Source organism: Oncorhynchus gorbuscha, linkage group LG21, assembly GCF_021184085.1.
Source record: "Oncorhynchus gorbuscha isolate QuinsamMale2020 ecotype Even-year linkage group LG21, OgorEven_v1.0, whole genome shotgun sequence".
NCBI lineage: Eukaryota > Metazoa > Chordata > Actinopteri > Salmoniformes > Salmonidae > Oncorhynchus > Oncorhynchus gorbuscha.
Window position 1 is genome coordinate 34,786,619 of NC_060193.1, and position 72,089 is coordinate 34,858,707.

At 40.7% G+C, this 72,089-nt stretch overlaps 1 protein-coding gene across 1 annotated transcript; it reads right to left on the minus strand.

Annotated features, from left to right (window-relative positions):
- Positions 1-3,139: 3,139 nt before the first annotated feature.
- On the minus strand, positions 3,140-49,572 carry etnppl (ethanolamine-phosphate phospho-lyase). The gene is made up of 13 exons (XM_046319382.1): positions 49,414-49,572; positions 48,642-48,760; positions 47,422-47,581; positions 41,331-41,405; positions 40,776-40,869; positions 37,650-37,766; positions 20,645-20,727; positions 20,097-20,322; positions 19,127-19,281; positions 12,673-12,762; positions 11,835-11,965; positions 11,605-11,675; positions 3,140-4,315 (listed from the first exon to the last, which is right to left on the minus strand). The coding sequence occupies exons 1-13, from the start codon at positions 49,470-49,472 to the stop codon at positions 4,217-4,219; spliced, it is 1,479 nt and encodes a 492-aa protein (XP_046175338.1). The 5' UTR covers positions 49,473-49,572; the 3' UTR covers positions 3,140-4,216.
- Positions 49,573-72,089: the final 22,517 nt, after the last annotated feature.

The following is a 72,089-nucleotide window of genomic DNA, read 5'->3' on the forward strand; positions in this document are numbered from 1 at the left end:
CCATATGTGTTATATCATAGTTTTGATGTCTTCACGATGTAGAAAATAGTAAAAATGAAATAGGTGTGTCAGCTTTTGACTGGTACTGTGTTTTTTCCCCCTATATATTATTTTTTTCTCTGTAATTCTCTGTTTAAGGTGTTTAGATTTGTTATTATTTGAACACACCATTGAAAATGAGACCCTGGTCTAAATGTGGGTTCTCTGTATAAATGAAGTAATGCCAAAGATTATACAATGTGTGGTAATATTGAATCCAAACTGAATTCATGCTAGTGAAACTGTGAATTCTGTTTGGAGATCCGTTTGTCCAAAAGGTGGTGCTCTTTCCCTATCACAGCTCAAATTGAGAGAAGTGCATGGGGGCAGGAGATCTGTGTTGAACTTGCCACTAATATAAACACAGATCTGGAAACCGATTTCCCTGCACAAAATCGTAGGTGCCAGCCAGTAAATTCGGTGAACAACCGCAATGATTAATAAAAAACATGCAGCGGTGTTCCATTGACCACTATTTTCTCTATACAGAAAATGTAACAGTTCAACAACACATAGGATCTAGGCCTGGTATTTGATGACATACCCATTAAAATAAGTGACTTGGAGTGCATTTACCACAAGAAGGGCAAAACTATAGACCTGTGTCTATTTTGAGTATATTGTCTAAAGTGCAAGAAATAGTCATTTATGATCAGATACTGTTGAAGTCGGAAGTTTACATACACTTAGGTTGGAGTCATTAAAACTCATTTTTCAACCACTCCACAAATTTCTTGTTAACAAACTATAGTTTTGGCAAGTTGGTTAGGACATCTACATCTAGTCATTTTTCCAACAATTGTTTACAGACAGATTATTTCACTTATAATTCACTGTATCACAATTCCAGTGGGTCAGAAGTTTACATACACTAAGTTGACTGTGACTTTATACAGCTTGGAAAGTTCCAGAAAATGATGTCATGGCTTTAGAAGCTTCTGATGGGCTAATTGACATTTGAGTCAATTGGAGGTGTACCTGTGGATGTATTTCAAGAGCTACCTTCAAACTCAGTGCCTCGTTGCTTGACATCATGGGAAAATCAAAAGAAATCAGCCAAGACCTCCGAAAAATAATTGTAGACCTCCACAAGTCTGGTTCATCCTTGGGAGCAATTTCCAAATGACTGAAAATACCAAGTTCATCTGTACAAACAATAGTACGCAAGTATAAACACCATGGGACCACGCAGCCATCATACCGCTCAGGTCGGAGATGCATTCTGTCTCCTAGAGATGAACGTGCTTTGGTGCAAAAAGTGCAAATCAATCCCAGAACAACAGCAAAGGAAGGACCTTGTGAAGATGCTGGAGGAAACAGGTACAACATTATCTATATCCACAGTAAAACAAGCCCTATATTTTTGGCCATAATGACCATCATTATGTTTGGAGGAAAAAGGGGGATGCTTGCCAGCCGAAGAACACCATCCCAACCGTGAAGCACGGGGGTGGCAGCATCATATTGTGGGGGTGCTTTGCTGCAGGAGGCACTGGTGCACTTCACAAAATATATGGCATCATGAGGCAGGAAAACTATGTGGATATATTGAAGCTGACATCAGATGAACAGATGAACGTGGTACCTTCAGGCGTTTGAAAATTGCTCCCAAGGATGAACCAGACTTGTGGAGGACTACAATTATTTTTCTGATGTCTTGGCTGATATTTTTTTATTTTCCCATGATGTCAAGCAAAGAGGCACTGAGTTTGAAGGTCGGCCTTGAAATACATCCACAGGTACACCTCCAATTGACTCAAATTATGTAAATTAGCCTAACAAAAACTAAAGCCATGACATCATTTTCTGGAATTTTCCAAGCTGTTTAAAGGCACAGTCAATTTAGTGTATGTAAACCACTGGAATTGTGATACAGTGAACACATCTAAACAATTGTTGGAAAAATTACTTGTGTCATGCTCAAAGTAGATGTCCTAACCGACTTGCCAAAACTATAGTTTGTTAACAAGAAATTTGTGGAGTGGTTGAAAAACAAGTTTTAATGACTCCAACCTAAGTGTATGTTAACTTCTGAATTCAACTGTAGTTATTTTTACTATATTATACATTGTAGAATTATAGTGAAGACATCAAGTCGCTCTGGATAAGAGCGTCTGCTAAATGACTTAAATGTAAATGTAATGTAAATCAACACTATGAAATAACACATATTGAATAATGTAGCAACCAAAAAAGTGTTAAACGAATCACAATATATTTAATATTCTTCAAAGTAGCCACCCTTTGCCTTGATGACCACTTTGCACACTCTTGGCTAATTGAGGTAAAATAGTAATTCTGCTCATACATTATACATGTATGAACTACACATTGACACATCCAGCCCAAAGCAGGAAGTTTAAAAAGTACTAACTAGTTGCCAAAGTTCTGGAGCATGTCTTTAAAGAGAGATTTGTATCTATCTCTCTTTACACTACACAAGTATCTATCCTGCACCTAGTTTGTCATCAAAGTTATGTCGTGCAAAGAGGCCCTAAATGTGATCTATCACATCACTAGACAAAGTCATCTAGGACTGGGCAATGGTGTTTCTGGTCATTTTGCAGAAGGCTGACCTGGGCTGTCATAGGAACATTTAATTTACAGTCTGTAAGAACTTATAAAATATACAAAAATGGGAACAAAAAAGAACCCTGGGAGAATCTTCACCAAAGACAAAAACAATATTTTAGGACAAATATCCCCTACACTTCAGTGTTGCATTGACCAAACTTTAGCATATTGGGCAATAGGAACCTGATGTAACTTAACTTGCTGAGTCTCAGATAGCCCCGTCTCATTTAATAGCCATGCCAATTTCACATTTCAGCAAATAAACACCCGTTTCAAATTAACGCTGGATCTAAAGGTGTTAATTGTTTGAGGTTTAATGTTTGATATGTTAACATTAAATAATTCAGTAAATATACAAATATTATGGCAATCATCCATTTTTATCGGCTGTAAGACACTGCTAGAGCTGAGAACTGCTTGCTAACTGGCAAGCACAAAAACTATTTTGGGAGTACAGACCACTAGAAATTGGCAGATCGCCCTCTAGTAGTGAAAGTACGAACTGCCGGAAAGGCACAGTCGGAGGTCAATGATTATCCTGTCAAGGAAAAGTTGTATTTTATTTTATACAGGCATACTAAGACAAAAGAAATGTGACACCGTGTGCAAATTATAACATATTAGTACAAGAAAAGCTGGTATTAAACAATTAACTATACAAATGAGCAAAAGCTAAAATAGAAGCCTGTCTCTAATAAGCGCCTGTTGTGTTCCGTGATTTAAGCAAATAAACGCCAGGGCTATTAACTAAGTGTTTTTGGTACTTGTTCTTGCCACAATTAGCATAGCAGTGTACCATGTATTGTCCAAGGTTTCTGTGTAGCCAACTCTGCTCCTCAGCATTTTCTTTCAATGTACACGAGAGGCTGCTAGACACAAAGATAAACAATTCCGTTCCCTCTGTCTGCATTGTTTATTTGACATTTTTGTAGAACAACGCTTTCATTGAAGAACCTCTAAATGTGGGCAACAACATGACAATGGTCCTTCTGTAGCTCAGTTGGTAGAGCATGGTGCTTGTAACGCCAGGGTAGTGGGTTCGATCCCCGGGACCACCCCATACGTAGAATGTATGCACACATGACTGTAAGTCGCTTTGGATAAAAGCGTCTCCTAAATGGCATATATTATTATATTATTATTATATATTACAATGGCCAATACTACTTTATAGTCTTTTCAGTAGGCATGTTCTTTATATTTCATAATGATACTTTGAAAAAGTTAGCATTTGTAATCATTGTCATTTACTATTTAATATGAAGTCACAGTGAGGGATCAATGCATGACTCTAAAGACATCCTGGACATTAGCACATTAAGTTTGTTCCTCACTGTCAATCTGGGTTTCTAGTTCATCTGCATTTGTCTGTATACAGAGGAACAGCAGGCCCTTATACATGCCTGGCCAAATTTCCAATCACATTTCAAAGTACCTGAGATTAGGATTATAACATCAATGTGTAACTAACATATTATAAATGCTTACAAAAAGTAATTATAGGTTTGAGGATGAAGTCGCTTCATTTATCCATTGAAACATGTAAGTGTGCAGGGCACACTATTCAGGACTTATAAGACAGTAGCAAAACTCCACAAGTCCATTAAGGCCTTTTGTTTTGCTGAGAGGCATGCTGTTGAGACGTATCACGGCTATGGCCTATTCCATTTGAATGATGACATCCGTTTTCCTCAGGTTGAACCTTGTGATCAAATTAACATGATGAGAGCAATGAATGTGAAGGCAAAGAGTATGTGTAACATTTTGCTGCATTCTCAGTATCATCATTCTCTCTCCTGGTTTCATATCCTTTAGCTCTTTCCCCTAGCACCCACCCTTTCAGTGTCCACCACAGGAGGCTTCTGAGGTGAGAAGGGCTCATAATAATGAATGGAGCAAATGGAATGGCATCAAACACCTGGAAAACATGTGTTTGATGTATTTGATATCGTTCCACTGATTACACTCCAGCCATTATCACGAGCTCGTTCTCCCCAATTAAGCTGCCACAAACTTACGCTGCCACAAACCTTCTGTGTCCACAGATCTGAAAAGATAATACTATACTATAATAATACCAGGTCCCTGTGGTGATGGAGAAGCACCTGAATGCTCCCACAGTAGTCATTCATGTTAGTAAAAGATTACTTCAGAGGGCTGATAGGCAGGTTAAAGGAGACAGGCAAGTGGGTTCTCATTTCCGGGCCGCTACCAAGAATAGGTCACGGAATGGAATGCTTTAGTCATCTCTTCTGCCTTAAATGCTACAATTTCTCAATGGATTTGGAGTACATTCACAATTTTGACCACTTTTGTGAGAAGCCCCAGTTTTAAAAGAGGGATGGCTTGCATTCAAATATGAAAAGGGCAAAATTTATCTTATAAAATTTGGACTCAAATACAGCCAAACCCCTGCTCAGGTAACTCATCTCATTCCCACTATTTCACAGCGTTATCATCGTACTGCTACAGATAACCATATTTCCAGGGGCATAGTCTGTAATAATCTTGTGACCACACATTTGTATTCCACTGTTCTTTAAATGTACCTTTATTTAACTAAGCAAGTCAGTTGAGAACAAATTCTTATTTAGAATGACGTCCTACCGGGTAACAGTGGGTTAACTGCCTGTTTCAGGGGCAGAACGACCGATTTTTACCTTGTCAGCTCGGGGATTCGAGCCAGCAATCTTTCAGTTACTGGCCCAACGCTCTAACCACTAGGCTACCTGCCACCCTGTTACTGTTAGCCCAATCGGGAAACCGACTGTGGTAAACTCGTCCAGTGCTATTATTTAAAATATAACAAATGTGGATACCCCGAATGTTTTCGCAGAGGTATTGGGCTGTTACTACATATCAACGTACGAAGTTTGATGTCAAAGGTTATTGTGAGGCTTGCGCATCAAAAGCCCCAGCTTTAGTCTATGACATACTTCTTATTGAGGGGCTTGCACAGCAAAACCCCAGCTTCAATATTCAACATACTCCTTATTATTATTTGGCATGCTACTCCTCCTACACTGTTTCAGCTAGAAACGCCGTTCAAACTTTTAAAATGTGCAGAATGGTCTCACTCGGGTTGCTTGCATAAAATGTTTTGATTATCTTTTACTTTTTCTGTTCTACATTTGTTTGTCCTTTTTTGCTCCCCATTGTGACATCATCATTTTCAACTGCCATTCACTGTCAATGCAAAAATACATTTGACACAAATCATCGACTTTGACCACTTTTCCATAAAGACAGACTGTATGACATATTGGTCTACTTTTCTGTTATTCAATTCTGAAATAATAACAGAAATATCTAGTACAGATCTATAAAAATATAGCTATTTTAGTAACCGCGTCAACAACATTTTCTGTAACTTTTTTGCAAACAACCAACATCTGACCACAACCACACAACTATGGACCACAACCACACAAATTCTGACCATCAAGTGACCACAACCACACAACCACTGACTAGAGGTCGACCGATTATGATTTTTCAACGCTGATACCGATTTATTGGAGGACCAAAAAAAGCCAATACAGATTAATCGGACGATTTACAAAAAATATATATATATATATATATATATATATATAAAAAAGCATATATATATTTAAAAAAATGTATTTGTAATAATGACAATTACAACAATACTGAATGAGCACTTATATTAACTTAATATAATGCATCAATAAAATCAATTTAGCCTCAAATAAACAATGAAACATGTTCAATTTGGTTTAAATAATGCAAAAACAAAGTGTTGGAGAAGAAAGTAAAAGTGCAATATGTGCCTTGTAAGAAAGCTAACGTTTAAGTTCCTTGCTCAGAACATGAGAACATATGAAAGCTGGTGGTTCCTTTTAACCTGTTGATCCTACCCCCCTACTTTTTCGAACATTCTGTAAAAAATAGCGCAACATTTCAGCGCCCTGCTACTCATGCCAGGAATATAGTATATGCATATGATCAGTATGTGTGGATAGAAAACACTCCGATGTTTCTAAAACTGGTTAAATCACGGCTGTGACTATAACAGAACGTGTGTTTCATCGAAAAGCGCAGGAAAATCTGATCACTAAAAACTGGAAAATATATCAATGCGCCACTTGAATGAATTGTTGAATAGAAACCACATTACCTGGAGCCAAGGTTGCAATACCTACAGCTTCCACACGATGTCAACAGTCTTGTCATTTGTAAGTCGCTCTGGATAAGAGCGTCTGCTAAATGACTTAAATGTAATGTAAATGTAATTTGCCTAGGATTTGTTTCTTGGGTCAAACGAACAAGAGACAGCCCATTTCTTCCGGTCTCCAACAGGATATTTTGGTTGAGATTTATCCGGACATTATTTCAAGACGTAGAGCTATAGAATATACATCGCCCCGTGATCAATTGATCGATTATTAACGTTTACTAATACCTAAAGTTGCATTACAAAAGTATTTCGAAGTGTTTTGTGAAAGTTTATCGTCAACTTTTTTAATTTAAAAAAATGACGTTGCGTTATAAAACGCTGTTTTTTTCCTTGATCACACAGTCTTCATAGATCGATATCTAGGCTATATATGGACCGATTTAATCGGAAAAAAGACCCAATAGTGATGTTTATGGGACATCTAGGAGTGCCAACAAAGAAGATTGTGAAAGGTAATGAATGTTTTATATTTTATTTCTGCATTTTGTGTAGCGCCGACTATGCTAATTATTTTGTTTACGTCCCCTGCGGGTCTTTAGGGGTGTTGCATGCTATCAGATAATAGCTTCTCATGCTTTCGCCGAAAAACATTTTTAAAATCTGACTTGTTGGCTGGATTCACAACGAGTGTAGCTTTAATTCAGTACACTGCATGTGTGTTTTAATGAACGTTTGAGTTTTAACGAGTGCTATTAGCATTTAGCGTAGTGCATTTGCATTTCCAGATGTCTAGATGGGACGCCTGCGTTTTGGGTGGAGGTAAGAGGTTAACATGAGTCTTCAATATTCCTAGGTAAGAAGTTTTAGGTTGTAGTTATTATAGAAATTATAGGACTATTTCTCTCTATACCATTTGTATTTCATATACCTTTGACTATTGGATGTTCTTCTAGGCACTTTAGTATTGCCAGTGTAACAGTATAGCTTCCATCCCTCTCCTCGCCATGTGTACCTGGGCTCGAACCAGGAACACATCGACAACAGCAACCCTCGAAGCAGCGTTACCCATGCAGAGCAAGGGGAACAACTACTCCAAGTCTCAGAGCGAGTAACACTTGAAACGCTATTAGCGTGCACCCCGCACCCCCCTGCCTAATCTTGGCAGTTGATAGGCTTGAAGTCATAAACAGCTCACTGTTTGAAGCATTGCGAAAAGCTGCTGGCAAAACGCACGAAAGTGCTGTTTGAATGAATGCTTACGAGCTTGCTGGTGCCTACCATCGCTCAGTCAGACTGCTCTATCAAATCATAGACTTAATTATAACATAATAACACACAGAAATACGAGCCTTAGGTCATTAATATGGTCGAATCCGGAAACTATCATCTTGAAAACAAAACATTTATTATTTCAGTGAAATACGGAACCATTCCATATTTTATCTAACGGGTGGCATCCATAAGTCTAAATATTCCTGTTACATTGCACAACCTTCAATGTTATGTCATAATTACGTAAAATTCTGGCAAATTAGTTCGCAATGAGCCAGGCGGCCCAAACTGTTGCATATACCCTGACTCTGAGTGCAATGAACGCAAGAGAACTGACGCAATTTCACCTGGTTAATATAGCCTGCTAACCTGGATTTCTTTTAGCTAAATATGCAGAAATATTAGAAATACATACTTCTGTGTATTGATTTTAAGAAAGGCATTGATGTTTATGGTTAGGTACATGTTGGAGCAGCGACAGTCCTTTTTCGCGAATGCGCACTGCATCGATTATATGCAACGCAGGACACGCTAGATAAACTAGTACTATTATCAACCATATGTAGTTATAACTAGTGATTATGATTGATTGATTGATTGTTTTTTATAAGATAAGTTTAATGCTAGCTAGCAACTTACCTTGGCTTCTTACTGCATTCGCGTAACAGGCGGCCTCCTCGTGAGGGAGGTGGTTAGAGCGTTGGACTAGTTAACTGTAAGGTTGCAAGATTGAATCTGTAACGGAATTCTTCGTCCTCCTCTGTCGAGGAGTATGAAATGTCAGACCAATGCGCAGCGTGGTATGTGTTCATGAGGTTTATTAACTGAACAACAAAATAACAACGTGAAATAAACGAAAACCGAAACAGTCCTGAAAGGTGTAGAAAAACACTAGACATAAAATAATCACCCACAAAACACAGGTGGGAAAAGGCTACCTAAGTATGATTCTCAATCAGAGACAACGAACAACACCTGCCTCTGATTGAGAACCATACCAGGCCAAACACATAAACACAACATAGAGAAAAGAACATAGACTACCCACCCCAACTCACGCCCCGACCATACTAAAACAAGGGAGTTAACCCATCGTGCCTAGGCTATCATTGAAAATAAGAATGTGTTCTTAACACACTTGCCTAGTTAAATATAGGTGTAAAAAAAAAACGGCATCCAAAAATACCGATTTCCGATTGTTATGAAAACTTGAATTCGGCCCTAATTAATCGGCCATTCCGATTAATCGGTCGACCTCTACCACTGACCAATCATCTACTGACCACAACAACTGACCCCATCCACCCAATATCTGACCACAACTACACAATTGCTGACCACATCTAGTGATCACAACCACGTAACTTCTGACCACATAAACAACTGCTGTCCACACATCTAACTACTGACCACAACCACACAACTTTTGGCCACAACCACAAAACTAATGACCATAACTACTGACAAAAAATAATGACTACAATTAATGACCACAAAAACACAACTACTGACCACAACTACTGACCACAACCACACAACTACTGACCACTACTACTAACCACAGCTACTGACATAAAAATAACGACTACAACGAATGATCCCAGAAACACAACCGCTGACCACAACTACTGACCACAACAACATGGCTGACCACAGCCATGACTACATGGAACTCTATTCCACATCAAGTAACTGACGCAAGCATTTACATTTTATTAAAACAATTAATAAAAAAACACCTTATGGAACAACACAAACATTGGCACAGACACATGCATACACACACACACGATAACATACACACTATACATACACATGGATTTAGTACAGTAGATATGTGGTATCGGTGTGGCCTAAGGGCACACAGTGTGTTGTGAAATCTGTGAATGTATTGTAATGTTTTTAAAATTGTATAAACTGCCTTAATTTTGCTGGACCCTAGGAAGAGTAGCTGCTGCTTTGGAAGCAGCTAATGGGGATCCATAATAAATACAAACACAAACTTCTGCTATGGTCTGCACTAGCTCTGGTCCAGCGCTGGTCCTGGGAGTAGCTAGCTAGTAACCACAACCACATATTGTCTGACAACAACCACAACTACAAACCACACCACACAACTTCTGACACAACTACAGAACTACTGATCACAAACACACTACTGCTAACCACATTTAGTCGGCCATACACACACAACTACTGACCACAACCACAGCCACCCGGAAAGATGATGAAACTGAGGAATATTTCTGGTTGTAATATAAAGCCCATTTGTGGCTGATTGGCTGAGCCTGGCTCCCCGATGGGTGGGCCTGGCGCCCCTGCGCAGTCACGTGAAAGTCATAGATTAGGGACAAATATATATATTTAAATTGACAGATTTTCTTATATGAACTGTAACTCAGTAAAATCATAAAAAGTGTTGCATGTTGCATTTATATTTTTGTGCGTTTATATTTTTTAAATATATATAGATATATACAGTCGTGGCCAAAAGTTTTGAGAACGACACAAATATTAATTTTCACAAAGTCTGTTGCCTCAGTTTGTAAAGGAACATCTGACAAAAATATCTAAAGACACTGAAGCAGCAAACTTTGTGCAAATTAATATTTGTGTCATTCTCAAAACTTTTGGCCACGACTGTACACTACCATTCAAAAGTTTGGGGTCATTTAGAAATGTCCTTGTTTTTGAAAGAAAAGAACATCTTTTGTCCATTACATTAACATAAAATTGATCAGAAATAAGTGTAGACATTGTTAATGTTGTAAATTATTATTGTAGTTGGAAACGGCAGATTTGTAATTGGAATATCTACATAGGCATACAGAGGCCCATTATCAGCAATCTCCTGTGTTCAACGGCACGTTGTGTTAGCTAATCCAAGTTTATAATTTTAAAAGGCTAATTGATTATATGCAATGATTTTCTCCAATTTGTCACAGAAATGCGCTGACGTGGGAAAAAGTTTCATGTTTGGCTTGATTCAACCAAATTATGTGGTAACTGGGCAGTGATTGGTTAAAATTGCGAGCCTTCGCATAATATGCAGGAAATTGTTAATTTTGAAAAATAATTGGCGATCGCAGAATCCTAGAAGCACATGACACCCTGGTGTGTGGTAAGTCCTTCATATAAATGCATCATTATGGTGAATTTCCACTGAGGATTTACCCTGGTGTTTTACTAAAAAGGCTCAGACTTTTGTATTTCCACTTCCACTGCCCGGCTCCAGAGAGTGACTCACTGGGCCATGGCCTCCGATGACTTGCCCTGACTAGGAACCAAGGTGAGGCCACTAGTACTTTTCAGCCAGCATTTAAATAACAATGGCTAACTGTGCACATGGTTTAACACCTTCTCACAGAGCAACTGTATTGATGATGCAGAGTTCATTGGTTCTGCTCTTCTCAAGTCCTAAGTGTCAGCCCTAGCTATGGAAACTCAGTTCCAAAACATTATCACAAGACATTAACATAATCAGTGGCGACACACTGGTACTGCTAAAATTAGATCTGTGAATGCCAAAGAGATTGATGGGAAGGAGCTTGGGCCTATATGACCTGGGCCAGACTTACATTTCTCTTATGGCTTCCATTCTCTGTATGTACTGTGGAGGGCATTTGTAACCCCAACGCCTTCTCAATGTCTGTAAAAAAATAATAATACTCATAATAAAACTTCTTGCCATGGTACCACAGTGACATGACACTACAAGCATTTTGAATAATGGACAAGAGAAAGAAGAATGTGGTTTCTCCTACTTTCCAGACAACAGCTCACAAACTCAGAGGGGCATTAAGAGTACCTGTGAGAATCTGGTCAATCTTTTCCACGACCATGTCGGCGTCCTCCTCAGAGAAGCACATGGGTGGTTTGAACTTGAGGACATTGCGATGAGGACCATCTGCACTTAGAAGGATGTGTTGTTCCTTCAGTCTGGGGAAACAGAGTTTGGAACTCCATATTTGTCCTAATGAAACAAGCATACTGCAATATCTGTTCTGGGTCTACAAGTCTCTTCTGGATAAATTACAATTAAGATTTTCAAGAGAAGATATGTTTCTTCACTTGAGGCCATCCCCCAAGTGCTGAACTATAGTTTAGGTTACTATAGTACAGCCACGTTTATACTGGGGTTGAGACAATGGCTGTCAATGACGAGTATGCCAAAACATTTACATAACTGTTGTGTTAACACTACAACTAGGAGGAGGTGCCCAACGATTTTTGGTCTTAATATGCTTATATAACTGCACTTAGTTTATGTGTGCTTCTGCATTACTCAATTTATAAACTTTGATTGAGATCATTACAATACGACACATCACCGGTATCATGTGATGTTTGAAACCTAAACCAACATGGGCCTCAAAAATACTCACAGAACTTGATCCTAAAAAAACAAGTCAGAATCCATGGCAAATTGTGAATTAAAAACCTTATACTTGATTTGAAAATGTGCTATTTGATTTAACATGATTCTAATTGATAAAACATGCTTCTATGTGTGATTTACACGGCTTAATAAATGTGCAGACATTTTTATAAACTGTGTTTAATCTCACTTTAAGAACTGACCATATGCTAAAATGCCGTATAAAAACTAAGTATGTTTTATAAAATGGCCTAAATGAGTCACTCACTTGTAAATGATGTCCTGAGCTTCCGCTGTAGCAGGGGTCAGTTTCACCCGATCTCTCACAAGCTCCGCCCCAACAAACAGGCCACGACCCCTATCAGACATTACATCATCACAGTCTGAACCCTGACACACACACAGAGCTTTTGTGAACCTCTGTCATGTTGAACGTTACCAGCTGCATTTCTAAGAATCCTCTATAGGTTTCAGGGTAATTTGACACTGGATATGTACATTGGCATATTGTAGTGGTGAGTGATAGGCACCAACTAGAAAAATGCAACTGATATAAGTATGGACTTTTCCTAAAGGAGCCTAAAACCTACTCAACCCGTTTGAATACAATGGGAAGCCTATCTACCGTTGATTGCACATCAGCATGCTAAGTTGAGAGCCTGTGAGAAGGGTTTTGTGCATGCAGTAGCAGTTAGCATTTTTACATAATGGGAAGGATAACAGGACGGATCAATCGATATCACAATATGCCTTGCCATGTCAAATTATTGATATTGGTGCCCATCACTACTAGTGGTAAAAGCATTGGTATTGTGTATATTTGTATATACTTAAAAATTACTTAAGTCTAATTTCTTCAGTGTGCACAAAATGTTTTGTAATTACTTAAGTCTAATTATTCAGTGTAAATTTACAGCTATTACTTGCCTAATACTTTACAATACCATATTGTTTAAACCCCCCCCCGCCAAAAAAAAAATTCTGACTAAAAACATTATTGATGTTGTATATCTGCAAATACTGAAACACAACTGTGACACCCAAATACATGATCAATGGTAAATGTGTAGAGCTCTAAGCTATTGCAATATTAGGGAGTCAGTATCAGGCTCAGATGATGTCTCTCTCCCCCTTAGTTAAGTGAGTAGACCTACTTGATATTTCTTGCCAGTGGATGTTTTTCCCTGTGTGTGTCAAATCAAATCAAATCAAATGTTATTGGTCACATACACATATGTCGCATATGTTATTGTGGGTGTAGTATAATGCTTGTGTTCCTGGCTCTAATAGTGCAGTAATATCTAACAATACACACAAATCTAAAAGTAAAATAATGGAATTAAGAAATGGAGAAATATTAGGATGTGCAATGTCCGGAGTATGAATACATACACTACCGTTCAAAAGTTTGGGGCCACTTAGAAATGTCCTTGTTTTAGAAAGAAAAGCACATTTTCTGTCCATTAAAATAACAAATATCAAATTGATCAGAAATACAGTGTTGACATTTTTCATGTTGTAAATGACTATTGTAGCTGGAAACAGCAGATTTTTTATGGAAAATCTACATAGGCGTACAGAGGCCCATTATCCGCAACCATCACTCCCGTGTTCCAATGGCACATTGTGTTAGCTAATCCAAGTTTTAAAAGGCTAAGTGATCATTAGATCATTAGAAAACCCCTTTGCAATTATGTTAGCACAGCTGAAAACTGTTGTTCTGATTAAAGAAGCATTAAAACTAGCCTTCTTTAGCATTTGTGGGTTCAATTACAATCTCAAAATGGCCAGAAACAAAGAACTTTCTTCTGAAACTCATCAGTCTATTCTTGTTCTGAGATATGATATATTTTTGATTTTAGATTCTTCAAAGTAGCCACCTTTTGCCTTGATGACAGCTTTGCACACTCTTGGCATTCTCTCAACCAACTTCATGAGGAATGATTTTCCAACTGTCTTGAAGTTCCCATATATGCTGAGCACTTGTTGGCTGCTTTTCCTGCGGTCCAACTCATCCTAAACCATCTCAATTGGTTTGAGGTCGGTTGATTGTGGAGGCCAGGCCATCTGATGCAGCACTCCATCACTCTCCTGGTGTGTTTTGGGTCATTGTCCTGTTGAAAAACAAATGATAGTCCCACTAAGCGTAAACCAGGTGGGATGGCTTATCGCTTACCGCCACCAATAGGTCCACAGATGATACAATCACCATCACACTGCAAACTGCCCTAACCCATCTGGACAAGAGTAATACCTATGTAAGAATGCTGTTCATTGACTACAGCTCAGCATTCAAAACCATAGTACCCTCCAAACTCATCATTAAGCTTGAGACCCTGGGTCTCGACCCTGCCCTGTGCATTTGGATCCTGGACTTTCTGACGGGCCGCCTCCAGGTGGAAGTTAGGAAATAACATCTCTACCCCGCTGATCCTCAAGAATGGGGCCCCACAAGGGTGCGTTCTCAGCCTTCTCCTGTACTCCCTGTTCACCCATGACTGCATGGCCATGCACGCCTCCAACTCAATCATCAAGTTTGTGGACAACACTACAGTGGTAGGCTTGATTACCAACAACAACGAGACAGCCTACAGGAGAGGAGGTGAGGGCCCTCGGAGTGTGGTGTCAGGAAAGTAATCTCTCACTCAACTTCAACGAAACAAAGGAGATGATCATGGACTTCAGGAAACAGCAGAGGTAGCACCCCCCTATCCACATCGACGGAACAGTAGTGGAGAAGGTGGAAAGTGTAAGTTCCTCGGCGTACACATCACGGACAAACTGAAATGGTGCAGACCGCACTACCCTCTGGAGAGCCTTGCGGTTGAGGGCGGTGCAGTTGCCATACCAGGCGGGGATACAGCCCGACAGGATGTTCTCAATTGTGTATCTGTCGATGTTTGTGAGGGTTTAGGTGAAAAGACAAATTTCTTCAGCCTCCTGAAGTTGAGGTGTGATGGTGTGGGGGTGCTTTGTTTTAAATTCAAGGCACACTTATCAAATCAAATTTGACCATACACATGGTTAGCAGATGTTAATGCGAGTGTAGTGAAATGCTTGTGCTTCTAGTTCCGACAATGCAGTAATATCTAACAAGTAATCTAACAAATTCACAACGACTACCTTATACACACAATGTATGGGGATGGAATAAGAATATGCACATATAAATATATGGATGCGCGATGGTGGTGCGGCATAGGCAAGATGCAAAAGATGGTATGAAATACAGTATATACAGTGGGGCAAAAAGTATTTAGTCAGCCACCAATTGTGCAAGTTCTCCCACTTAAAAAGATGAGAGAGGCCTGTAATTTTGACCATAGGTACAATTCAACTACAACAGACAAAATGAGGGAAAACAATCCAGAAAATCACACTGTAGGATTTTTAATGAATTTATTTGCAAATGATGGTGGAAAATAGGTATTTGGTCACCTACAAACAAGCAAGATGTCTGGCTCCCACAGACCTGTAACTTCTTCTTTAAGAGGCTCCTCTGTCCTCCACTCGTTACCTGTATTAATGGCACCTGTTTGAACTTGTTATCAGTATAAAAGACACCTGTCCACAACCTCAAACAGTCACACTCCAAACTCCACTATGGCCAAGACCAAAGACCTGTCAAAGGACACCAGAAACAAAATTGTAGACGTGCACCAGGCTGGGAAGACTGAATCTGCAATAGGTAAGCAGCTTGGTTTGAAGAAATCAACTGTGGGAGCAATTATTAGGAGATGGAAGACATACAAGACCACTGATAATTTCCCTCGATCTGGGGCTCCACGCAAGATCTCACCCCGTGGGGTCAAAATGATCACAAGAACGGTGAGCAAAAATCCCAGAACCACACAGGGGGACCTAGTGAATGACCTGCAGAGAGCTGGGACCAAAGTAACAAAGCCTATCATCAGTAACACACTACGCCGCCAGGGACTCAAATCCTGCATTGCCAGATGTGTCCCCCTGCTTAAGCCAGTACATGTCCAGGCCCGTCTGAAGTTTGCTAGAGAGCATTTGGATGATCCAGAAGAAGATTGGGAGAATGTTATATGATCAGATGAAACCAAAATATAACTTTTTGGTAAAAACTCAACTCGTCGTGTTTGGAGGACAAAGAATGCTAAGTTAGGGCCTCCCGGGTGGCGCAGTGATCAGCTGTGACATCAGAGACTGTGGGTTCGCGCCCAGGCTCTGTCGTAACCGGCTGCGACCGGGAGGTCCGTGGGGCGACGCACAAATGGCCTAGCGTCGCCCGGGTTAGGGAGGGCTTGGCCGGTAGGGATGTCCCTGTCTCATCACGCACCAGCGACTCCTGTGGCGGGCCGGGCGCAGTGCGCGCTAACCAAGGTTGCCAGGTGCACAGTGTTTCCTCAAACACATTGGTGCGGCTGGCTTCCGGGTTGGATGCGTGCTGTGTTAAGAAGCAGTGCGGCTTGGTTGGGTTGTGTATCGGAGGACGCATGACTTTCAACCTTCGTCTCTCCCGAGCCCGTACGGGAGTTGTAGCGATGAGACAAGATAGTAGCTACTAAAAACAATTGGATACCATGAAATTGGGGAGAAAAGGGGGTAAAATTCCAACAAAAAAAACACAATAAAGAAGAATGCTGATTTGCATCCAAAGAACACCATACTTACTGTGAAGCATGGGGGTGGAAACATCATGCCTTGGGGCTGTTTTTCTGCAAAGGGACCAGAACGACTGATCCGTATAAAGGAAAGAATGCCATGTATCGTGAGATTTTGAGTGAAAACCTGCTTCCATCAGCAAGGGCATTGAAGATGAAACGTGGCTGGGTCTTTCAGCATGACAATGATCCCAAACACACCATTATTAAATCCATTTATTAAAGTGGCCAGTGATTTTAGTCTGTATGTTGGCAGCAGCCTCTCTATGTTATAGTGATGGCTGTTTAATGGTCTGATGGCCTTGAGATAGAAGCTGTTTTTCAGTCTCTCGGTTCCAGCTTTGATGCACCTGTGTTGACCTCACCTTCTGGATGATAGCGAGGTGAACAGGCAGTTGCTCGGGTGGTTGTTGTCCTTGATTATCTTTTTGGCCTTCCTGTAACACCGGGTGCTGTAGGAGTCCTGGAGGGCATGTAGTTTGCCACGCGGTGATGCGTTGTGCAGACCGCATTACCCTCTGGAGAGCCTTGCGGTTGAGGGCGGTGCAGTTGCCGTACCAGGCTGACTATGGGACTAAGCTAAGGACCCTGGGACTAAACACCTCCCTCTGAAACTGGATCCTGGACTTCCTGACGAGCCGCACCCAGGTTGTAAGGGTAGGTAACAACACATCCGCCACGCTGATCCTCAACACAGGGGCCCCTCAGAGGTGCGTGCTTAGTCCCCCCTTGTACACCCTGTTCACTCATGACTGCACAGCCAGGCACGACTCAAACACCATCATTAAGTTTGCCGATGACACAGTGGAGACAGCCTATAGGGAGGAGGTCAGAAACCTGGCCGTGTGGTGCCAGGACAGCAACCTCTCCCTCAATGTGAGCAAGACAAAGGAGATGATTGTCGACTACAGGAAAAGGAGGACCAAGCATGCCCCCATTCTCATCGGCGGGGCTGTAGTGGAGCAGGTTGACAGCTTCAAGTTCCTTGGTGTCCACATCACCAACAAACTAACATGGTCCAAGCACACCAAGACAGTCGTGAAGAGGGCACGACAAAACCTATTCCCCCTCAGGATACTGAAAAGATTTGGCATGGGTCCTCAGATCCTCCAAAGGTTCTACAGCTGCACCATGGAAAGCATCCTGATTGGTTGCATCACTGCCTGGCATGGCAACTGCTCAGCCTCCAACCGCCAGGCACTACAGAGGGTAGCTTCCCGCCATCCAGGACCTCTATACCAGGCGGTGTCAGAGGAAGGCCCTAAAAATTATCAAAAGACTCCAGACACCCTAGTCATAGACTGTTCTCTCTGCTACCGCACTGCAAGCGGTACCGGAGCACCAAGTCTAGGTGCACAAGGCTTCTAAATCAGCTTCTACCCCCAAGGCATAAGACTCCTGAACATCTAATTGAATGGCTACCCAGACTATTTTCATTGCCACCCCCCACACAACTTTTACACTGATGCTACTCTCTGTTATTATCTATGCATAGTCACTTTAATAACTCTACCTACATGTACATATTACCTCGACTACATTAACTCTGTACCGGTACCCTCTTTGTATAGTCTCACTATTGTTATTTTACTGCTGCTCTTTAACTAATTGTTACTTTCAATTTCTTATTCTTATTCATATTTTTTTAACTGCATTGCAGGTTAGGGGCTTGTAAGTAAGCAATTCACTTTAAGGTCTACACCTGATTTGAAATACATAGGGCAGCAGCCTCTAAGGTCCAGGGATGAGTAACCGGATGGTAGCCAACTAGTGACAGTGACTAAGTTCAGGGCAGGGTACTGGGTGGAAGCCGGCTAGTGATGGCTATTTAATAGTCTGATGGCCTTGCGATAGAAGCTGTTTTTCAGTCTGTTGGTCCCAGCTTTGATGCACCTGTACTGATCTTCTGGACGATAGGTCAGGCCGTGGCTCAGGTGGCTGATGTTCTTGATGATCTTCTTGGCTTTCCTGTGACAGTGGGTGCCGAAGATGTCCAGGGCTGGCAGTGCGGTGATGCGTTGTGCTGACCGCAACACCCTCTGGAAAGCCCTGCGGTTATGGAAGGTGCAGTGTGTGCGTGTGTGTGTGTACCTGATATCCCCCACTAGTGGATGCTTCTCTTTCTGCTGCTCCAGCAGTCGCATCAGGTAGCCCCCCACTCGTAGCGCGTTGCCTTGGAGATCCTCTTTCTCAATCACGTCCAGCACAGCAAGGCCGATGGCACAGGACACAGGGTTACCGCCAAACTGGGAAATCCAAGTTGCAGAAAACAGTCAGGTCATGTACAACTGGAAGACAAATCTGCTGGGAATTGGCGAAATTTGCTAAATTTCACCTATTTACATTTATACTGAGTATATAAAACATTACGGTCACCTGCTCTTTCCATGACATAGACTGACCAGGTTAATCAAGGTGACAGCTATAATACCTTATTGGCTTGTTAAATCCAATTCAATCAGTGTTGTTGAAGGGGAGGAGAAAGGTCAAATAAGGATTTTTAAGCCTTGAAATAATTGAGACATGGATTGTGTATGTGTGTCATTCAGAGGGTGAATGGGAAAGACAAAATATTTAGGTGCCTTTGAACAGGGTATCGTAGTGTCAAGAACTGCAACACTGCTGGGTTTTTCACGCCCAACAGTTTCCTGTGTGTATCAAGAATGGTCCACCACCCAAAGGACAACCAGCCAACTTGACACAACTATGGGAAGCATTGGAGTCAACATGGGCCAACATCCTTGTGGAATGCTTTCGACACCTTGTAGTGTCCATGCCCCGATGAATTGAGGCTGTTCTGAGGGCCAAGGGGGGGGAGCAACTCAATATTAGGAATGTGTTCCTAATGTTTTGTACACTCAGTGTATTTACAATTAGTTAGCTTCACTCTTTTGCTGGCTACAAAACACTCCTTCCTTCTCGCCTCCAAGCATGAAGGAAGGAGTGGTTGGTAGGTAGCAAGTGTGAAGCTAACTAATTGTAAATACAGTGTACAAACATTAGGAACAGTTAAGTTAACGTTTGACAGTTTATGTAACCACTTGGTTGCTAATCCTCTTACCGTGTTGAAGTACTCCATGCCAGAGTTCTTGAAGGCCTCTGCTACCTCTCTTGTGGTGACCACACATGACATGGGGTGCCCGTTGCCGATGGGCTTGCCCATGGTGACAATGTCAGGCACAAAGTCTTCTCCCTGTAGCTGGAAGGCCCAGAAGTGGGTGCCAACACGGCCAAATCCCACCTGCACCTCGTCAGCGATGAATAGGCCACCAGCCTGGCGAACATGTCTGTGGGGGAGAGGAACAGTGCACTGGTATGGAAGTACTCGTGCACACACACACTGCTGCAATTTGTCAGCTACAAAACAACAAATGTATTTACTTGCAACACAAAAATAAATCAAATTAAAAGTTGCCTCTTGTGCTCTTTCATAAATAACAATAATGTAAATGTTAGCCAATTACCACCAAAAATTTATACGATTGCCAATCAGATCACAGTGCATCTTATAACACCCAATTTCAGTGTGGCGATGGGCCAATCGCAATCCACAAATAGCAGGTGTAAATGGGGTCTTATAGTGAGTAAATGCAGTCTCTTGGTACATACTGTGCCACTTTCTGGAAGTAGCCTGCAGGGGGAATGACTTGCCCACCACAACTCTGCAGCGACTCTGCAATAAAAGCAGCAACCTGCACAAGAGAAGAGCACATCAGACCCAACACCATGTCTCCCCTTATGTCAAGACCCACAGATAGGGGAAAGACTTGTCCCAGGTAGTGTCCCAGATCTATGAACCTGTGAATTCCTCTCTCCCCTTTTTCATAACAGTGGAGTCTCACTTTTTGGCTAACATTTAGCCATTCCCAGCCAGGAAGAAAACAATCTCACTACGCCTTAAAGCACAATAGCAACAAGATGAAAAAGATATGGTTAAAGGCATAAGATGAGACTGCATCATACAGAAAAAGGTCCGTTAGGCTGGCTTGTCTTCTGGGAGAACTGCATTGTAAATCCATCGATTTCCATCTCTTTGCCTTCTAGGGCGGCCATCACTTCCATCTTGCTACTGAACTGGGAATGACTGATGTCAGAAAGTAAAGATGGGACCTTCCATTGGATTTGGCTGTGGATCTCCCAGGTTTTTCCTGGAACAGAGGGTTAATCCAGCCAGTGTCATTGGCCCTGGGAAGCCCCACAAGAGCCCCTGTAAATCAGTGTAACCAGGGGACAGGCAGATCTGTGGAGTTCCTCTATGCAGCCCATTCTCGTCCCTGACCTGAGAGTGGGAGAAACAGCAAGAGAAGAGATAGGAATGACGGGGGGGGGGGGGGGGGAAGAAGGAGGGGTGGAAGATACAATTGTTATTGCCTGTGTTGGGGGGGAAAAACGGGCAAAAACAGGCAACTTCCTTTGTGTATGGGCAGTGCTTGATTTCGGCAGGAGCTCACCAGAACTGAGCACCTCAAATGTTCTACATTGTGTGATGGGTAAATAGTTATTTCATGTAAAGAAAATCAACACTGGACTACAAAACATTAGAATACCTTAGAAGTACAGTCCAGATTTGAAGACCACATCTTGCAGACATCCTGTACAAGTACCTAAAGCCTAGACAGACTGCCATCTACTGTAGATAAATGTGACTCGTTTCAAGAAACTCTGTGTATGTCTCACATCACTACTTCACAGGAGAGGCATATAAATATGTTTTTTGGCAGAAATGCCTTATGGAACATGTGAACTTTTATGTGCCTTAATAACAAACTTGTATGCCATCTATAAATACAAAATACAATTGTTAAATAAAGAGCCTAGTTGGTTTAGCCATGGAAAAATACAGGAACCCTCCTGCTAGCCATGATTGGCTGAGATAATGGATGGGCTGGACATGCTGAGAGATGTTCGGATTGGTCTGCTATGTAACGTGCTTCTGTCTATAACATGAGCTGCTCAGTATGTGATTTTTTTTGAAAGATATCATGAAAAACTGAAAAAGTTTTGCTACTGCTCTCAACATTGCTGCCTTGAAGTTAATAGCACTATCAATAAAGCACAGTGGGAAAACATTGTGATGGACTACTTTCTGGAGGATGGTCGTTGCCATGCTGACTCTCTCTGAAAATGAATCAGACAATGAGTAAATCCCTGATTTAGGTAAAAACATTTTCATTGAACCAGACATTTAAACAGGGAAATATACACAAGGCTGCAGGGCCAGATGGATTACCAGGACGTGTGCTCCGGACATGTGCTGAGCAACTGGCAGGTGTCTTCACTGACATTTTCAACATGTCCCTGATTGAGTCTGTAATACCAACGTGTTTCAAGCAGACCACCATAGTCCTTGTGCCCAAGAACACAAAGGCAACCAGCCTAAATGACTACAGACCTGTAGCACTCACGTCTGTAGTGCTTTGAAAGGCTCACATCAACACCATTATCCCAGAAACCCTAGACCTACTCCAATTTGCACACCACCCAAACAGATCCACAGATTATGCAATCTCTACTGCACTCCACACTGCCCTTTCCCACCTGGACAAAAGGAACACTTATGTGAGAATGCTATTCATTGATTACAGCTCAGCGTTCAACACCATAGTACCCTCAAAGCTCATCACTAAGCTAAGGATCCTGGGACTAAACACCTCCCTCTGCAACTGGATCCTGGACTTCCTGACGGGCCGCTCCCAGGTGGTGAGGGTAGGTAGCAAAACATCTGCCACGCTGATCCTCAACACTGGAGCTCCTCAGGGGTGCGTGCTTAGGCCCCTCCTGTACTCTCTGTTCACCCACGACTGTATGGCCACATGACTCCAACACCATCATTAAGTTTGCAGACAACACAACAGTGGTATGCATGATCACAGACAACGACGAGACAGCCTAAGCCTAATAGGGAGGAAGTCAGAGACAACCTATCCCTCAACGTATCCAAGACTAAGGAGATTATTATGGACTACAGGAAAAGGAGGACCGAGCACGCCTCCATTCTCATCGATGTGGCTGTAGTGGAGCAGGTTGGGAGCTTCAAGTTCCTTGGTGTCCACATCATCAACAAACTAGAATGGTCCAAACACACCAAGACAGTCGTGAAGAGGGCATGACAATGTCTATTCCCCCTCAGGAAACAAAAAATATTTGGCATGGGTCCTGAGCTCCTCAAAAGGTTCTACAGCTGCACAATCGAGAGCATTCTGACTGGTTGCATCACTGCCTGGTACGGCAATTGCTCGGCCTCTGACCGCAAGGCACTACAGAGGGTAGTGCGTACAGCCCAGTACATCACTGGGGCTAAGCTGCCTGCCATCCAGGACCTCTACACCAGGTGGTGTCAGAGGAAGGCCCTAAAAATTGTCGAAGACCTCAGCCACCCCAGTCATAGACTGTTCTCTCTACTACCGCATGGCAAGCGGTACCGGAGTGCCAAGTCTAGGACAAAAGGCTTCTCAACAGTTTTTACCCCCAAGCCATAAGACTCCTGAACAGGTAATCAAATGGCTATTTGCATTGTGTGCTCCCCCCAACCCCTCTTTTTACGCTGCTGCTACTCTCTGTTTATCATATATGCATTGTCACTTTAACTATACATTCATGTACATACTACCTCAATTGGGCCAACCAAACAGTGCTCCCGCACATTGGCTAACTGGGCTATCTGCATTGTGTCCCACCCACCACCCGCCAACCCCTCTTTTACACTACTGCTACTCTCTGTTCATCATATATGCATAGTCGCTTTAACCATATCTACATGTACATACTACCTCAATCAGCCTGACTAACCGGTGTCTGTATGTAGCCTCGCTACTTCTATATAGCCTGTCTTTTTACTGTTGTTTTATTGTTCACCTAATACCTTTTTTGTACTATTGGTTGGAGCCTGTAAGTAAGCATTTCACTGTAAGATGTATTCAGAGCAAGTGACAAATACATTTTGATTGGATTTTATTTGACATGGTAGAGTCGTTTGATGACAATGGTGGGGAAGAAACGGTGTCGTTGTCACGGAAGAAGTTGACCGAGTTTTGAAATCAGTGGAATGCCCAGTGGAAGCAGAGAGATGATTGCCAAATGCGGAGAGTTCACAAAGAGAACACAGAAAGAAGGCAGTTGTATAAAATACCTGTCTCCAGATTGCATCTTCAAACTAAGGGAAATCATGGCATCCATGACTGAGGTAGGAGCGTTCATCCATGTTTACAGGTAAGAATCTAGCTACATTTTCAGATATTATACATTTCTAATTTAGTCAGAAAGTTGTTTTAATTGCAAGTTAAAGCGTACTGTTAACTAGCAAGCTAAAGTTAGTTGGCTGGCTCGCTATTCGAGGTTATGGTTAATTCCTTAGCGAGCTAGCTAGCTACATGTCTAAACAAAAGACTCCACTATGCAAGTAACCATTTCACTGTACCGTTTACACCTTCTGTATCCTTTGCATGTGACAAATAAACTTAGATTTTATTTGATATAGTGTGTGTTTACCAGAGACGGTAATGGGATGAACAACATGACCTGCACCAAAGTCAGATTATGACATAGGCCAAGGACAAGATAAAGTTGATTTGTAGTACATATTTTTGCTACTACTTTCACAACTTTTAGTCTTGAAATCGTTGGTTGTTTACTACACTGTGAATCCTTAAAGAGAGGGTGTGAACAAAGCTGAATGAGTGTAGACAAAGAAGAGCTCTCCAGTAGGTGTACCAAAACATTCGAAAGTGGGGTAACAAGTTTAGCAACTTTCAAAGAATAATGACTTTCTCATTGTTCCTCAACTGCAGTGTATGATATACCATTTTCTAGCTCGGAGTCTCGACTTTTATCCAATGTAAAAAACACAATTTCAAATTTTGCTACATAGGCCCGAATCCAGGTAGTGTGTCACAAATGTGACCCTATTCAGGAAACTTGGTGTGTGTCACAAGTCACAACTTCACAGGAGAGCCGTTTGAACGTAAAACAATTTTTTGGGTCAAAATGCGTTTTTTGGCAGAAATGCCTTCTGGAACATGTGAACTTCCATGTGCCTTAATGAATTACAAACTTGTATGCCATCTGTAAATACGAATACAATTGCTAAATTGCAAGCCTTATTGGTTAAACCACAGAAAAAGTTGCAACCTTCGCACTAGCCATGATTGACTGAGATAATGAGTGGGCTGGACATACCGAGAGAGGAGTTTGAATTGGTCTGCCATATTGTTAAGAGGAAATTATGGTTGAAATGACTAATTATGTATACATTCCAATCAGAACTGACTAGTCCAAATGCTATAATGTACTGTACATGTGAATTTTCTCTCTTGCTCCCATTCCCAATTGTATATAATGTAGTCAGGAGTTTAGTAACAATGAAGGTCTGTTCCTTAGTTCATTCATTTGTACAATCTCCAGGTGGCAGGAACGGCCCATCTCCAGACTGTCTAGAATGTTGATTTATACTGACTGACCTTGACTTCGTGCTGATAACGCGAAGGCTCGAGAGCTAGAGGGCCCCTCTACTTGTGAAATAGATAGAACGTTTAGAAAACGCTGACGTCATTTTCAGTTTATAACCTGTGGAAATATGTGTATGTGTTTAGTACTAAACGCTGTTACCTTTGGCTTTTAAGACTGGTCTTGATCTACTTCATGCATAATTAATGAACTTACACCTCATTAATGAACTAGAGAGAGTGCGAAATTGATTTTGGCTATAAAACATATCGGAATTTAGAAATTCCACTAACAATTATTCAAGGCTTCTGTCTATTTGAGCTCGTCAATCTGTGTTGGTAATCCTGTTGAACACGGCTTTTTTTAGCTGTGTTTGTTAGCTGGCTCGCTAGTTAGCTAAAGTTAGGTGACGTGTGATCTTATAAACGTTGTTTACCTAGCTTGGTTCATTGTTTACCTAGCTAGCTATATGTCTTAAGCTAAATTGTACTGTTCGTTAGCTAGCTAACGTTAGCTGGCTGGCTCCCTAGCGGAGGTTATTATTTGTTTCCCAGAGCTGTTTGCTTTTCTAGTTTGAGCCTAATGTTAGGCATTGTTGGAACTTTGTTCATTGTTGTTTAAAACCTCTTGAAGCTAGGGGGCACTATTTTTATGTTTGGAAAAATAACGTTCCCAAAGTAAACAGCCTATTTCTCAGGACCAGATGCTAGAACATGCATATAATTGATGGATTAGGATAGCAAACTCTCTAAAGTTTCCAAAACTGTCAAAATATTGTCTGTGAGTATAACAGAACTGATATTGCAGGTGAAACCCTGATGAAAATCCAATCAGGAAGTGCCTCTTATTTTGAAACCCTTCTGTTCCTATGCATGTCTATCCTCCATTTAAAGGGATATCAACCAGATCCCGTTTTCTCTGGCTTCCCTAAGGTGTCAACATCAGGCTTTTATTTTGAAAAATGAGCGTGAAAGATCACATTGCGTAAGTGAATAGGTGGGGGCTCTCAGAGTGAGTTTTTGCGCTACAGAGTAAAGCCTCCATTGTTCCTCCCGCTGTTATTGAAAAACCTACACACTCGGTTGATATATTATCAAATATATATTTTAAAAACTACCCGAGGAATGATTAAAAGAAACGTTTGACATGTTTCTGTGGACATTATGAAGACTATTTGGAATTTCCGTCTGCGTTGTCGTGACCGCTCTTTCCTGTGGATTTCTGAACATAACGCGACAAACAAACATCGGTATTTTGGGTATAAAAATAATCTTTATGCAACAAAAGGAACATTTGTTGTGTAACTGGGAGTCTCGTGAGTGAAAACATCTGAAGATCATCAAAGGTAAACGGTTAATTTGATTGCTTTTCTGATTTTACGTGATAAAGCTTCCTGATGCTAAGTGTACATAATGTAATGCTAGGCTATCAATAAACTTACACAAACGCTTGGATTGCTTTCGCTGTAAAGCAGACGACAGGTGGATTAACAAAAGGCTAAACTGTGTTTTGCAATATTGCACTTGTGATTTCATGAATATTTTTTAGTAATATTATTTGCTATTCAGCAGTTGCTGACGAAAATGATTCCGTGACAGGGATGGGTAGCGTCAAGAAGTTAACTAGCTAACGTTAGCTGGCTGGCTTGTTAGCTAACGTTAGGTGACATCTGTGATCTTAAACGTTGTTTACCTAGCTTGCTATATGTCTTAAGCTAAATGGTACTGTTAGTTAGCTAGCTAACGTTAGCTGCCTGGCTCCCTCACGGAGGTTATTATTCATTTCCCAGAGATGTTTGCTTTTCTAATTAGAGCCTAATGTTAGGCATTGTTGGAACTTTGTTCATTGTTGTTTAACTAGCTAACGTTAGCTGGCTGGCTTGTTAGCTAACGTTATGTGACGTGTGTACAACACCTGTTGAATATGGCCGGTGTCAGTAAACGTAAAAAAAAGAGTAATGAAATTGTTTCCAGCAGTGCTGGTTAGGCTGTTTTCATGTTATCCAGATGTAAACAAATCATCGGTCAGTGTGTCAAGTGTGCACTCCGAAAGGGAAACAAGATGGGTGGGGCTAAAGCTTAAGAGGGTGTGAACGATGCTGAATGGGTGTAGACAAAAAAGTGCTTTTCACGAGATACCAAAACATTCAAAGGTGATTTTCTCAAAAGTGAGCTTACAAGTTGATCAACTTTCAAAGCATAATTACTTTCCCATTGTTCCTCAAATGCAGTGTATATACCATTTTGTAGCTCTTAGTCTCTACTTTTATCAAACATAAAAAACACAATTTCACATTATGCTACATAAGACCAAATCCATGTGGTGAGTCACAAATATTAAAGGGGTGAAATGTAGCTTTGTGCGTGACCAAACACATTCACAAAGAAATGTGAGTTAAAGATCAGTCATTCTCATTGAAAGCAAGTCTGATAAGAAAGATCCATTCTATGCTTCGTTTTTGTGTATTTTTACTTTCGGTTTTGTACACCAGCTTCAAACAGCTGAAAATATGATATTATTGGCGTTTGAAAATATATTTCACAGCGGTTTAGAGATGGTACAATGATTCTTTACACTATTCATTCTACATTTTGCATATGCAGGTATCCCTTGTAAAAGAGGCCTTGGTCTCAAATGTTGTTAAAATAAAGGTACAATGATAAATAGTAACATTGCTTGTTTGGCAACATAAACTGAAATTAGGCGAACATTTTAGAATTTTAGCAACCAGACAATGGCGGATTGATATCTTCATATTGCGCCTTTAAGTTCAGCAATTACTGTTTATAATTATGAGATATTTTCAGTAGATTTGCAGGTAGGGCTGGGAAATATACATAATTAATTCATTTGAATGTGTTTTAGCACAATGTTCCAAATTCCTGTATCGCAAGAATCAAAGTTTGTATTTTTTGTTGTTTTTATGAGCATTCTGTCTTTTTGGTCTCGTCTCCTTCGCTCCTTCGGTGCTGTCTGGACTGTGCACCTTCCTACACTAACACCAAGCCCCTCCCCCTGCCACTCACAACAACAAAGATGAAAGACAACAAGCAGTTTAAACTTCATATTTGCATTTGAGGTTTGGTCCAACAGAATCGGTCATATGGACACAGAAACACTTAAGACATTATTTTACTGTAATAGACGAGAACTTGACCTTTATAACGATACCCTTTTTATGTCTCAACTCCCAAAATGTAAAACAAAGCAGATCCTACTATAGAGCCCCAAAGTGGAGGTGTCATAATACCCATAAAACCTAGCGGTCAAACAGGGAAATTGTTCTAATCGTTTTTCCACCATAAATTTTAGAAACACTTCAAATAAGGGCTGTATTTCGTATAGGCTTACCCTGGCGTGAAGTTTTGACAAACATGTAAATCTCTCGTGGTCTAGGTGACTTTTATCAATATACACTACATGACCAAAAATATGTGGACACCTGCTCGTCGAGAATTTCATTCCAAAATCATGGGCATTAATATGGAGTTGGCCCCTCTTTGCTGCTATAACAGCCTCCACTCTTCTGGGAAGGCTTTCTACTAAATGTTGAATTATTGCTGGTGTTGGGTGATTAAGGCTCGGCATTTCAATTCATCCCAAAGTTGTTTGATGGGGTTGAGGTCAGGGATCTGTGCAGGCCAGTCAAGTTATTACACAGACCTCGACAAACCATTTCTGCATGGACCTCGCTTTGTGCACGGGGGCATTGTCATGCTGAAACAGGAAAGGGCCTTCCCCAAACTGTTGCCACAAAGTAGGAAGCACAGAATCATCTAGAATGTCATGTATGCTGTAGCGTTAAGACTTCCTTTCACTGGAACTAAGGGGCCAAGCCCGAACCATGAAAAAACGCCCCAAACCATTATCTATCCTCCACCAAACGTTACAGTTGCCACTATGCATTGGGGCAGGTAGCGTTCTCCTGGCATCCGCCAAACCCAGATTCGTCTCTCTGACTATGAGATGGTGAAGCGTGATTCATTTATCAAGACAAAGGGTGGCTACTTGAAGAATCTCAAATATCAAATAAAACTCTTTCTTGGTTACTACATGATTCCATATGTGTTATGTCATAGTTTTGATGTCTTCACTATTATTCTACAATGTAGAACATTGTAAAAATAAAGAAACTCTGGACTGAGTAGGTGTGTCCAAAATTTTGACTGGTACTGTATGTAAATGTGATATCATTCAATTTACTACAGGTGGACTCCAATCAAGTTGTAGAAACATCTCTAAGGATGATCAATGGAAACAGGATGCACATGAGCTCAATTTCAAGTCTCATAGCAAAGGGTCTGAATCCTTATGAAAATAAGGTATTTCTGTTTTTTTATAAATGTGCAAACATTTCTAGAAACCTGTTTACGCTTTGTCATTATGGGGTATTGTGTGTAGATTGCTGAGCATTTTTATTTATTTAACCCATTTTATAATAAGGCTGTAAGGTAACAAAATATGGAAAAAGTCAAGGGGTCTGAATACTTTCCGAAAGCATTGTATACTGGTATTTGGCTCTATTTACAGATTTGAAAATGCTAATTAACATCATAGTAGACATCATGCAAAACTACAAATCCCTGCAAGCTCCTGCACGTCATCTCTTGCTGACACCTTTGCTAATAAGTATTGTGTCAATTTAAAACTTGCACATGACAGTTCACAGAATTGTCTATTTAAAGAAGAGTAGAAGTGTATTAATTGTAACTGACAGTTAGACTTACAGGTTATGTCGTTGTCTTTTGTTTGAATTGTTTATGTGTCCGCTGTGCGGGGGAAATGATAATACAAGCGGAACTACGTAGCTAATACTGTTGTAACGGGGATGCTTATTGTAGCAACACACTTTTGGAGGGAAGGCAATCCTGCGCTGCGTTAGCTAAGTTTTCATGTCATCGGGTGTAGTTCATAAAAGTTGAAGAGTGTATGTTAGGATGAAGTGTGAATTCATGCAAGGAATAATAAGTGTGAAGTTTGATTTCCTCCCTTCTGTAATAAGCAGCCAATGAGGTATTTGTTCCTTTATTCATGTGTTAATCTGAACCTGTTATAACGCCGGTTAAACTGTTATGTATGTAAGCACTTCAGAGTTATACCAAGCTGATAAGTCACTCGTAAGATAAGGTTGTAAGAGTGTGCTTAACTGTATTTTCATTTACTTTATAGTTCTCATGGAAGGTGATAATTCTGACTAAAACTACAGAATAAAGCCGCCAGTTAAAATCAAGGAACGGTTGCGCTCGTGGTTACTGAAGGGAGCTACAGTGAGAACTCAATGCTCTTCACGAGCAAGAGAGAAAGAAGAATCACATCCAGCTGTAAAACGTCTACAAGATTCCCAAATCCTGGTAGACCCTGTCATCTGCCAGATAAGAGTTTTGCACCTAACTGCAAACTAAGAAGAACATCTCCACATAAGGAAGCATCTTGAGGCAACATAAGGTCAAGACTAACAGGAAAGTCAGACACGCAAGTACAAGTCAAGGTGTTTGAAGGTGGTCCTAGCCTTGTGAACAGCTAATAAGAGACTTTAAGATTACAATTCGTAAGGACTGGAGATAGTTGTCTATTTCATAAAGACTCTGGTATTATGCATTTGCTCTTTCTATCTTAAAGTATCACTGGTATGTGTATTACTGAAAAATATTATTTGATACTTACTAAAAAAATATATATAGTCACAAACATTAAGGGTCAGCGTACACCTATTAATTATATATTCACCTGTAAGTTAATAGTGTAATTGTTTGGTAAGGTGTTTGTTCAAGCCTTTGTTACCAGCCTTATACATGTTTATACCACGTACTGAGTTTTAAATGACAGTGAATTAGAGTATAAATTACCTACTCACTTATCCAAACCTTAGCTAGAATTGATTTGACTTGATTTAGAATGTCAGAAAGAGGTAGTTTCACTAAAGGTGATAGAGATGGGGTGGGTCAAGTTGAGCAGCTGCAGCAACACCTCGCAAACTTCGAGCCTTCATCAGAACAAACAGAACAGCAGGAAGAGGCCCAGACTGGTGTGGAGTCACTTCGGCCAGTGAATGATGATACAGAGGCTGCTAATGAGATAGCACAACAAGAGCCACGAAAAGGTGAGAGGGTCCACAGGTTAACTGAAAAGGGCAGAGAACTGCGCGACGAAAGGTGGAGACAGCTCGAACATCGTTTCAGGGTCAGCTATGAGAAGTGGAAGGCTCTGGTAAAGGAAGCAAAACTGTCACTGACAGGCTGTTGCTCTGAAGACCTACTAGAAGACCTCTTAAACAAGATTAGCCATACCTCTACAGAGCTAAACCTTGTCTATGTAAATTTGCGTCAAATCGACATTCCCGACAACGATATACGACGCAGAGTTGATACTTGTGAAGCAGTTACAATGTCTATTATCAAGACTGTAAGGTGTCATTTAAAAGGCAGGGAAGAAGGTCAAAGTAACCAGATAGAGTTGCACTGGAAGGACAGCAATTCCTTGTGCATGTCTGAACTCTCACATAAGTCAAGTCTCAACTATCAGCCCTCAAGTGCTTCCTCCCAGTCTCAAAGCAACTCAAAGGTCAACTCCAGACGCTCAAGCGTGTCATCTGTCAAGAGACAAGAGGCTGCGGCGGAAGTTGCTGCTAACCAAGCAGCTTTAGAAGTAATGGTTAAGCAAGAACGCCAACTAGAAGAGCTTCAGCAACTCGAAGATGAAGATAAGAAGAGGACAGCGGAGCAAGAAGCTGAGGCTGTGAAACGCAGCTTAGAAGAAGCTAGGCTGCGAGTCAAGTTAGAGGTAGAAAATGCTGCCAGACGAAGGACACTAGAAGACAAGCGTAGAGAGTTAGAGCGCCTAGAAGTGCTCAAGAAACTAAATGCTGCCAAGGCGCGAATGCAAGTGTATGAGCAAGATAAAAACTCAGAGGACGAGAAGAGAGAACTACTCTCTAACTGCAAATCTGTGAAAGAAGTCACGCACAGAAGTGGCTCATTTCACAGTCTCTCACCACAACATGTTGTGACAAGCACACAGCAAGAAGATGGCACCAAGACCATGTTCAGGTTACTAGCGGAATCAATCAGTGAAAGCCGCCTCCCCATACCAGAACCAGTAACATTCAATGGAGAGCCTCTCTCGTACACTGACTGGAAGGTCTCTTTTCAGACTCTGATAGACAGGAAGAACATACCAACAACTGAGAAGATATATTACTTAAGAAAATATGTCGGTGGGCCTGCCAAGAAAGCCATCGAAAGTTACTTTATGTTAGGAACAGAATCAGCCTACCATGCTGCTTGGAACATTCTTGAAGAAAGGTACGGAAACAAATTCTTCATCGCCAAGTCTTTCAGAGATAAGCTCAATGCATGGCCTACGATAGGATCCAAGGACAGTCTTGAACTTAGAGACCTTGTAGACTTTCTTCGCAGCTGTGAAGCTGCTATGTCTCAGAATAAGGGCCTGGAGGTGCTTAATGACTGTAATGAAAACCAAAAGATCCTCGCTAAACTTCCAGATTGGCTAACTTCAAGATGGAATAGAAAGGTCACAGACATCTTAGAAGAAACGGAGATCTTTCCTAGCTTCAGTCAGTTTGCGAAGTTTCTCACGAGAGAAGCCAAGATTGCTTGCAATCCTGTAACATCCATTCATGCTTTGAAACCAAGTGAAGATGGGAAACTTAAGAAGCCAAGGATTCAAAACCCCGGAGCAAGGGTATTAGCAACTAACTCTGATGAGAAAGATACTGTTACTAGTTGTGTCTTCTGTGAGAAGTCAGGTCACAGTCTCCACAAATGCTGGAAGTTCATGGATAAGCCCACCGCAGAGCAACAGAAGTTTGTTCAAGAGAATAAATTGTGCTTTGGCTGTTTAAGGCCTGTGCATCGATCGAAAGATTGTGATAACAGGAACACCTGCGACACGTGTCAGAGGAGGCATCCATCCTGCCTGCACGAAGATCGTACTAAAGAAAGGTTAAGGGATAGGAAGACAGAGCCCCCACGAGATAAGGGGACAAGAGCGTCAAGTGAGGCCATATCTAACAGAGTCGTAAGGGACATTAACACTCACACCTCCACAATCATTCCAGTATGGGTGTCAACCACAAGTGAGCCAGATCGTGAGGTTCTTGTGTATGCACTTCTTGACACCCAGAGCGACACCACTTTTATCCTTGAAGAGACAACAAAGGCTCTCAATACAAGGAAGGAGCCAGTCCAACTGAAACTCTCTACAATGGCTTCAAGAAATACCACTGTGCCCTGCCAGAAGCTGTCTGGTTTGCAGGTTAGAGGGTTTTACTTGGAGAAGAAAATCCCTCTGCCAACGACCTACTCGAGAGAGTTTATTCCTGCAAACAGAGATCATATTCCTACTCCAGAGACTGCAAGAGCATGGTCTCATCTTGAACACATTGCAGAGGAGATTGCTCCTCAACAGAGCTGTGATGTCGGTCTCTTAATTGGCTACAACTGCTCCCAGGCTCTCCTTCCAAGAGAAATTGTGTCTGGTAAGGGATATCAGCCTTTTGCTCAGAGAACAGATCTTGGCTGGAGCATAGTCGGCTATGGAAATCCATGTATCGACTATGGCGACCCTATTGGAGTGAGTCATCGGGTTATCGTTAGACAGGTGATGCCAAGCCTTCAATCTTCTTCCAACCTCACAAATCAAGTACACTATGTTTGTAGAACACATGTAAGAGAGGTAATCACAACACTGGACATTATCAAGACGCTTGAATCTGACTTCAACGAGAGAGCTGCAGAAGAGGACCTCATATCTCAAGAGGATATCCCGTTCCTGAAGAAAATGAAAGAGGGCATGAGACGCAAGGACAATGGACATTATGAGATGCCGCTGCCGTTTAAGGAAGAAAGACCCAATCTGCCGAACAATAAAACATGCGCAGTTCACCGACTCAAGTGCCTGGAAAGGAGGCTAAGGAGAGACAAGCAGTACTACAAGGACTACACGGCATTCATGGAAGAGACTATAACTTGTGGAGATGCTGAGAAGGTCTCTAAAGAGGAAATTAACAATCATCCAGCATGGTACATCCCGCACCATGGAGTTTATCACCCACAAAAGCCTGGGAAGATACGAGTCGTCTTTGACTGCTCAGCTAAGTTTCGAGAGACGTCCTTGAATGATCATCTCCTTACCGGTCCAGAGTTGACAAACACATTGCTGGGCATCCTTTGTCGTTTTCGTAAGGGTCCAGTTGCAATCATGTGTGACGTAGAGTGCATGTTCCACCAGTTTCATGTGAAAGCAGAAGACCAAGATTATCTACGGTTCCTTTGGTGGGAGAACGGAGATCTAGAGTCTCAACCCTCAGCGTATCGTATGAAGGTCCACTTGTTCGGTGCAGCTTCATCTCCTGGTTGCGCCAACTATGGTCTCAAACATCTTGCTGCCGAAGGACGAGGAAGCTTCAGCGAGAAGTCTATCCAGTTCATAGAAAGGAACTTTTATGTTGATGATGGGTTGACGAGCGTATCGTCTGAAGCTGAAGTGGCCCAGCTGGGGAAAGAAGCAAGAGAGCTTTGCAGCATCGGCAAACTTCGGTTGCACAAGTTTATCTCTAACAGCAAGGATGTTATAGCCACAATTCCCAAGGAAGAACGTGCCAAGGGTGCCAAAGACCTGGACATGGCTCTGGGTGAACCACACATGGAGAGAGCGCTTGGTGTACTGTGGTGTGTCGCATGAGACGAGTTCCAGTTTAGAGTAGTTGTCAAGGAACGCCCACTCACAAGCAGAGGAGTGTTGTCTACAGTAGCCTCTGTATATGATCTGCTTGGGTTTGTGGCACCCTTTGTCCTGGTGGGGAAGCAGATCTTGCAGCGGATGTGTCGTGACAGAATCGACTGGGATGACCCCCTTCCAGATGACCTACGTTCCCAGTGGGAATTCTGGCTCCAAGGTCTACAAAACTTGTCTGAAGTAAGGATCCAACGAAGCTACTTGCCATCAAGTTTCAAGGAGGTGCAGAGTTATGAGCTCCATCACTTCTCCGACGCTAGTACCTCAGGTTATGGAGAGTGCTCATACCTCAGAACAATTAAACCTCCAACACAGACGGAAATGGAGTAAAGACAGAAGAAACGCAAGGATTAATGACATTGTCATTTTGCAAGATGATACTGCACCACGCAACCAGTGGAAATTGGCAAAGGTTACAGAAGTGTACCCGGGACAGGATGGCCGGGTGAGAAGATTCAAGTTACTGATCAGCGACTCAACCCTAGATGAGAGAGGTAAATGCATCACCAAACCCACCTATCTGGAGAGGCCCATCCATAAGACAGTCACCCTCCTGGAAGCCGATCAAGAAACCTGCAGACCCCTTTCACAGAAATCACCGGTGATTGGTGGGAGTGTAACTGACAGTTAGACTTACAGGTTATGTCGTTGTCTTTTGTTTGAATTGTTTATGTGTCCGCTGTGCGGGGGAAATGATAATACAAGCGGAACTACGTAGCTAATACTGTTGTAACGGGGATGTTTATTGTAGCAACACACTTTTGGAGGGAAGGCAATCCTGCGCTGCGTTAGCTAAGTTTTCATGTCATCGGGTGTAGTTCATAAAAGTTGAAGAGTGTATGTTAGGATGAAGTGTGAATTCATGCAAGGAATAATAAGTGTGAAGTTTGATTTCCTCCCTTCTGTAATAAGCAGCCAATGAGGTATTTGTTCCTTTATTCATGTGTTAATCTGAACCTGTTATAACGCGGTTAAACTGTTATGTATGTAAGCACTTCAGAGTTATACCAAGCTGATAAGTCACTCGTAAGATAAGGTTGTAAGAGTGTGCTTAACTGTATTTTCATTTACTTTATAGTTCTCATGGAAGGTGATAATTCTGACTAAAACTACAGAATAAAGCCACCAGTTAAAATCAAGGAACGGTAGCGCTCGTGGTTACTGAAGGGAGCTACATTAATTACTACATTTAGGGAACATCAGATAGTTCATCCAGAGATTTTTTGATTTTGCCTAGATTCTGCAGTCTGGTCCAGATTGTCATGGCATTTGTAGTTATTTATGATAACTACATTAGAAGCTAATTCATTTGGGGGGGAGGGGGGGGGTAAATACAGGCAAATATATTGATATTTTACCTTGTCCTAGAGAGATTTACACAGTTATCAAAATGTCACGCCAGGGTAAGTCTACACGAAACACAGCCCTTATTTTAAATGTTTCTAAAATCCCTTATGGGAAAAATTAATGGTGGAAAAACAATTAGAACCATTTCCCTGTTTGACCGCTAGGTTTTATGGGTATTATGACTCATACTGTGGTACACCATATCGAGAGTATCAATGAACATGATTGTGGAAAATGTATAATCACTGCTAGTAGCATTTTAGCCACAGACTGTCATGTGCTAGCTGTTTAGTCTGTGTTTTATGAATGCGCAATAGCATTTAAAGATGCATTTATATCAGGAATTGGAAATTTGTTCTCATTCTGAAAAATAAGCATCATAACCAGGTAGACAACTTATCTTAACAAATATCTTAACAAAGTGAACGGGCTATGTTGTTCAAACAGTTGGAGAGGACAGGAGGGTGTATTCATAACAGTTCAACTGTTATACCTTGTTAGCAAGCAAATAGATACAAGTTGACGTTAAATATAAAGATTAGCTGGCTACTCCCTAGCACGTGGGCTTGTACTTGAGAGATTGTTTATGGTATCTGTGTTCATTTTCTATAATGCCTGCTACAAGAAGTGCATTGTGCATGGTTCTGGTTAGATTTGTAACAGAAATGGCATTTTCATAGACAGACTTGAAAGTTAGATCAGTGATTATTGCAAAAAAATCAGGTTAAACTATTTTGATAACAGACTTGAAAGTTAGATCAGTGATTATTGCAAAAAAGCAGGTTAAACTATTTTGATAAAATAACACAATTATCAGTGGGTCTTATTGTTGTGGAAATGATATATTTAGCCGAGGTATAATTTGACATGCAGTGTACTGACCTTTAATGTTTTGCATCAAAGCTTATTTAGAGAAAATGTTACATTGTTTCAAATTCATATTGTGAATCGGCCATAAATTTGACCAAATTGTGAAATGATTTTTAGGCGACATCGCCCAGCCCTATTTGTAGGCATCAGATACTCTTGGTTAGGTAACCCAGAATATGACACCATTTTTATTTTGTACCTTGTGTCCTTTCTCATGGGCTTTCTGTATAAGATTGTTGACGTCATCTGCATATGCTGTGGCGGGGTCTGGATGGTCTTGTCTATAGTTGCCTCTGTAGAGGTCAGGGCTCAGAGCCTAGTGGAATGGGGGAAAAGAACACAGTTGGAACATATTTTATAAAAGCACAGCATGTGAAAAACCAACTGAGCAATCAGTCTAAAGAGCAATGAATTTAGGGATGCTTGGATCTAGCATACAGCAGCATAGTGTGCATCATCAAACACTATGAGAATTTTGAGGTAGGCTCAGGAATGAGAGTAGATTTAATTTCTTCCCGGTACTGGAACTCCTCCAGTTGAATACATTTAAACTCAGTTTCTCACAATTCCTGACATTTAATCCCAGGAAGAATTCCCTGTTTTAGGGCAGTTAGGATCACCAATCTATTTTAAGAATGTGAAATGTCAGAATAATAGTAGAGAGAATTATTTATTTCATTCATCACATTCCCAGTGGGTCAGAAGGTTACTTACACTCAATCAGTATTTGGTAGCATTGCCTTTAAATTGTTTTAACTTGGGTCAAATGTTTCGGGAAGCCTTCCACAAGCTTCCCACAATAAGTTGGGTGAATGTTGGCCCATTCCTCCTGACAGAGCTGGTGTAACTGAGTCAGGTTTCTTGGCCTCCTTGCTCGCAAACGCTTTTTCAGTTCTGCCCACAAATGTTCTATAGGATTGAGGTCAGGGCTTTGTGATGGTCACTCCAATACCTTGACTTGGTTGTCCTTAAGCCATTTTGCCACAACTTTGGAAGTGTGCTTAGGGTCATTGTCCATTTGGAAGACCCATTTGTGACCAAGCTTTAACTTCCTGACTGATGTCTTGAGATGTTGCTGCAATATATCCACATAATTTTCCTGCATCATGATGCCATCTATTTTGTGAAGTGCACCAGTCCCTCCTGCAGCAAAGCACCCGCACAACATAATGCTGCCACCCCCGTGCTTCACGGTTGGGATGGTGTTCTTCAGCTTGCAAGCGTTCCCCTTTTTCCTCTGAACATAACGATGGTCATTATTGCCAAACAGTTCTATTTGTGTTTCATCAGACCAGAGGACATTTCTCCAAAAAGTAGGATCTTCGTCCCCATGTGCAGTTGCAAACCGTAGTCTGGCTTTCTTTTTAATGGTGGTTTTGGAGCAGTGGCTTCTTCCTTGCTGAGCGGCCTTTCAGGTTATGTCGATATAGGACTCGTTTTACTGTAGAAATAGATACGTTTCTACCGGTTTCCTTTTCCAGCAAGGTCCTTTGCTGTTGTTCTTGGATTGATTTGCACTTTTCGCACCAAAGTATGTTCATTTCTAGGAGACAGAACGCATCTCCTTCCTGAGCGGTATGATGACTGCGTGGTCCCATGGTGTTTACTTGCGTACTTTTGTTTGTACAGATGAACATGGTACCTTCAGGCGTTTGGAAATTGCTCCCAAGGATGAACCAAACTTGTGGAGGTATACACATTTTTTTCTGAGGTCTTGGCTGATTCATTTTAGATTTTCCCATGATGTCAGGCAAAGAGGCACTGAGTCTGAAGGTAGGTCTTGAAATACATCCACAGGTACACCTCCAATTGACTCAAATCATTTCAATTAGCCTATCAGAAGCTTCTAAAGCCATGACATTCTTTTCTGGAATTTTCCAAGCTATTTAAAGACACAGTCAACTTAGTGTATGTAAACTTCTGACACACTGGAATTGTGATACAGTGAATTATAAGTGAAATAATCTGTCTGTAAACAATTGTTGGAAAAATGACTTGTGTCATGCACAAACTAAATGTCCTAACCGACTTGCCAAAACTATAGTTTGTTAACAAGAAATGTGTGGAGTGGTTGAAAAACAAGTGTTTGTAACCTAAGTGTATGTAAACTTCCGAACTGTATGTGTGCATGTACAGATTTTCTTTTAAAAGACGTCATTTAACTGTAAAAATGTATAACTTTTAATGTGACATGAACACAACCAGGCATGATGTTTTCATCTGATTGTCAAATAAATAACTTAAAAAAGTAGGCTACCTGCGAACATTCACCACTCTAAAATAAGTCCACTATCTAAAACAGTTCACTGTGCACCTGCCATTTGCTGAATGGAAAGAGACGTCTATTAAAACACCAAAAAGTGAAATGACATTTGGCGATTTCCATTAGGCACACTTGTAGCCTGAATTGATTGATGCGTCCACTGCTGTCTATGTGCATCTCGGTTCCGGCCAGTCCTCTCTGTCTTGGCAAAATTGGATTGTTTACGTTGAACCACACTTCATTTTGGAGCGTATACCACCCATTTTCAAGTACATTCTAAAAATGTTCATGTGACTAATAGGTGGTAATGATAAATGATGGTGTAATAGCCTACAGATTTCTTGCCATCTTTGTTTCAATTCTTGTGATATGCTCATGTTTTACCGGTGTGATGTACACCCACTACTTATTTTGCCGGTAAATCCGTACCGGCTTACTTTCACTCCTGGGTAGGCTATTCAAACATTAGCACGGTTCCAGATCTGTTTGTGCTATGATGTCAACTCCTGACAAATGAGTGACAAGGAGTGAGACGTGATGGCTCAAAAAGAACTGAGACCAGGCATGTTACTGTTAAACAAGCAAGCTACAAATTTGAGTTGGTAAGTAATTACATTAGTACAAACTTGAGATACAGTATGTACATATTCTATCTTGCGGTTGAAAATAAGTGATGCTAGATTTTCCGGTTCTCAGTTTAGCGAGACAATTTCTCATATCAACCCACATTCATAATCCATATAAGGTGGTGAGACAGGCTGACGTAGTTCACATAGCATGTAACATTATAGTAGGATATCCTACAATCAGCCACATCAGACTTCATCTATAATATCAAGGTGACTGATCTTAGGAATATACTCTGCCACTTTATCGCTGCATCAAAGAGAAACAGCCACTTAAAACAGTATGTATCTTATCAGAATAAGAACAGGAACATGACCTGTGGGATTGCTTCCTACTTTACTGTGCCTGTTTCACACACTACCCTGTCAAATCCAATGGAGCATGTTGAGTCATGATGTTTTCATTCTGCGGTGGCAGACGGACCGGGATACTTACCACGTGAACAGATTTGCTCTGCTCTGCATTGGCCAGCTGGTGAAATTTATAAGGGCTGATGTTAATGAGCGATGACACGTGGCCGTGATAGGCACTGCAAATAGAGGAACATGGAAACACTGATGGTGACAGATGAAATACCAGATTCTCAATGAAATCTAGAGTAAATTTGGTTAATGACATGTTATAAGTGAACATTGATCATAGAACTCTCTAACACATATGCACATTTAGGGCACACAAAAAAAATCACATGAGCAGAATAATTAACATTTGGACCAGATGGCATATTATCTAAGACGAGTCTGGGTTAGTTAGTGTTTTTACTGCTCTAGAGAGAACAACTTACAAAGAATTTGCAACTGTGCAAAGTATGCAGATGTTATTATTGGAGAGAGACAACGTTGTATTTACACTTCTTCTTTACATTAAGATCAGATCCTGGTTATAATTTTACCTTCTGTTCTTTTATGTTTTATTCTCCCTATAATATAACAGGTGCAAACTTTTCACTTGTCGCAAACACAAATGCCTACACCCACAGTGTTGACTTACTTGTCCAACGTTATGACGTCTTTGTGGCCTGTGTACTCCCAGGCCAGTCTGAGTGCCAGGTCGTTGGCTTCAGAGCTGAAGTTCAAAGGGTAAAGTTCACTTCAGTTACACAGTCACCACAGAATACACAGACTTGGCCCTGGATATCACAGTTAAGAGTTTAAGAGTAACAAGAGTTTATATTTAACAGCCCTGCATAAAGGGATAGAATGGCCATCTATTGTTGCAAAATATTGGATAACCATACCATCTTCACATTACAGGGATTTTTCTGCCATTGCAATATTTGGGCGGGCCACCTAAGAATTTTTTACAAACAAAGTTTTTTTTAAATATGATTTTTTTATACATTTTTGGGATGGAAATGCTCTTTCATTGTAAACTTAAACTAAAACTAGATATAAAGTATGTAGAAAATATAATAGACCTATATATGTCTTATAATATCATCTTTGAGAACTAAACAATCACCAAAATAAAAGCTAGAATTCAAAATTCCCAAAACAATGAATTTAGCAGTTTTGATTTCATTATTATGCTTGAGCATAAGAACACAGCATTATCCATGGCAAAATGCATAGAATTGCAGGAAATGTGCTTTAAAATTGCAACATGGGTGGTGGATAAGAGTCTTGGGCCAGTAATGGAAAGGTTGCTGGTTTGAATCATTGAGCCCACTCTGTGAAAAATTGGTCTGTGCCCTCAAGCAAGGCAGTAATTGCTCCTGTAAATTGCTCTGGATAAGAGTGTCTGCTAAATGACCAAATGTTTTTTTTTACATTTTCTCTCAGCTCCATGGCAGAATATGTAAAATCTCATGAAATTTGCTTTATAATAGAAAAATTATCTCAGCTACATAGATAAATTGTAGAATTGCAGGAAATTGGCTTAAAGGGCAAATGAAGCAGTTTTTTAAATCGTAATATCAAACTTTTATCTCAATATCAAAAAAATATGCCTGTTTTCAATAAAAATTTCCAAAAACAGCTTCTTAGCAAAGAGCAATTTCTCAAGCAAGAATTTAGGGTGGGAGTGGTCTGTGTGGGGAGGGGAAAACTGAAAACGAGCTGATCTTGGCTGAGAGATTTGGAACACTCTTTCTTATTGCTTTTTTAACTAATTTACCAACTGGTGTTGTCAACAGGCAGGCCAAAACTCCATCTCACCAAAACAGGCTGAAATTTCAGGCAGTCTATTCAAACAGCTCTTACACTAAAAGGGTATTATCATAATTTTCAAAATTTCACAGTATTATTCCAACCTCATAGTATGGCAAATTACTGTACATAAAACACAGGAAAATCAAATGGGACATTAAAACATAACAGCTTTAGATGCATATAAACAATATAGATGTAATATAAATCCTAGTTTATGTTTACATTGTGGTTTTGTTACAGCAAATGACAGATAGAAACATTGTATCATTAGAGTAAAAGCTTTTTTGTACAGCTGGGTACTATTAACACTCACATGCGTAGTGGTCTTCTGAACATGTTGCTGGGTTTAACATAATATTTATACACAAATAGCAGCCTTGTCCACCACAATGGCTAATCTTAAAAACGACTTACAAAATATGCTGTCTGTAATTGATATCACTACAGTGCCTTGCAAAAGTATTCGGCCCCCTTGAAATTTGCGACCGTTTGCCACATTTCAGGCTTCAAACATAAAGATATAAAACTGTATTTTTTTGTGAAGAATCAACAACAAGTCGGACACAATCATGAAGTGGAACGACATTTATTGGATATTTCAAAAAAATTTAACAAATCAAAAAATGAAAAATTGGGCGTGCAAAATTATTCAGCCCCTTTACTTTCAGTGTAACAAACTCTCTCCAGAAGTTCAGTGAGGATCTCTGATTGATCCAATGTTGACCTAAATGACTAATGATGATAAATACAATCCACCTGTGTGTAATCAAGTCTCCATATAAATGCACCTGCACTGTGATAGTCTCAGAGGTCCGTTAAAAGCGCAGAGAGCATCATGAAGAACAAGGAACACACCAGGCAGGTCCGAGATACTGTTGTGAAGAAGTTTAAAGCCGGATTTGGATACAAAAAGATTTCCCAAGCTTTAAACATCCCACGGAGCACTGTGCAAGCGATAATATTAAAATGGAAGGAGTATCAGACCACTGCAAATCTACCAAGACCTGGCCGTCCCTCTAAACTTTCAGCTCATACAAGGAGAAGACTGATCAGAGATGCAGCCAAGAGGCCCATGATCACTCTGGATGAACTGCAGAGATCTACAGCTGAGGTGGGAGACTGTCCATAGGACAACAATCAGTCATATATTGCACAAATCTGGCCTTTATGGAAGAGTGGCAAGAAGAAAGCCATTTCTTAAAGATATCCATAAAAAGTGTCATTTAAAGTTTGCCACATGCCACCTGGGAGACACACCAAACATGTGGAAGAAGGTGCTCTGGTCAGATGAAACCAAAATTGAACTTTTTGGCAACAATGCAAAATGTTATGTTTGGCGTAAAAGCAACACAGCTCATCACCCTGAACACACCATCCCCACTGTCAAACATGGTGGTGGCAGCATCATGGTTTGGGCCTGCTTTTCTTCAGCAGGGACAGGGAAGATGGTTAAAATTGATGGGAAGATGGATGGAGCCAAATACAGGACCATTCTGGAAGAAAACCTGATGGAGTCTGCAAAAGACCTGAGACTGGGACGGAGATTTGTCTTCCAACAAGACAATGATCCAAAACATAAAGCAAAATCTACAATGGAATGGTTCAAAAATAAACATATCCAGGTGTTAGAATGGCCAAGTCAAAGTCCAGACCTGAATCCAATCGAGAATCTGTGGAAAGAACTGAAAACTGCTGTTCACAAATGCTCTCCATCCAACCTCAGTGAGCTCGAGCTGTTTTGCAAGGAGGAATGAGGAAGAATTTCAGTCTCTCGATGTGCAAAACTGATAGAGACATACCCCAAGCGACTTACGGCTGTAATCGCAGCAAAAGGGGGCGCTACAAAGTATTAACTAAGGGGGCTGAATAATTTTGCACGGCCAATTTTTCAGTTTTTGATTTGTTAAAAAGGTTTGAAATATCCAATAAATGTCATTCCACTTCATGATTGTGTCCCACTTGTTGTTGATTCTTCACAAAAAAATACAGTTGTATATCTTTATGTTTGAAGCCTGAAATGTGGCAAAAGGTCGCAAAGTTCAAGGGTGCCGAATACTTTCGCAAGGCACTGTATGTAGCAATTACATGTGGATATGAGGTAGCAGAGTGCTGGCACTGGTTCTCCATCTAGTACTTCTTGAGATGAATAGGGCCAATTTATACACTTTCAACTATTTTTGCCAAGTCAAAGCCAGTTTGTGAAAGTTTAGCAAGCAAAAAAAAAAAAAAAAATTCACTAGGGATATGTGCTTAGATTCATTCAATCAATAAAGCAATATTTACCGTGTCGAAGTAAAAGAAACTCAACTGGATACCAATGATTCATTCACGTGCTAGTCAAAACTGGAGAAACTGACATTTCCAACTTGCTAACTGGTTGAACATTGTATAACTACAAACAGTTAGCAAAACAGACATGTATGAGTTTCCTAGTTCAGACTAGCACATGAACGCGGCATTATTCAAACATGGTTTTGCCTTGGAGCAAAAAGAGTGTTGTTTAAACTAAAATCAGAAAACATCAAAGTATCAGTTTCAAAGTTTTGATTGCATTAAGGGTATTTTTTATCTTTTACTCTGTACTTTGTTATGAATACAGGTCAAAGGTCTTATTTTTGCAGAATAACAGGTTGTCCCTACCAGTCACGTGCAAGGACGCGGTGTCTAGACCAGTTCTGAGAGGTGTCCTAAAAATTGCACGTGTGTGCATTCCAAAGCCCATAGCTGGGACTTGACACTGTTCCAGACCTCATAGAAGATCTGCACTGGTTGGCTTCTCTATCCTGCTGAACTCTGTCTTTCAGTCTGTCTGTATGTCTGTCTCTATCTGCATGTTTACACACACATGTTACTGTAACTTTGGACACCTTGATTTTTGTAATGGAGAAGCCATATTTCAAAATGCCAGTGAGTGTTTGCAAATTCTACCACCTTTGGCTCAGTGCTTATCTGTTATTGAGCTGAGCTCTTGATGCAAAAAATGGTAATTGTTCACAAGAAGTAGATACAATGTTTGTGTTCACAAACCACCCTCATACTATCATTTTGACCCCAGAGGCATTTTGATATCATGGCTGAATAGTGGTTTATTAAATTGTTCAAATGTTTCATGACTTTGTCAATTAACTTGTTCTTCATTAATCTAAATAATTGTTTAGTGTTTCTGTACCAATCTTTTTATTTAATGTAACTAGACAAGTCAGTTAAGAACAAATACTTATTTACAATGACGGTCTACCCCAGCCGGGACGACGCTGGGCCAATTCTGCGCTACCCTATGGGACTCCCAATCACAGCTGATTGTGATATAGCCTGAAATTGAACCAGGGTCTGTAATTTGTAAGTCGCTCTGGATAAGAGCGTCTGCTAAATGACTTAAATGTAAATGTAGTGACACCTCTTGCACTGAGATGCAGTGCCTTGAACCACTGTGCCACTCAGGAGCACAATATGATTTTTTTTTAAAGTCCACCTAATTCCGTTTTAGTAATTTGATAGATAGGACCTTTATTTGAATATAGGTTTCTCTGGAGACATAATAATATGTTATCCATACCACCAGAGGGTGGAGGGGGATCTGTATCAGTGATTTTGACCAGATAGAAAGATCACCTGCAGAGATATACAGTGCCTTCAGAAAGTATTCATATACCTTGACTTATTCCACATTTTGTTGTATTACAGCTTGAATTTCAAATGTATTAAATAGATTTCCTTTCCCTAACCCATCTACAGACAATACCACATAATGACAAAGTGAAAACATGTTTTTAGAAATGGTTGCCATTATTATTTTCAAAATTATTCAAGCTCTGTCAAATTGGTTGTTAATCATTTACAACCACTTTCAGGTTGTAGATTTAAGTAAAACCTGTAACTCGGCCACTCCGGAACATTCACTGTCTTCTTGGTAAGCAATTCCAGTGTAGATTTGGCTTTGTGTTTTGGTTATTGTCCTGCTGAAAGGTGAATTCATCTCCCAGTGACTGGTGTAAAGCAGACTGAACCAGGTTTTCCTCTAGGATTTTGCCTGTGTTTAGCTCCATTCCTTTTCTTTTTAATCCTAAAGCCCCCCCAAACCCTAACAAGCATAGCCATAACATGATGCAGCAAACACTATGCTTGAAAATATGAAGAGTAGTACTCAGTGATGTGTTGTGTTGGATTTGCTCTGAACATAACACTTTGTATTCACGAAATAAAGTTAATTTCTTTGCCACATTTTTTGCTGTTTTACTTTAGTGACTTATTACAAGCAGGAGGCTTCTTTGCGAGGCATTGGAAAATCTCTCTGGTCTTTGTGGTTTAATCTGTGTTTGAAATTAATTGCTCGACTGAGGACCATACAGATAATTGTATATGTGGGGTACAGAGGTGAGGTAGTCATCCAAAAACCCTGTTAAACAATAGTATTGCACACAGAGTGAGTTCATGCAACTTATTAAGCAAATGTTAAGCAAATGTTTACCCCTGAACTTATTTAGGCTTGCCATAATGAAGGGCTTAAATACCTATTGACTTTTAATTTTTAATTCATTTGGAAAAATTTGGAAAAACATAGCTTCACTTTGACATTATGGGGTATTGTGTGTGACAAAAAACAATGCAATTTAATCTATTATAAATTCAGGCTGTAACACAACAATTGGAAAAAGGCAAGGGTTGTTAATAGTCTTTTTATAATGTTATTTACAAGGTAAGTCAGTTAAGAACAAATTCTTATTTACAATGACTGCCAACACCGGCCCAATTGTGTGCCACCCTATGGGACTCTCAATCACGGCCGGTTGTGATACAGCCTGGATTCAATCCAGGGTGTCTGTAGTGACACCTCAAGCACTAAGATGCAGTGCCTTAGACCGCTGCGCCACTCGGGAGCACTTTCTGAAGGCACTGTTTAAAAACATTGACTGAAATGACCATGTACATACCCTGAGTTGACAAAGTAGCAAACAGAGAGCTTTTCAGGTAGAGTAGCCTGCAGCCTCTGGGCGTACTGGACAAGGTTATCATGCAGGAAGCGTGAGTTAGTATTCAGTAGTTCCATCTGTTCAGCCCCAGCCTTCACCACCATTGGGTGACTGTGACCCACTGGGGAGTCAAGCACACAACCATAGAATTGGTCTTCAAGTTAATGGCAATCATATAATTGAAATCGCTCAATTTTTTTGTATCATTCTGCTGGGCTGCAGAAGTGTTGGCTTCCTGATATTAGGTAGTGATGAGGGAAATAGGTAATACTTTACAAAATGTAATTGTGTTGCTCTTGCATGGAAATACAGTACCAGTCAAAAGTTTGGACATACCTACTAAATCAAGGGCTTTTCTTTATTTGTACTATTTTCTACATTGTAGAATAGCAGTGAAGACATCAAAACTATTAAATAACACATATAGTATAATGTAGTAAACAACAAAGTATTAAAGCACTCAAAATATATTTTATATTTGAGATTCTTCAAAGTAGCCACCCTTTGCCTTGATGACAACTTTCCACACTTGGCATTCTCTCAACCAGCTTCATGAGGTAGTCACCTGGAGGGCATTTCAATTAACAGGTGTGCCTTATTAAAAGTGAATTTGTGGAATGTCTTTCCTTAATGCGTTTGAGCCAATCAGTTGTGTTGTGACAAGGTAGGGTTGGTATATAGAAGATAGCCCTATTTGGTAAAAGAACAAGTCCATATTATAGCACTTGATGGTTTTTGCAACTGCACTTAAAGAAACTTTCATAGTTCTTGACATTTTCATTTTCGTATTGACTGAACCATGTCTTCAAGTAATGATGGACTGTCGTTTCTCTTTGCTTATTTGAACTGTTCTACCTATTTTGATTTCTTTAACACTTTTTTTTGGTTATTATATGATTCCATATGTGTTATTTAATAGTTTTGATGTCTTCACTATTATTCTACAATGTAGAAAATAGTAAAAATAAAGACAAATCCTGGAATGAGCAGGTGTGTCCAAACATTACATTAATTTATATTGGGTTTAGTCAGTCAAAAGCTAGCAAACTTAGTATGCAATACATCTGTCAGTTTCTCCATCAGATCCTGTGACCATATCATGTTCTACACTAAAATCACTGCAGTGAGTGTGTGATGACACTGTCTATGTAAGTGAATAATGTGTTTGTGCCTGCGCTCACCGTGTGCAACGTTGTTGATGCAGTCCAAGTATCGCACACCATTCTCGTCATACATGTACTGGCCTTTGGCCCGCACAATCTTGATGGGATCATGGCTGAAGAACACCTTACATGATGGACTGAAAGAGAACGGAGTCTTAATACATTGATACTGTAGCAATTGGTGGTCATGGTGGTCATCCTGGTTCTTGGTTGCAGGGAAATGTGCACTCACTACCTCCTGTGCCATAAAGGGCAAGGCATCTAGGCATAACTAGAAATAAGTGTACTTACATATAGGAGGCAAAGATACTAAAATTGACTTGTTGTCTTAAACAAAAATAACCTTTTTTTATTCGAAATGCAATTCAGTAAAATGAATAAGGTTGGTCTCAAAATAATGCATAGCCAACCACTATCCTTAGGCTTCCCTGTCAGTTTATATAATAAAAGAGCATCATTATCGTTGCTAATAGCACACATAAAGTCACGACAACCTATACCTTTTACGCAAAATATAATTGTGTTGAAAAGAAGGAAACTTTAAAAAGTATCCTATTTCAGTTAGACCAGAAAGGACTCACGTTCTCTGTCAGGCATTGCATACACATTCGATAAAAAGTACATGCATTTCTTTTGGCATTATTTCAATGTTCCCGAAATAGAAAGTCCCTGTGATATAGCTTTATTGTAATTACATTTAAAATACTTTCTTATAGTCTCAGCAACCAGTGCAGAATTTGGAAGACATTTGACTATTAAACACAGTAGCATTAAAAAAACGATGTCTTACCCAATGTGCTTTTTCCGAAGATCGATGGTCTTCTCCTTAGGAAACATTTCTGCTGACATCCTGGCGTTCTTTCATTCATAGAAAATGATCAGTTGTCCCTCATTTATCTCCGTTTTGTCAGTCCAGAAATTGCGTTGCAACGGACCCGCGCAGGCACACGCACGCACACGGATTTGCAGCACAATACTGCCCTCTAGACACATTTTCATTTCTGCTGTGAAAACAGCAACGCTAGGACACTGACCGCAAGTCACAGCTGGTGACGCATGATTAGCCTGTAACTCATGATAAAGTACTGAATTACTACACGAAACCTATTCGTGCAGTAGTGAATATGAAAAGACATGTAGGGATTGTGTAGTGAATGTGTAGTTGATGCACTACTCAAGATACACAAGTAGAGTTTGGTAGTGTTAATTAGGAAAACAAAAGTTTTAATAAACAGGTAGAGATTTTTACTACTTGATGTCGTAGTAAATAAGTAGTCAAAACATTACAGCTTTACTACACAGGCTTTCAATGGTAATCAGGTAGAGTTTTTAATACTTGATATTGATCATAAATAAGTAGTCACAACACTACAGCCAGACGACATCGCCTTTTCCTGACCTCAGAAGAAGACAAACAGGATTGTTGGTTGCTGTTTGCTAGTCCTATTGAAATGTAGCTATGTAGACTCTGTTTTCACACATACTCTAGCTAATAGTATGTGTGTTTGAATGCAAATGTACAGTATGTTCATATTCATATACTTACCCATTCTACTTACCTCTTTTGACCTGTTGCCAAGAAGGCCATCGACATAAGAACACTGATGGCCATCCTTGGTAAGATTAACATTGTTTATCAAATATTTTTCTGTGTTGTATTTTGTGCAGTGGCAACCCGTCATTCCGGGCAGAGCCCCACCTGTTTAGCATGTTATTTTGTCATTAATACGTGACACGTATCAGTTTGCAATTAAAAAGAATATATATATAAAAAAATTAAGCCGCATAAAAACTTGGTCTCTATTTTGCTCTCTTGAGTAAGGCAGCTCCATAATGCAGGTGTTTCAGCCTAGCTCAGTGTTTTCTGTGGTGGGGCAGCCAGTGGAAAATACACAGAGTAGGGGAAATGTTCTCTAGTTGCGCCATAATTGGCTCAGTGTTCTGTCACTCATGGGGACACCACGTCGCCACAAAATCTACGGGTAGAGTTCGAAAATTCAAGACCCTTGGGTGCTGCCATAGACATTAGAAGGGCCCATCCAAGAAGGTTCAAGGTCATTGGCCACAGATAAAACAACATCAAATCACATTATATCTACCGTATCTTTGATTGGACTGATCGTGTCAACATCATACTTTCAAAATCGCAAATCGCAAATTCAACAGTGAGTGGTTCGGAAGGAAACAGTGACTAACTGCAAGCAATTGCAAAGCAACGCCTGCTATTCAGGGGAGTGTGTGTTTATGTTATGCTGGTGAATGTGGACCCAAAAGCGACTTAACGAAAACAGAGTCTTTATTCCAGTATAAGACAAAAGTAATAATCCTGGATATAACAAGGAGAAAACAAAACAGGAAAAACTTAAATCCACTCGTAGTAGCGAGGACTGACTGGAGACTCGACCATAGACTGCAGGTTGCTTAGGGAAGGCACCGACCGTAGCAGACTAAGACACCTGCTCACACGCAGCATCTGAAGAAGACAAAACACGACAGGGCGAGACCAGGACACAGAACAGCGAACATCATACAAGGATCCGACAAGGACAGAAGCGGAAAACAAGGGGAGAAATAGGGGCTCTAATCAGAGGGCAAAATAGGGGACAGGTGTGAAAAGAGTAAATGAGTGAGTTAGGAGAATGAGGAACAGCTGGGAGCAGGAACGGAACGATAGAGAGAAGAGAGAGAGGGAGGAGGAGAGAGAGGGATAGAAAGAGGGAACGAACCTAATAAGACCAGCAGGGGGAAACGAACAGAAGGGAAAGCACAAGGACAAGACAATATATGACAAAACATGACAGTTTAGTCCAAGTCTGGGTTTAAGGGTCACTTTTCCAAGCTTAAAAGGAAAACTTTAGACATTGGCCATGCTGTCAATCCAGTATCCATTCTGCCGTGCTCAAAACAACTGGAAACTCGGAACTGGAAAATCTCAGACTTCAGTGAGTTCAAGACAATTGGGAACTCTGGAAAAAAAAGAGCTCCGACTGGGAGAATACGTTTTGAATGGTTATCCAACTCGGAATTGCAAGTCGGGAACTCGGGCCTCTTTCTAGAGCGCCGACCTGAAGATCACTGACATCATCATGATTCGACCTTGTTTTTTTCCAACTTCCCAGTTGTCTTGAAAGCACTATAAATCCAGAGAATGCCAGACTTTGATGACAAAATTTGCCCACGAACGATCGCCAAGCCACCTTCCTGTTTAAGTGAGCACAGCACAACAAGGTGAGTCCAAAAATGTCTTGTATGCTGCTGCATAAATTATGTAATATGCCAGGGAGATATGTATACTGTAGCTAAGAAAGTAATATTAAGTGTATGTTGTGTTAGCTGTTAGTAGCATGTGCCTCACTCACCCTAATAATTTGGTCCCTTTTCCCTTTATAACTTAGCCTACTGTTCTGACTTGGTTGTGCACATGTATCCTATAGCCTGTTTTAGAGAAATGTCATAATCGAATATTGTAAGAGCTTTCATTGTCACCTTTATTTATCATACGGTTCTGACTTGGTGTACATGGAGAATACTTTAAGTATGGTCCATGTTCTGAATTCTGTCGCTGTACATTTCAAAAGTGCTGAACAAATAGTTATATTGACTATGGCCGTCCTAGCTCGCTCACTAATGTCTTGATCGAAATTACGGATTGCCTATTATCTGCTCGAAATCCCTTCATGCCATAGTTTGTACAAGTAGAAACCGCATGTTTTTAAGCAAATCAGCAATTTCAACAGTTTTTATAAGACAGTAAATGAGGCTGAATGAACTGTTTGGCAGCCAGACAAGGCTCCGCTGATAGCCAGGTGGAGCAGTGGTAACGTGTTGGGACTGCTGTTGGAACTCTGCTGTTGACAAAACGTTGTTTTATTTATTTAACCAAAATTTAACTACACTAGTCATTTTAGAACAAATTCTTATTCACAATGACGGCCTACCCCTGCCGACGCTGTGCCAATTGTGCACCGCCCTATGGGACTCAGTAGTAATTCAGTAGTAATAGTAGTAATAGTAGTAATAGTAGTAGTAGTAATTCAGTAGGACTGAGTAGGCATACAGCAGTAATGTAGGCATACTTAGTAATTCTATAGTGAACATGTAGGAATTGTGGAGGTATGTGTAGGTTAAGTAGTACAGTAGATACCCAAAAGCTCAGTAGTTACACAGTAGTCATTAAGGGAGAATTATGTTCTGATTTGAATAGGAAATATGTAGTTCACCAGTAGTGAAACATCCTAATTCATCACTCATTACTACTTAAAATACTATAGTAAATACATCACTACTGGTTAATTAGACTTCTCAGTAGTAGTAAAACAATAATAATGATAATAATAATAATAGTAATAATAAAACCAGTAGGTTTTGTGTAAATCTTGTGTAGTAGTGATGAGTAGTAATTCACAAGTTGTAACGGATCTTGTCCTCCTTTTCTGAGGAGGAGTAGCGAGAAGGATCGGAGGAATGCGCAGCGTGGTAAGTGTCCCTAATGTTTAATCAAACACAACAGAACACTGGAACAAAACAATAAACGTGAATAAACTAAACAGTCCCGTATGGTAACAAACTCTGACACGGAAGACAAACACCCACAACCCAAAAGTGATCCCAGGGTACCTAAGTATTATTCTCAATCAGGGACAACGATTGACAGCTGCCTCTGATTGAAAACCATACGAGGCCGAACACAGAAATCCCAAATGATAGAAAAACGAACATAGACAACCCACCCAACTCACGCCCTGACCATGCTAAAACAAAGACATAACAAAGGAACTAAGGTCAGAACGTGACAGTACCCCCCCCCCCCCCCCCCCCCCAAAGGTACGGACTCCGGCCGCAAAACCTAAACCTATAGGGGAGGGTCTGGGTGGATGTCTGTCCACGGTGGCGGCTCTGGCCCGGGCCACTCCACCATTGTCTTTGTCCGCCTCCTCAACCACCTCCGTGGCCTCTTTCGAGCGGCGACCCTCTCCGCCGACCTCAGACTGGGGACCCTAGCAATGGGCCCTGAATGGACGGGAGATTCCAGCAGCGCCGGAGAGGCGGGATACTCCGGCAGCGCCGGACATGCGGGAGACTCCGGCAGCGCCAGACAGGCGGGAGACTCCAGCAGCGCCGGACAGGCAGGAGCACCTGACATAATAATCAAAACTCTAAAATTGTGATAGTGTAGGCCTCTGAAACAACAACAGTGGTCAAATTAAATAACGTACAAGAAGAGCTGTTGAATCCCTAATATTCAGAGAAGTGTCAGGAGTGACTTAAAAGGACTGTAAATTAAGACTGTAAAAGGTTATTTGAAAGACTGCATTTATTTGGCTCCAACAGTACAGTCATATGAAATGGTTTTGAAATAATGCGTGCAGAAGTATCCATAATCTGAAAGCAAATTGTATTCATTTACAAACTTGTAAAAAATGAGTGATACAAATGCAGAGTAGGAAAAAAAAAACATAACAGAAATGAAATGTAAGTTATTAAAAAGCTGTGAGATGGACTTAGCTATTGCATTTACGTTTTAGAATACTTAGACTATGTTCAATTGAAGTTATATCTTTACTTTTTCAGCTTCTATTAGGTTGCATTACTGCACTGAGGGAAATAGGCTATAGTGTAAGGAGGATGCTAAAAGAAATGTCAGTATATATGTCAGAAAAAAGGGCTCTGGTAAATTTGCCACTAAATAAATAAAAAAGTGGTGTTGAAAAGTGGGTGCCTGGTACTTGGTGGGTTAAAGAAGTGTGTATCAACTATGTGTGGACCATCCACTACCAGCCTTTAAATGTGTGTAACTTCATAATATATAATTGAACAAAGATACAAAGATACAAAGAAGAATCAGCTGTACGGTAACTGAAGACACAGCACCATCGTAGTACAAAATCTTACGAAGGTTCTAAATAAAAGACAGACCAAATCATAGACAAATTATATGTTTTCTATCACGCTACTAACAACTTAAGAGCAAATGATTTGTGGACAGCAATTGAGGCTACAATAAATCAATTCAAATCAAGCCATAAAAATATGGATAACAAGAAAGTCTATATTTACAAGTTTGTAACTAAAAATGTAACTTGTCAATCAAAACATTTGTATTTTTTTCTAAGCCAGTGAAGTGGTACTTTTCATGGGAAACAAATTGACTAACATATTGTCCTGATAATAAATGTCTGTAACTGTTATTAATCTGCATTCTGATGCTGCACATATCAACCAAAGTATAAATTGCACTTTTGTCAAATAAGCAGATATTAAACTCCACATGTATAATTCACTATACATACTACATTCAAACTACATTCAATGCAAAGAGAGAAATAGAGAAAGAACAATATTATCATATTTATACTGCTTATCAGGGACAGACAACATTTTAGCCAAGCCCATCAACACTTTCTTGTTTTATGAATACAATTGCATGCCAAGGTAAGGCCTGCAAAATTGGGAGTGAACTAGCATTGTAAATACCTGACCAATACATCAATTTGATGATAATGACAACAAACGTCCTTCACATCTAATGTACTTCTGTGACATCTCAATGACAATGCACCACTATAATACACAAAAGCTGAAAAAAACGGTATCAGGACCTTCAAAAGCTACCCCCATTTTATAAGGAATGCCTGTTAAAAACCAAAATGCCTTCTTTAAGAAAAAATACAAAAATAAATAATGTAACACTTAAAATAGTGAGACAAATATAAAAAAGTATATGCACAAAATGTTTTAAACTGTTACATGAAAAATTATAAAGAAACCTCTGTTGTCTTATGGTTGTCATGGATAGGTAATACTCTTTAGAGATTTTTCTAACAAGATGATAGCACCATAATGACACCACACTGTAACAGATGACCTACTGTTCACACGCATACTATTTACTTTGTGACATAGCTGATAACCCTGTACAGTTGGGGTGGAGTGGTCAAACTTGTCACAAAAACAACAAAAATATAACTTTTATAGAGTGGACATGTGCCAATATTACATGTAAGCCCCATTTATACATTGTGCTAATAACATGGGTCCTTTGTCCTGATCTTGTCTACGTTCTGATTGTGCATTTCCAGAAATGTGTCTACACATTGTATTAAAATGTGTCTGTTATCCGTCCACTGTGCCTGCATTGTGACCAGATTTCCTGGCCTCTTCCTTTATGAAAATTGTTTCACAGTTATTCTTTAAAAATAATATGTATTTATTTATTGTAAGACACATATTGATGTAATCAATCAATGGTGCCACCGGTCAATGATTTCACAGGAAAATGTACAATTTAAATGGTCTCTCTGTACAGATCTGTCTACACTTGTAAGATATCCAGACACAACGCCTCCAGAGGTTGGCAGGATGATCTGATCACAATGGATCACGATTTTGATTGTCAACACCTATTAAAAAATGTGGGCACAATCAGAATGTGGACAAGATCAGGACAAAGGACGCAAGTTAAAACCAGGTATAAATGGGGCTAGAGGGTCAGTTTGCCAGACACAGATTAAGCCTAGTCCTGGACTAAAAAGTATGCTCAATAGAGATTCTCCATCGAAAATGCTTTTTAGTCCAGGAGTAGGCTTAATCTGTGTCTGGGAAACCGGCACATATTGTACTAATTGATTCCTAATCATACAATAACTGTTCCAAATTTTCTTTCCAAATTGCTATGGAATGTGATGTAAATGGCAATTAATACAATTATGGGTTACAAATGGAAGCAGGGTCATTCAACTGAAATGAAATGTGTTATCTATTGAGCCTGTCCATGTAATACACCATTTACATTGTGTAAAAAAAGAATATATATATATAGAGAGAGAGAGAAAAGGAAGAATGCTGCATGTGGTGGAGACATGATCCAGTTGAGGCAAACTGCCGTTTGACATTTGGAAAAAACAATAATTATCTAGTAAAAAAATTATACATTTTTCCGAAAGGCATTTTTACCTGCAAATGTACCCTACTGAATTACCAGGTCATAATGTTCAAAAATCTTATTGTTGCACACATATTGCTGAAAATAAACACTGCATTTAAATGTAAAGATACAATAAACTTGCAGTGAAGCACATTGTATCACCGACTGTATTTTCCACTTAATGGCCAGCAATGAACAAGTGTTATTATAATATTATAAAACTTGGTGTTTGCAAATCAGTGTAAAAGCTGATGCTGTGTAATCATCTTTGCTACCAACTGAAATTCCATTTATGTTACACAGAAGCTTATGTTCATTTGAATACATAATGTACATGCCATATTATTAACACCCAGTAATATCAACGTTTAATACATACTAACAGTGCGCAAAATAGGTGCTTTTATACTTCAACAATTTACAAGAGGTTGCCATTCTGCAATAAACACCATTCCAATTACTCAAAGCAGGTTAAAAAGGAAAGGAATGAACAAAAGCTTGAGGCACCAAAGGCTATTATACATTAAACTTTTTTTTAAAGTAAGTAGAAAAACAAACTTCAACTAAAAAGGCAGAATTCCATTGACCCTCTTGACCTTGTAGTGTTGTGACTGTAACATTGTTACAGGCAGGCACTCCTTGATTGGCAGGAGAGATGATTGTAATCTCTCTGCCGAGGCCCACTGTCTCCCCTACTCCAAGGGATCCCAAACAAGTCTGTTCAATCCGAAGTCCTTGTCAGCCTAGCTCATTTCCGATTGGCTGTGCACAGTGCTTTGAGCTCTAATTCTCTTCTCCAAGTTCAATAACAAGTGGCCGTTGACAGGGAAAGGGCCCTGGGACTCAAGACAAGTGCATCTGTGAAGACCTGCATCTATTGACCCATTGCAGATCTCACCACAATAAAGAAAATCAACCCAACTTTACTTCTTGGGGAACAATTCTTTTCAAGCCACCAGCCAAGGCGTGACTCCCTTTGGAACATTAAAAGAAAAAGGAACAAATAAAACCAAAAATGTTGAGCTTTCTTTTTTGAGTAGGTAAGATTGACAGCCAGATAGTGTTTTGCTGAAGCCATACAATTCGACCACATCAATGAAATATGTATATTAATACATATAAATATAGTTTAGGACAGTCATCATGCTTTTTGGGGTGTGTGGAGGGTGTTTTTTGGGGATGGAATCTTTTAAGCTAGTAGTATGGCATCAATGGATGGTGAATGCGAGAGCTAGAGCTGTTAAGAGCCAGTTCAGATCCCTCCTAAGCCTCCTTCTCCTCATCCTCTGTTGTCACAACCTCCTTACTCCCCTTGAATCCGAATTAGCCATGACGTTCCAATCTGTGCCCGAGCACTCTGGTCATGCAAGGACTGGGACTAAACATCATTGTGTGTGCAAGTTCTGCCGATTGCCAAAGATCTGGACTCCAAGATGCGGATGTGAGAGTGACACAGAGCGAGGTGAGTAGAAGCAGCTAGGAGTGATGGACCTTTGCTCTTTTTCATTGTACACATAGATTTCTTTATTTTATATTTTCCATTAAAAATAATTATAAATACCCCAACAACATTTTTTTACTTTTTTTTTTACAAACCATGCTTTCGGGTTAGATTGATCACTGCAAGAAAAACAACAGAGAGAACGATGTAGTGAGATGAGGTAAGAGAGAAATGGGGTGAAATCATTTTTAGGTAAGGGTTTTTAGGCCTGACATTTTTTTTTTACACCACTCAAATATTTATGTGAACTTAGAGGTCTTCATGGGTTCAAAGAATTGGACCTGTTCCGAAATGCACCATTCCTACCCGTACCCGATGTGCATAAATAAATGTTTTAAATATAGAGACCTGTTTCGAACGGACCCGATGACAACTAGACCCGTTCTGTATAGAACTTGTCGGATCAAGACCTGGTACAATCCGATCCGAGTGAGGGAAGCAGCAGAAAAGTCATTTTTTTAAGCTACTTTATTAACTGGAGCTGATAAAGTGTGAGAGGAGGGAGAGAGAGGTGCAGCTCTAGCAGGCAGGGGAGGGGCCGTACTGTGAGTTTGTGACATGGGGAGCAGGGAGGAAGGGAAGAGAGACAGCAACCAAACCAAGCCGACTCACGCTATAGTAGAGTAATAGCTACCATAACTAGGTTATTTATTATCAAATAACCTAGTACATGTACATATCTTGACAGAATCAAACCGGTGGACGTTAGCTAGCTAAGCCATCCTACAGTTACAAATAACAACAACTCCATTCACATACAGTATTAAGTAGCAGCCTACCTGTTGTCTCTTGGTCGTTGTAGCCTATCCTTCTCCTTTAACTTTTAATTCCGTCATTTTAATTCCATCTTCTATTGATTTATATCTCCTAACTTTTGCCACACATGGAGGCGCTATAACTATAGCCTGTTTGACTTATAGCTTGATGACTTATAATTGGTTAACATCAACAACAAGCTACACGCGCCACGCTCCACTCTCTTCAAAAGCAAGAGCAGCAGTATAAATTATAACATTTCTCTCTCTACTGCAGCAGTCGTGTGTATGTCTGTATGGGCCCTTCCGGACAAGTCAGTTAAAATGACACATACCCGAGACCCGTGACAATCATATCAGATCCGACCAGACCCTTGACATTATTTAGAATTCTGGATCCGGACCCGCTTGGGTCCCGTATTGGGTCTCAGGTATTCGGGTACAGGTGGATCCGTGAAGACCTCTAATGTGAACCGACAAAAAAACATGCATATGGCCAAGGCTGAGTGAAGCTCAAATACAGTACACACTATGTGTGTGTACTGTGATTTTAAAAAGCTTACATTACTGAGATAATGCTTACCTTTTGCCAACAACCAGGCATTGGTAGTCCGTCTGGGCCCTAGTAAGGGGAGAAGAAAGGGAAGAAATGACCAGTTAGTGTCACAAAATGGTGACAGAAACAAACATGCTTTTTTTTTGCTCAGAACTGATATTAGTTTACAAATGTTTGTTTGATGTTGTGCCTCTAAGTCTCAGATTATGTGGTACAAGGTCTGTGAAGAAGTGTACCGACACATCTCCAGCACAAGCCCCATGTACAAAAACAGTGTTGTTATTTCAAGACTAGCTTCCCAAAAATATGATCATGTCTGTGATGGAATGCAATCGGCATTCGATAGAAGATATTTGATTGACAGACACAGGGCATTCATCTCACTGGTCAACCCCAAAGCCAATTCCTCCTTTGGTCGTCTTTCCTTCCAGTTCTCTGCTGTCCATGACTGGAACGAATTGCAAAAATCTCTGAGGCTGGAGACTCACATCTCCCTCACTAGCTTTAAGCACCAGCTGTCAGAGCAGCTCACAGATCACTGCACCTGTACATAGCCCATCTGTAAACAGCCCATCTATCTACCTACCTCATCCCCATACTGGTATTTATTTATTTATTTTGCTCCTTTGCACCCCAGTATCTCTACTCGCACATTCATCTTCTGCCGATCTACCATTCCAGTGTTTAATTGCTATATTATAATTACTTCGCCACCACGGCCTATTTACTTCCTTAACGTACCTCATTTGCACTCCCTGTATATAGACTTTTTGTTTTCTTTTGTTCTACTGTATTATTGACTGTTTATTCCATGTGTAACTCTGTGTTGTTGTATGTGTCGAATTGCTACGCTTTATCTTGGCCAGGTCCCAGTTGCAAATGAGAACTTGTTCTCAACTAGCCTACCTGGTTAAATAAAGGTGAAATAAATAAAATTAAAATAAAAAAGGGAGAGAGGAAATACAGTACACTACTTCACAGACATTGACAGACATGATAATATTAATTTTTTTGTTGTTGAGAATGGTACATTAATCAATATAATCATTTATAAAAGATCTGCCAGTAAATTTAACATATCACTTATGTTTTATTGAATTACTTGTGTAATTTAGATGTTTCATGTTTAATTGGCTTGTCTTGTCTTCAACCAAAATGTAATGGCATGCTCACATTTGATAATATTTTAACACATTTCAATGAATTCTCACTCATGCTGGTTACATACAGTGACATTTATCTCATCATGCAATGATATATGGTCCTCCCTTAGGTTTATATTTAGTACATTTTATCAAATTATCCAAAGTTATGATTAATCCATGTGCCATTGTGTAGGGTCTATACTCCTAAAGATATGTGAAATTGCAAACATATGACATATTACACTCATGGAGTGTAATTTGTTCTGTGATAAGAATAATATGTGGACGCATACCACTATACAGTAACATACATCTAAACTAGCTTAATATACTCACTCAAGAAGGACCCTTAGCACAAAAGCAATCATCAGTCCCATGCATTACACAACATCCATTAACACCATCTCAGAAATCACACAAGAAAACAACACTTCTCCCCGAAACCAAACAAAAATTACAAATTTGAGTTGGCATTGGAAAGGTCTGGGGCAATAACTGATTTCACATCTTCTCTCCTTGGTCATGATGTGCCCAATTGGTACAAATACAGAAGGGGTAGAGGGGGTTAAAGGTAGGAGAGGTAAGGTCCATGTTGCCATTGCATGGAAACGCATCAATAAAGAAGAGAACTGAAGGAATTTAAAGATTATAGCTTGCCATGGTTAGAGTCTGTTTAGGAACTAGGGATGTTAAAGGACTTTGGAAGGGAAGTCCATTTAAGGAATTATGTTTTTTTTTATAGGAAAGCGTCCCTGTACACTTATTGAGAAAGTAGGGGAGGGGGATTCAGTTAGAGAATATCAAGGGAGAATATCAACAGATCACTGCTTGTGTGCTTTACATTTACGTACAGTGGCATTCAATTGCAGATTGCAGTAGGTCTGTACCTGATAAATATGTAGTTAAGAAGGGCTGCTTGCAGTCAGACAGTTAGTCAAGAAGAAGTGTGTTTTGAACTAAAATGAACTAAAATAGATAATAAATGTCTGAAAAACCTAGAGGTGATTTAGCATGTGAGCTGGTTGTAATTTGGAGTGGGAGTTGGTGGGGGTATGGATGGCTGGGTGGGTGGCTCCAATCCTCATGCTAAAGCCATGCATGGGTAAGGAAAGCAAAACGGTGGCTTCTCATTGGCCATTTGTCAGTGGCAAAGGTCAGTAGCATGCACGGGAGAGGTAAAGGAAAAGAGGAATACTGTACCAATTGGCACGGGGCATCCAGCCCATCCAGACCAGGTTGCCCCGGTTCTCCCTTTTCACCCTTAAAGCCCCGGAACCCCTGTTCATAAAGATGACCTGGGAGTGTTACTGGGAGAGATGTGGACGGAGCACCCCATGCATCCCCCTGCTAAGGGGATACGATCGAGGGGAAGAAGGAGCCACCCTGTGACCTACAGACACTAATAATGTACTCAGTGGGATATCTGGTCCTTTGCCCAGGTCATAGCACTTGCCAATAGGATTTCATGAGGGACAGAAATCATTTTCTGTGATTTTAAGCTTTTTCGGGGCTTTTTCATGGCTGGTGGGTGCCAAGTTGGCCAGGGCGGCTCCTCCTTTTTGGGGGCCAACTGTCTTACATCACTCTTAGCTTGGACATACCAATGGGCAGGGTGCATCTAATCCAGGGGCACCCTGTTCTCCTTTCTCCCCCTTAGGCCCTTTTTTCCCCTTCTTTCCCTTCTCCCCCTGTGGATACAATAATTTAGTCAGGTCAATCATTTTTCCGCTCAGAGATGAAGGGTGAATATTGTCCAACGAGAACAACCATGTGTTTCTTTTTTTTCTTCATTTGATTCACAATTTGGATATCTCAAAACATTGTTGGCTGAACTGCATATTTTACGAAACATATCCTGGGTAGAGCAATTTAAGCATCATTTAAGGATAGATCTCCTTAAAGATTAAACTTTTAGTTTCCATTACCATACCTGGTAATTTCTATACCATATAATAAAGTACTACAAAAGGACGGGACAAAAGATTAATTTACAGTGAGTTACAAAAGTATTGGGACAGTAACACATATGTTATTGTTTTGGCTCTGTGTATTAAAGTAGTCAAACATATAGTATTTGGTCCCATATTCCTAGCACACAATCAAGCTTGTGACTCTACAAACATGTTGGATGTATTTGCTGTTAGTTTTGGTTTTGTTTCAGATTATTTTGTGCCCAATAGAAATTAATGGTAAATGATGTATTGTGTAATTTTGAAGGCACTTTTATTGTAAATGAGAATAGAATATGTTTCTAAACATTTCTTCATTCATGTGGATGCTACAATGATTATGGATAATTCTGAATTAATCATGATTAATGATGAGTTACCGACGCATACAGTGCCTTGCAAAAGTATTCATCCCTGTCACGCCCTGGTCAAAGTATTTTGTGTTTATCTTCATGTATTGGGTCAGGCCAGGGTGTGGCATGGGTTTTTGTATGTGGTGTGTATATATTGGGATTGTAGCTAGTGGGGTGATCTAGCAAAGTCTATGGCTGTCTGGAGTGGTTCTCAATCAGAGGCAGGTGTTTATCGTTGTCTCTGATTGGGAACCATATTTAGGCAGCCATATTCTTTGAGTTTGTCGTGGGTGATTGTCCTTAGTGTCCTTGTTCCTGTCTATGTGTTAGTGTACACAAGTATAGGCTGTTCCGGTTTTCGTTACGTTTATTGTTTTTTGTAGTGTTTGTATTTAGATTCGTGCTTACGTTTGTTTATTAAAACATGGATCGCAATCTACATGCTGCATTTTGGTCCGACTCTCCTTCACCACAAGAGAACCGTTACAGAATCACCCACCACAAACGGACCAAGCAGCGTGTCAACAGGCAGGAGCCACAGGAGAGGCAACAGAGGCTGCACTACCTGGAGAAATGGACATGGGAGGACGAACTGGACGGTAAAGGACCCTGGGCACAGCCTGGAGAATATCGCCGCCCCAAGGAAGAACTCCCCAAGGAAGAACTGGAGGCGGAGAAAGCTGAGAGGCGCAAGTATGAGGAGGCAGCACGGCGTAGTGGATGGAAGCCCGAGAGTCAGCCCCAAAGATTTTTTTTTGGGGGGGGGGGGCTCATAGGGAGTAGGGCTACGCTAGATAGGGGACCTACGCTAATTTCCTGTGGTTACCGGGGGGAGAGACCGGGCAGGCACCGTGTTATGCAGTGGTGCGCACGGTGTCCCCAGTGCAGGTGCATACCCCGGTGCGGTATATTCCAGCTCCGCGTATCGGCCGGGCTAGATTGAGCGTCGAGCCAAATGCCATGAAGCCGGCTCTACGCATCTGGTCCCCAGTGCGTCTCCTTGGGCCGGCTTACATGGCACCAGCCTTGCGCTCGGTGTCTCCGGTTCGCCTGCACAGCCCAGTGCGGGCTATTCCACCTTGCCGCACTGGCAGGGCGACCGAGAGTATTCAACCAGGTAAGTTTGGGCAGGCTCAGTGCTCAAGAGCTCCAGTGCGCCTGCACGGTCCGGTCTATCCAGTACCACCTCCACACCCCAGCCCTCCGGTAGCAGCTCCCCGCACTAGGCTTCCTGTGCGTGTCCTCGGTTCAGTACCACCAGTGCCAGCACCACGCATCAGGCCTACAGTGCGCCTCTCCTGCGCTGTCGGAGTCTCCCGCCTCTCCAGCGCTGTCGGAGCCTTTCTCCTCTCCTGCGCTGCTGGAGTCTCCCGTCTGTTCAGCGCAGCCAGAGCTGCCAGTCTGCAAGGAGCTGCCAGTCTGCAAGGAGCTGCCAGTCTGCAAGGAGCTGCCAGTCTGCAAGGAGCTGCCAGTTTGCACGGAGCCGCCAGAGCTGCTACTCTGTAAGAAGCAGCCAGAGCTGTCAGCCTACATGGAGCAGCCAGAGCCGCCAGTCAGCGTGGAGCAGCCAGAGCCGACAGTCAGCATGGAGCAGCCAGATCTTTCAGTCTGCCAGGATCCGCCAGTCAACCAGACTCTTCCAGATCTGCCAGTCAACCAGACTCTTCCAGATCTGCCAGTCAACCAGACTCTTCCAGATCTGCCAGTCAGCCAGACTCTTCCAGATCTGCCAGTCAGCCAGACTCTTCCAGATCTGCCAGTCAGCCAGACTCTTCCAGATCTGCCAGTCAACCAGACTCTTCCAGATCCGCCAGTCAGCCGGGATCTGCCAGAACTGCCAGTCGGCCAGGATCTCCCAGTTGGCCAGGATCTGCCAGTCGGCCAGGGTCGGCCAGGATCCGCCAGTCAGCCAGGATCTGCCAGATCCGCCAGTCAGCCAGGATCTTTCAGTCTGCCAGGATCCGCCAGTCAACCAGACTCTTCCAGATCTGCCAGTCAACCAGAGGCAGGTGTTTATCGTTGTCTCTGATTGGGAACCATATTTAGGCAGCTATATTCTTTGAGTTTGTCGTGGGTGATTGTCCTTAGTGTCCTTGTTCCTGTCTATGTGTTCGTGTACACAAGTATAGGCTGTTTCGGTTTTCATTACGTTTATTGTTTTTTGTAGTGTTTGTATTTAGATTCGTGTTACGTTTGTTTATTAAAACATGGATCGCAATCTACACGCTGCATTTTGGTCCAAATCTCCTTCACCACAAGAGAACCGTTACAATCCCCCTTGGCTTTTTTCCTATTTTGTTGCAACCGGTAATTTAAATAGATTTTAATTTGGATTTCATGTAATGGACATGAAAAATGGTCCAAATTGGTGAAGTGAAATGAAAAAAAAAATACTTGTTTCAAAAAATAAAATCTAAATCTAAACAGAAAAGTGGTGCATGCATGAAGCTCATATAAAGCCCTTAAATAAGATATGTTGCAACCTATTACCTTCAGAAGTCACATAATTAGTTAAATAATTTCCACCTGTGTGCAATATAAGTGTCACATGATCTGTCACATGATCTCAGTATATGTACACCTTTTCTGAAATGCCCCAGAGTCTGCAACACCACGAAACATGGGGCACCACCAAGCAAGGGGCAACATGAAGACAAAGGAGCTCTCCAAACAGGTCTGGGACAAAATTGTGGAGAAATACAGATCAGGGTTGGTTTATAAAAAAATATCAGAAACTTTGAACATCCCATGGAGCACCATTAAATCCATTATTAAAAAATTGAAAGAATATGGCACCACAACAAACCTGCCAAGAGAGGGCCGCTCACCAAAACTCACGGACCAGGCAGAGCTGGGCTTTACGGAAGAGTGGCCAGAAAAAAGCCATTGCTTAAAGAAAATAAATAAGCAAACACGTTTGGCGTTCGCCAAAAGGTGTGTGGAAGACTCCCCAAACATATGGAAGAAGGTAATCTGGTCAGACGAGACTAAAATTGAGCTTTTTGGCCATCAAGGAAAATGCAATGTCTGGTGCAAACCCAACATCTCTCATCACCCCGAGAACAAAATCCCTGTGGGGATGTTTTTCATCGGCAGGAACAGGGAAACTGGTCAGAATTGAAGGAATAATGGATGATTCTTGAGGAAAACCTGTTTCAGTCTTCCAGAGATTTGAGACTGGGATGGAGGTTCACCTTCCAGAAGAACAATGATCCTAAGCATACTGCTAAAGCAACACTCAAGTGGTTTAAGGGGAAACATTTAAATGTCTTGGAATGGCCTAGTCAAAGATTGCCTAGTCAACCAGCAGGAACCCATCCAACTTGAAGTAGCTGGAGCAGTTTTGCCCTGAAAAATTGGCAAAAATCCCAGTGGCTAGATGTGCTAAGCTTACAGAGACATACCCCAAGAAACTTGCAGATGTAATTGTTGCAAAAGGTTGCTCTACAAAGTATTGACTTTGGGGGGGGGGGATAATTATGCACGCTCAATTTCCATTTTTTTGTCTTATTTCTTGTTTGTTTCACAAAACATATTTTGCATCTTCAAAGTGGTAGGCATGTTGTGTAAATCAAATGATATAAACACCCCAAAAATCGATTTTAATTCCAGGTTGTAAGGCAACAAAATCAGAAAAATACCAAGGGGGGTGAATACTTTTGCACGGCACTGTAAATACCAAATACTAAACTTTTGACTACATTAATAAACATAGAAGGGAATTTGTCCCAATGCTTTTGGTCCCCTAAAATGAAGGGACTATGTACAAAAACTGCTGTAATTTCTAAACAGTTCCCCTGATATGGATGAAAAAATACCCTCAAATTAAATCTGACAGTCTGCACTTTAACCTCATAGTCACTGTATCATTTCATATACAAAGTGCTGGAGTACAGAGCCAAAACAACCTAAAATGGGTCACTGTCCCAATACTTTTGTAGCTCACTGTATTTCTTCAAATGTTTCATGGAGCTCTCATTTGGACAGGTTCCTATTGCCCTGAATAGATTAATCAACACAAAGACCACAATGGTCCACAGTGGTCACAATTGTCAGCTGAGAACATTAAGACACTGCAAATTAAGGGGGATATATTAAAGGTGAAGCTATTGCTTACATAGGGAGGGAGGGAAGACATACTGTAGTCAATGTTAGATAGGAGAGGTACCAGAACTAGGGACCAGGAATTTGGAAGTCCAGAACATTCCTCAGAATAGGAGGAGGGGGAACGGCGGGAAGGAGCAGAGGAGAGGAAAGAGCTTATCACTTGGGACGTACAGTAGAAGGCACAAGGGAAGAGAAAGAGTAGCAGGGAAAACACCTTCAGAGGCACAGAACACACCCCATTCCACCAACTAGAAATAGCAAATACTCTATCCCTTTTCACAATCCACTGCAAAAGTGCATAATCAGGGTTGAGGTCTGTTTAATTCCCACGGAGTCTATTCATTAAGTACATTGAAATTCAATGTATTAAGTACATTGAAAAGAAGTATTTTCAGGAAGTATTTATGTATTGAATAAAATTGTCCTGAATTGATTTACAATGGAAAAAGCCTCAACCATGAATCATGGAGGTACCCATGTTTCCAAAAGTTGTAGACTACATTAAACCGTAATATATACTGTATATGGTTTCAGAATGCATTAGGTCTGAAGAAGCTTATTGAACATGGAAATTCAAATTAAGTCATTCATATTTGCCAGAGATTGTGTGACAGCATTAAAGTGGGTCGCATTAGGCTAGGATTGCACTGTGTAGGCCAGATTGGTGTTACAAATTTACCCCAGCCCCAGCTAACACACCTGACTCCAATAATTAACTATTCATGGTCTTCAGTTTAGAACATGTGTGACACCAAGCAGGACTGGAGTTGCCCCTCCTTGGCGTAGGCAAAATAAGTAATACAGTTTCATTGGGACACTAAAGCAGTAAACGGACACAAACGGTCAATGATACATGCTATTTAAAAAGACCAGGTCTACAAGCAGGGTCAACAACAGGCAAAAGAACACAACATGGGATGTTAGAAGGGTTATGCTCATGCATGGAAACTGCAGAAAACCAATAGAAAGATGATTTACAACTGCCTGTTGTCAATGGACGACCTCTCAATTCACTTTTAGTCTAATTTGCTATAATGTTCAGATTCTTATTACGTGAATGTAAGTGTTTACAAAAAAAGTAAAGACCCATTATTTTAATCTTTGGAGGCTTCAAAATGTGATTTGATTGAAATGATTTTGATAAATGAAATGACAAATTATTCAATGGTGAATAACAATAGTTGACATTTGAGAGAATTGAGAATGGAATATAGTATAATATATTAATATATATAATATGAATTTTTATATGTTTTGTAGTCAAAAAGACAGAGGAAGAGAGTTGTTTCCAATGACATCATCAACCAATTAGTAGACAATTAGTAGGCAATTAGTAGGCAATGCCTACTCATAATTGATTAAAATCACATGATGCACACTGATGATGTCATTGGAAACACTTATCTTCCCTCTTTTTTCAAACAAAACATAGAAACGTGCCATTTTCAAATACATTATGTTGATGTTGGGGTGGTGCTGGAGATGATAAATATGAAGCTCAAAATTGAAATGTCCTTTTAATTGGACTTTAATCTAATAGTGGAGGTGCATAAAGATGGACCTGTGCACTTACCACAAATGCCTCATCTCTGTATTGTACATTGCTCTCCTTTACTCTTTTTTTGTGTCGTCATTAGCTAAGTATACATGAATCAAATTTTAGCTCCAGGATGCCGGCAATTTGAGAAACCGAAAAACTAAATGGTGCTTATTTATTGTCGCGTTGAACCATGTTGCGTGCCATAGTTTATAAACTAAGTGGACAGTGGTAAAACAATAACATCATATTTGAATTCCGACATCTTTATGCACCTTTGCCATATGACCCTCATAATGACTCATACAAATGCTCATTCAATTTGTACAGCACATTAGCACTATGAAAGCATCCTGAGACCCATGAATTATGTCATCAATAACCCAATGAATTTCACTACAGCTATGTCAAATACCATACCACTCCTTTCACATTGTCATAACAACTGTCATATGTCCACTCCACTCAATTAAAGTGATATTCAATTTTCAAAAGATATTCATTGGTGAATCCACTTTGTAAAGAAAAGGCTTAGTTCCTTTCCTTCATTGTCCATTGACACCAGTAATCCTACGTAAAATTATGGGGGTGTCATTCATTCCCCAAGGTAGCATATCTAGATCTACCTTTTCTCCTCTTTCCCCCAGGTCGCCTTTCTCTCCCCTTAAGCCTGGCAACCCCTGCAAAATACAACTAGTTCAGTACTGGTGCCCTGGGGAGTGAATCTGATAAGACCTGATCTAGGAACAGTGTAGATAGAACATCCAAGGAGGGTCACTTCTCTCTCTGACAATGTTACAATCCTAGAAAGGCAAGAAGATGAACAAAGAGTAGGAGGAAGAGAGAGGGACAATAAAAGAGATACAAAAAGAACACAAGGGAACGTGCGTTATGGAAGAAATTAAGGTACTCAGTGAGAAAGACAGACTAGTGCTGTCATTTTGACAGACTTATACATCCAGTATATTTGCAGAATGTACTTTGATACAGAGTGTACATTCATGATGAAATGAAATGACTCCTCTTCAAGAACACATGAAGAAATAACAGCATGCATTATAGGATACAGATATCACAGGTCTGACAGGGACAGACAAAACTGCCTCACTCACATCAAGGCCAGGTGTTCCAGCCGCTCCCTGAAAGTAAACACAGAATAACCTAAGAGCTTTTTCAGATACTGTACTACATGTTTTAAGCTAGTTACGAACTTGTACGACTGATATAAGATTGTGTTTGTTATTAGAACTCTATTGTGTGTTGGCTGGGGTTTTGTTTTTATCAGAGCACACTTACAGGAAGTCCATAAGGTCCCCTTGGCCCGAGTTCACCTGCAGCTCCTCTCTCACCCTGACAGAAGCACAAATAGGCATCACATTTTCACAACATAGGCCATCTTTCTTACATCATATAATTTATCACACACTTACTCTGTCCCCCTTTGGCCCGGCTGGACCGGAGGAACCAACAGGCCCGTCCATACCCTGTGGAGAGGTGGACACAATCATAACCAATACCCTCAGGTAAGACAACACAGGTCAGACTACATTCCCATATACTGTACCATAATGTTGATATGGTCCACCCCAACCTTTCCTCATGGAAAAGTATTTGTGGGGGGGAGGGGGTGACGCTGGTTCACATGAAACTCACCCTAATTCCAGGCTTGCTGTCAAAGCCGGAGGCTCCCTTTGCCGTTATGGATGTATGAGTGACATGAACAAGGCGGAATTAATACAAGATGAACACAGTGAAAATAACACTTATTGTTTAAGGTTGTTATTGGGACAGGGGGGAAAACACTCATGTTCAGTGTAAACTTATATGACTAAAACCAGATACCCCCAAAAATCTCTACATGCACAAATACAGTTGAAGGTGGAAGTTTACATACACTTAGGTTGGAGTCATTAAAACTAATTTTTCAACCACTCCACACATTTCTTGTTCATTTTTGGCAAGTCTAATAGGACATCTACTTTGTGCATGACACAAGTCATTTTTGCAACAAGTGTTTACAGTCAGATTATTTCACTTATAATTCACTGTATCACAATTCCAGTGGATCAGAAGTTTATATACACTAAGTTGACTGTGCCTTTAAACATCTTGGAAAATTCCTGAAAATTATGTCATGGCTTTAGAAGCTTCTGATAGTGTCACGAACGTCGTCAGGGAAATGACCGGACCAAGGTGCAGCGTGGTGAGCGAACAATTATTTGTATTTATAAATGTCGCCAACAAAACAAAGAATAACAAACACGATGTGAAGCTTACTAGGGCTATACAAGCCACTATAACAAAAGCAACTACCCACAACTAAGGTGGAAAAACAGGCTGCCTAAGTATGATTCCCAATCAGAGACAACGATAGACAGCTGTCCCTGATTGAGAACCATACCCGGCCAAAACTAGAATGCCCACCCTAGTCACACCCTGGCCTAACCAAAATAGAAAATAAAAGCCTCTCTATGGCCAGGGTGTGACAGATAGGTTAATTGACTCGAATGATAGCCATCATTTGAATCAATTGGAGGTGTACCTGCGGATGTATTTCAAGGCTTACCTTCAAACTCACTGCCTCTTTGGGAAAACATCATGGGAAAATCAAAAGAAATCAGCCAAGACCTCAGAAAAAAAATCATACCGCTCCTAGAGATGAATGTACTTTAGTGTGAAAAGTGCAAATGAATCCCAGAACAACAACAAAGGACCTTGTGAAGATGCTGGAGGAAACCAGTACAAATGTATCTATATCATATAATGACATAACCTGAAAGGCAAGGAAGAAGCCACTGCTCCAAAACCGGCATAAAAAAAGCCAGACTACGGTTTGCAACTCCACATGGGAACAAAGATCATACCTTTTGGAGAAATGTCCTCTGGTCTGATGAAACAAAAATAGAACTGTTTGGCCATAATGACCATCATTATGTTTAGAGGAAAAAGGGGAGGCTTGCAAGCCAAAGAACACCATCCCAAGTTGTGGCAAAATGGCTTAAGGACAACAAAGTCAAGGTATTGGCGTGGCCATCACAAAGCCCTGACCTCAATCCTATAGAAAATTTGGGGGCAGAACTGAAAAAGCGTGTGCGAGCAAGGAGGCCTACAAACCTGACTCAGTTACACCAACTCTGTCAGGAGGAACGGGCCAAAATTCACCCAACTTATTGTGGGACGCTTGTGGAAGGTTACCCAAAACATTTGACCCAAGTTAAACAATTTAAAGGCAAAGCTACCAAATACTAATTGAGTGCATGTAAACTTCTGACTCACTGGGAATGTGATGAAAGAAATAAAAGTTGTCACGATGTCCGCCGAAGTCGGCTCCTCTCCTTGTTCGTTTGGCGATCGACGTCACTGGCTTTCTAGCCATCGCTGCTCCATTTTTCATATATCCATTTGTCTTGTGTTGTTTCCTTACACACCTGGTTTTCATTTCCCCAATTAAGCTACTTGTAATTTAACCCACTGTTTCCCATCATATTTTGTGTGTAATTGTTTCATGTTGCTGTGGTGTCTTTTTACGCGCTTTACTTTTGTTATGCTCCGTGTTTTTGAGTGCATTTTTTAAATGTTCTGCTCTCGTTTTTGAACTTTAATATAGTGAGCCTGTTTACATCATGCTACTCTCCTGCA

Bases quoted from the DNA above. Each gene is read 5' to 3' on its own strand.
- etnppl (XM_046319382.1), bottom strand. From the start codon at position 49,472: ATGTCAGCAGAAATGTTTCCTAAGGAGAAGACCATCGATCTTCGGAAA. The intron at 19,282-20,096 runs GTAAGAGGATTA...TGGATTTCCCAG, and splicing joins GCATGGAGTACTTCAACACG to TTTGGCGGTAACCCTGTGTC. The intron at 4,316-11,604 runs GTAAGTCTGGCC...TTTGATCACAAG, and splicing joins ATGGAAGCCATAAGAGAAAT to GTTCAACCTGAGGAAAACGG.